The 72089-nt window shown below is 34.3% G+C and overlaps 1 protein-coding gene and 1 pseudogene across 1 annotated transcript; one reads left to right on the forward strand and one right to left on the reverse strand.

Annotated features, from left to right (window-relative positions):
* Positions 1 to 18317: 18317 nt before the first annotated feature.
* Positions 18318 to 52175, reverse strand: LOC145685570 (uncharacterized). Its single transcript, XM_081757962.1, has 5 exons — positions 52167 to 52175; positions 50990 to 51073; positions 50149 to 50328; positions 20509 to 20592; positions 18318 to 18557 (listed from the first exon to the last, which is right to left on the reverse strand). Exons 1-5 carry the CDS (start codon positions 52173 to 52175, stop codon positions 18318 to 18320), a joined length of 597 nt encoding a protein of 198 aa, XP_081614088.1.
* An 8646-nt stretch (positions 52176 to 60821) lies between these two features.
* Positions 60822 to 63247, forward strand: LOC145685571 (cuticle protein 19 pseudogene; annotated as a pseudogene).
* The last annotated feature ends 8842 nt before the right edge of the window (positions 63248 to 72089 follow it).

Genomic DNA, 72089 nt, shown 5'->3' on the forward strand with positions numbered 1-72089 from the left:
CTTGGTCCGGCAACAATACATGAAAAGGGATGTTTCCACGTCGTGTCCATGTTAAAGGGTATGATCATTCTTTCCTTATACGTATATTTGTAAAGGGCCTTATTAAATTTCTCTTCTTCTTTTGTTGGAAGTAGTGTAGCCATATGGAAGAGTATCATATGAATTTGGTATTCTACGTCGTTTAATATAATTTATCTTATAAATTTTTGTTTCGGGCATGCTGACGGTAGTATGGTCTTTCCTGCGGCAATTTTTTTTCTCATTGGTAATTTTGACTTCCGTGGGACGAGATTCTTCTTCTTCTTCTGCATCCTCTTCACTATCTACTATCATTTTCTTCATTACATCAAAATTTAGGTGTTTTGAAGATTCATAGTTTAATGAAAAGCCTCGTATTTTGCATACTTGAAACTTCTTCTTCGTACTGGGATCAAAAATACGTAAGCTGTAATTCTTCGGGCCCGCCGATACATATTCTGAAATATAGGCTTCTTTACCATACACGAGGACTTCATTTGTTAAATCGCCTAAAAAGTCACCAGTTGGAATTGTACTTTCACCAGGTTTTTGCTTATAAATGACGGAATCAGTATCAAAATATAATACTCTTTCTTGTAGTTGATCTAAATATTTGTACAATTCTAGTCTTCCTTGTGCTGTTGTGTATGCGGCTATGACAACATTTACTGTTGGTAGTGAAACAGGAACGTCATCGGTGTATTGCCAATATACATATAACATGTCATCATTTACTGGAAATATTTGATGAACATCTATATCATGAGATGTTAATTTCTCATATAAATCCTTGGGTTCATTAATGATGCTGACATGACCCATGTTCTCACGTTGTCCAAATTTTCCCCAAAATGAATTTAGCATTAATTTAGCTAAACTTCTAAGTGCTGGATTATGTTTAATTTTGTTCTCATCTGGACGTATTCCTTCCTTTTCATAAAATTGCTGAATGTACTTCTTTAATTCATCTGTTTCACACCATGATGGCCATCCACTAGCTTCTGTTTTTGCTTTCAGGAAAGTGTTTATGTATTCTGCAAATAAACCGATACTTTTTGTTTTTCATCATATTGAACAACGTCATATGCCCATATTTCATGAATATCTATTATTTTGTATCCTTTTTCTAATGCCTTTCTTACTTCATCTGCTACCCATGTTCCATGTAGAACTCGGTCTTCATCGTTGTGATTACAAGATGACTGGTTTAATTCATCACAGCATGTACGGCAGAGGGGAAACATCAATCTATCATTTGATTTATAAGGGAGGACAGGATGAAACAGTTGTTTTGGAGGCAAAATACTGAGCTTAACTAATCCTTCTACTTCTTCAATGGTGGGAATATTTGAATCTCCAGGCAGATAGATAGTAGGATGACGAATTGGAAACTTCTTAGTCTTAGAGATAAATGGATAAAGTGAAATAACATCTTTGTATTTTATGGTTCCTCCTTCAGATTCTTGTGCTTTATGATACAAACGTATGGCATTCACACGTCCTCCATAAAAAGCGTCACGAGGATTTAATTGTGTTTTCTTTGTATACGGATGATTACTAACATACTTCTTCATCTCTTCATTTCCTGCCAATTGTTTTTTAAATTCACAACCCCATATTTCATGCACTTCATAACCAAAATCTTTTAATTTTTGGATTTTCTTCTTTGTTGCTTCATATCGAAATTCCATGGTATCTGTAGCATTGTTATATATGAATTTATCACTGTCGTTAGGGTAACACTTGATACAGGCATGCGTCCAGCATCCCTCATACTCCCACACGTGTATTTTTCTTGTATTGGGTTCTGTCCATACACCATCTACTTTCATTGATGCTATTAGTTTTTCCTTACTACGTGCAGCATTCGTAATTTGGATGTTTCTGGTTTTTTCTTCCCAAGCTATCCATTGTACTGCTTCAATTGATTGTACATCTCTCCATCGATATCCGTTCTTTGGTATAATACCAATTGTATTTTCCTTTAAGAAATTTCTACGATACACTAAATTACATGCACTGGCAATTGTAATACATTCAAGTAAGGGATTAACATTAGTTTCAGATTCAAATGTATTCATAAAGGAAATACAGGCTTGACGTAATACTTTGACATCCTGTACACAATACTTGATGAGTTCTTCTTTCATTTTAAAGGTGTCGTTTTGATGTTCGGTATACCATTCGAGAAACTTGCGTCTTTCGTCTACTTTCATAGTATCTGCTCCATAATATTTAATGTCTGGAAGCGGCCCTTCATAGGTTTGGTTCTCACGTCGATTAAAGAAGTGTGGGAAATATCCTTTGCACGAACGAAGCCCAAATGCACCACTTAATTTACTTAAGGGCATAGGAAGAAAGCTTAGTGAATCGATGAAGGTTACGTTTCCTATTTTAAGAGAGAGAATTATTGCTCCATTCATGATTACTTCTGGAGTCCAATTCATCTTCTCAACCATGGTCTTAATGATGAAATGTGCGTCATATCCCTTTGAATTATGGGCGACACAGGTTACTGATTTAATGTTTGGTCGACGTTGTTGAAGATGTTTTAGAAAGTCTTCTATTACATTTTCTCCGTCAAATATATTTTCTCGTTTTCCACAAACGATACAATTTTTTTGATGTCCTTGTCTTCATAACATCTGTAACATGTATGCTGGCTAACCAAGGCATTAGGTATATGCTCATATATGTTTGCGTTCTCCTCTTCTATTTTCGTATCTTGTGTGCATTCAATATCATAAAACACAATCATAGCTTTCTTCTCCATGATAATTTTTTCATTGGCTTTTTTTGATTTTCTTCTTTCATTCACTTTCATGTAACATTCATGATTGGGTGGTACTATATCATAGCAAATGTTGCAATAAGTTTCTCCACATACGTGAGATCCTTTTTCTTTCACTACATAAATTTTCAAACACTGGGTACAGCATTTCACAGTTGAACATAAAGGCTTTCCATTTTGATACGGCGCTGACTTGTGATAGTCATATCATGACTGGCCATAAAATTCTCGATTACAATTATTGCAAGTAATATGGGTTTCTTTAAAGTCACATGGTGGCTTCTGATGACAACGATAACATACAGCTGTACAATGTTTCAAATGTGCATGCTTCTTTTCATATTTCTTATAACAGCTTTCGCAATAAAACTTACAGCTAAAACATGCTGTCAAGCTTTCAATGACGTTGTAATGGTTATTTATGAACAGTAAATTTAGAGCAGTTCTCTCGTTATCACTTGGTGGTGCTTCAAACATAACATCACTTCCTGAAAAGCCCCTATACACTGTAATTTTATAATCCTTTAAATATTCCTGAAATTTACGTATTTCAGGAATTCCACCACCATGACTGAGATCTACATCGGCAGCTTCACACAGTTCTTCTGCTTCTTTTTCTATTATATAATTACTTTGAGTTTTTACATATCTATTATATTCAGTTTGATTTCTTCCCTTATATTTTTTCAGTCCTATGACAACGACGATTGCATGTGCTAAACATCTTGTACCTTTATTCTTAATTGTGATAATACCACGTTTTGCCTGTACATATTCTTCAGTATTCATAACATGTTCTTTCAAACGTCCTTGTCCTCTTGGCATACGTACATGATGAAAATTCACGATGCAATCTTCATTTATAAGAACAGCCGCATTACTTTGCAGTACTTTCTCATAACTTGTCCATAGAACTTCTGCTGAGAGATTTCTTGCTTCTCTGAACGATAACCAAAAAGGGCGGTGTCCTTCTCTCTCATTTGTAATTGTTATTCCTACGTAATCATGCTGGTCCACATTACGTAGTAAATAATCTATTAGTGCCCGTAGACTTGCTTCAATTGCCGTAAAAAGGTTTTCATCTGCACGCACGGGGGCTAGACGGAATCGTAGCATTCTACTCTCCATATTGTATCTTCTGTATTGTCTTCTTCGTTCTTCTATTATATGAAATCTATTGTGTCCATTATTACGGTTGTTATTTCCGAATCCTACTTGTATATTTGAATTTCGTTGTGCTTGAAATACGGCTAGCAATTCGTCCATTCTTTTTTCTATGTCGTCTAAATCGACTTCCATTTCTTCGTGTTCTGTACTAGCCTCTGCTAATATTTCCATAATTGAGGGATATATTACTTCTTCTTCTTCTTTTCTTGGATCGGGAAACAAATTGTTAATCCAATTTTCTAGTTCATTGGTGTAAAACTTTTCATCTTCTTCTTCTATCTTCATCTCTTCCTTATTGTAATCCTCTCCTATTATTTGGGAAAACGTGAGATTAAGCAGCTCTTCTTCATTTCTCCTTTCTTCGATGTCTTCTTCTGTTCCTTCTTGTAACCACTTTATAATTTCTTTAATACGGCCTGATGCTTCTTCTGTTATCGTTCTATTGCTAGCACTGTTCAATATTTGTAATAGTTCTTCTTCATCATATTCTTCTTTTTCTACTGGAATTTGAATTTCAATAGTTTCTCTTTCTTCTTCTTCTTCTTCTTCTGTTGCTGATGCTGATGCTGTTGCTGCTGCTGCTTCTTCTATTCTTTCTTCTATTTTCATTTGTTCTTCTCCGTCTTCTTCTTCTTGCATTTTTTCATTATGATCTATTTCCATTTCTTCTTCTTTTGCGTCTTCTTCTTCTTCTTCTTCTTCTTCTTCTTGCATTTCTTCTTCTTCTTCTTCTTCTTCTTGCATTTCTTCTTCTTCTTCTTCTTCTATCCCGATTATGGCATTTATTTCACTTAAAAGAACTTGCGTTTCGTTATTTACGTCCACTACCTCTTCTTCTTCAATGTCATTAATGAAGACCGTAATCTCCTTCAGTAAATCTTGCGTGCTCTCTTTTGCCATTTTTCTTCCTCAGATGTATATACGTAATGCAATATATGTAAATGGTATATGTAATAGTATATGAATATGATATATAATAGTATATGTAATAGGATATATAAATCTTATTTAAATGGAATATATATGTATATAAATATTTGAAAGGATGTATAAGCGTTTAAAAGAATATACGGATAAGTAAAAATGTGATATATAAGTAATTAAAAAGGAATAATAATAATATCAACAGGAATAGGGAAAAGGATTACACTTATCTTTATTTGTATGCAACCTAAAATAAAAAAGAAATGAATTTTGTTACTTATAAATAAATATATATTAGATATATAAATATATACTATATAAGACAGAACTTAATGATGTCAATGAAATAATCTCGCATCATACCTTTTAAATATTTTAACTTTTCTTCCTATTCCACGGGATGAGGAGTGAAACAAATGTATGCTCACAATCTCTTTCAAATGTATTGACTAATGAAGATATGTAGATTACACGGCCTTTTATACTTATTCTGTTTTAGAATTTTATCGTTAATTTTAGTGAACGCGAAATCCGTATTTCCTCCTCCTCTCTACACGTCTTTCTTTTATACTGTCATTAATTTTAGCGATCACAAATTCAATGCTATCTTCTTTACAACTTAACGAAAAGATGCTATTGACTTTCCAAGGAAAACCGTTCCTACATGTGTCTTACTTGTCTTATTCATATGCTCCCCTTAACGTGTGAATGAGAGAGGGAAGACATTTTAAACTAAAAGATTTCATCTCTTTTTCTTACGTGATACAGCGTTTACTTTCCCCCGGAAAACCGTTCCTACATGTGTCTTACTTGTCTTATTCATATGCTCCCCTTAACGTGTGAATGAGGGAGGGAAGACATTTTAAACTAAAAGATTTCATCTCTTTTTCTTACGTGATACAGCGTTCATCTTTAGTGCACGGGAAGTCACAGGTTGGAATCCTGTCACGATATGGAATCAACACTAGGAAAACTATGGAATCGATACTAATATTGTTTATTTTATATTATTTTTACGTGTAAGAATACCACCCCGGGAGCCCACAACTTTTTACCCCTTAGATGTCATGTTACTGATTTCAAAGTGTCTTTATTGAATACAACACCTTCGAAAACTATAGAATCGATACTAATATTGTTTATTTTAAATTATTTTACGTGTATGAATATCACCCCCGGGAGCTCACCACTTTTTACCCCTTAGATGTCATGTTACTGTTTTCAAAGTGTCTTTATTGAATACAACACCTTCGAAAACTATGGAATCGATACTAATATTGTTTATTTAAAATATTTTACGTGTATGAATATCACCCCCGGGAGCTCACCACTTTTACCCCTTAGATGTCATGTTACTGTTTTCAAAGTGTCTTTATTGAATACAACACCTTCGAAAACTATGGAATCGATACTAATATTGTTTATTTTAAAATATTTTACGTGTATGAATATTACCCCCGGAAGCTCACCACTTTTTACCCCTTAGATGTCATGTTACTGTTTTCAAAGTGTCTTTATTGAATACAACACCTTCGAAAACTATGGAATCGATACTAATACCGTTTATTTTAAATTATTTTACGTGTATGAATATCACCCCCAGGAGCCCACAACTTTTTACCCCTTAGATGTCATGTTACTGATTTCAAAGTGTCTTTATTGAATACAACACCTTCGAAAACTATAGAATCGATACTAATATTGTTTATTTTAAATTATTTTACGTGTATGAATATCACCCCCGGGAGCTCACCACTTTTTACCCCTTAGATGTCATGTTACTGTTTTCAAAGTGTCTTTATTGAATACAACACCTTCGAAAACTATGGAATCGATACTAATATTGTTTATTTAAAATATTTTACGTGTATGAATATCACCCCCGGGAGCTCACCACTTTTACCCCTTAGATGTCATGTTACTGTTTTCAAAGTGTCTTTATTGAATACAACACCTTCGAAAACTATGGAATCGATACTAATATTGTTTATTTTAAAATATTTTACGTGTATGAATATTACCCCCGGAAGCTCACCACTTTTTACCCCTTAGATGTCATGTTACTGTTTTCAAAGTGTCTTTATTGAATACAACACCTTCGAAAACTATGGAATCGATACTAATACCGTTTATTTTAAATTATTTTACGTGTATGAATATCACCCCCGGGTGCTCACAACTTTTTTACCCCTTAGATATCATGTTACTGTTTTCAAAGTGTCTTTATTGAATACAACACCTTCGAAAACTATGGAATCGATACTAATATTGTTTATTTTAAAATATTTTACGTGTATGAATATTACCCCCCAGGGAGCCCCTCGACAAGTGAACTTTATGTTAGATAATATTATTACATGAGTACTGTACTTTGATCTAAGGGAATATTTTAACTATTTTCGTCCTTTTAAGGTAATATCACATACAGCTTAGACTATAATATGGAGAAAACTGTACAAAGTTCAACTTCCTAGATTAACTTAAAGAAATGGAGAAATGTTCTCTTATTTGAGAATAGACAATTGATTTAACTTGAAGATTTGTGCCCATGTTGAAATCGTGGGGTGCTGTGGATCACTGGTAAAGCGTTCACCTCCATTGATTGGGGTCCCTGGTTCGATCCTAACTCTCGTCGTGTGGACTTTGTGGTGCATATAGCCTCGCTGCTGAACGGAACGTTAAACTCAAAAATCAATCAACATCATGTGTACATGGGTAACGACATCCGAGATGAATAGGCAACACTAGTTTTGTCAAGTTTTAGATCTCAAACTCTGTTTTAATATTACCTAAAACACACACACACACACACATACATACATATCTTCGCTTCGTGTTGTCTGAAACCATGACCTAAGATAATGTTGACGCGACAGCTGGAGAACAACATTGAAATACAAAACATGTTCTGTTATCTTATTTTTCTGCTCTTTCCAAGTAGACAGTGCAGATACAGAAACTCTCTCAGTTTGTTGACTTATGTATGTGTATTTAACGTTAGATTTCACTCTTATTAACATTAGAAAATTATGAAATTAACTTCAGTGCCTCAGTGGTAGAGTGTTCACCTCTGGTGCATGAGGTCCCGTGTTCAAATCACATGTCTTTTTTCTATATACTTGTCATTAATTTTAGCGACCACAAATTCCCTGCTTCGTTTACAACTTAACGAAAAGATGCTATTGACTGCCCCCGGAAAACCGTCCTTATCATTTCATTTTATCGTTCCAGAGGGCACGGTGGCTCAGTGGTAGAGCGTTCACCTCAAGTGCTTGGGTCCCTGATTCGATCCCAGTTCGTGCCCTATGAACTTTGTGGTGGACAAACATCGTATGCGTGGATTTCCCTTCGGAGTTCACCAGTTTCCTTCCACTTTCTTCATTCCATCATTTCATTCATTTTTTCATTATCACCTCTCCTTCATTAGCCTAGTAGACGTAACCGTAGGACGTAAAACTCGGTGGACAAACACCGTGTACGTGAATTTAATCCAACATTTCATTCATTCATTTCTCATCACCATCGTCCCGGCGGGAGCTCATGTGATTCGGATTCCACGTTAATCAGTAGGTCCACGTCTCATATAGCCTCGCTGCAGAAAGGGACGCTAAACTAAAATCAACTCAACTCAACAACTCATCATCACCGTCTGCATTAGCATAGCCGACATAACTGTAAGGCGTAAATCTTAGTGGTTCGGATTCCACGTTAATCAGTAGGTCCACGTCTCATATAGCCTCGCTGCTGAAAGGGACACTAAACTAAAATCAACTCAACTCATCACCACCGTCTACATTAGCATAGCCGATATAGAAAGACAGACAGCAGACCTTGTTGGCTTTATTGTTGGACGTAAAACTCTTCATTGTTCAAAAGATTTCATTTACAGACAGAAAGACAGACAGGTATACATCATATTATCAAAATTAAAACACCAAGTCTACAGACACTTCTTGCGTCAATTGCAATGCGAGCCAGAAAACATTCAAGAATTCCATCTTGTCATTTTCTTAGAAGCATCATCCAAGCTCTCTTATAGATATGTGTTTTTAACTAGGTCAGTCTTGTTATCTCGTTGCAATACGAAGAATTTCATCTTATCTTTTTCTCAGAAATCAACGTTCAGTATCATACAAACTCGCTTTCTCTATCGAACACAGCAAACGCGAAGTAAATACATTGTCTGAAGTACATTTATAGTTAAATGAAAACCTAACATATTGTTTTATTCTTTCAGGAATAATCATAGACCGTAATATTTTTAATAATATATTTTTTTACTTGCCTATTTTAATAAAATCGTCTGATGATAACACTTATTCTCAGCTTTAGGCATCCAACGGATCAACCACGTATAAAGACACACACACACACACACACACACTCACTCACTATTACAAATATGAAGTGAAAGTTTTTACGCGGAAGAGGATCGACACACACTTTACTCTTCTAACTCTGAATCACAAATGTTCTCTGTATACACACACACACACACACACACACACACACACACACACAAGTGTTTGTCTTAGAGAAACATGTTTCATCAAGTTCGATCATGCCGACCATAATCGAAAACATATCTCGTTACGATTTCAATACATAAGATAATATCTTTCACATCAAGACTTGAGAAAGTCATGTTTCATTTTGTTTACACAGGTATCTATATGGGACTGTATTTCAATTCTAAATTTCGTTGACGTAGTTTTTTCTGCTATGGGAATATCTTATATTGCAATTTCTCGTCACGATTTAGAAGCAAATTCATTTGGCATAATCTGATCTTTAATTTCTCTACATAAGTGATTTTAATTACTTGTCATAACAGACATCATCATGTGAATATTCATATAACACATTTCACATTCTACGATTTAAACAATATGATATGCTATGAGAAGCTACCGTTATTAGAATCCATTCGCAGGAGGTCTGGGGGGAGGAGTGTATAGGTATGTGTTTCGTTATGAGACTCATATACGGTTCCTTGTCTTACGTCTTTAAAAAATTGTGAAATACAATATTTACCTTAGCAACTAAGTCAATTTCATGAGAAGCTTTGATCATTTGACTATCACGTCTTCTACAGACACTTTGTGGGAATAGGGCCAAGGGGCTAATCATCACGATTTTGCATGGGTATGTGCTTCGTTCTGAGACTCATATAGTGTGTCTAATCTCACGCTTTTAAAAAAATCATGACATATAATATTTACCTTAGCAACTAAGATCAATTTCATACAATCTGCTGAGAAGATTCGATCATTTGAATCTCATCCTTTCAGTTCATAATCTACAGTCATCTCATGGGAATAGGACCAAGGGGCTTAATCGCTTATGCTCTTTGGCTTTCCAGGAGGAGTAGGGGGTAACGGGGGTTAAAATAAACCAAAATTTTCCCACGCGCTTCTGTACTACCCGTAAAAGGCTATGAACATAGCAACTAAAGGCTTGTCGAAACTTGCCTCCCAATTCCAGGAAATGATATCGATTTCTAGGAAGACAAGAAAAAATTTCGCTGACTCGACCTTCTGAAGTGGGGTACATCTACTGTCAACCTTCTTATAACATTCTTAAGAATAATATTGCCAAGTGTGGCGATAATAAGAATTAGATTACGAACTTATCGAGAGGGAATGGCCACCTTCATTTTTACACTGGTCATCAAATCGACTTAATCAAAGTTCTGAATTATACTGAGGGTACGAATTATATAAAGGTAACCAAAGAAGTTCTGTCGCTTTTTCACCCATCAACTTTGAACATCGATATGACACCTAAAATGTACCTGGAAGATCAAAAGTAGTCCCAATCACCATCGACGACCTTCTATCAACCTTTCGGAAGACCATGGATTCCATCACGTTACAACTTGGTAGTCCGTGAAGCGAATAAGGTATCAAGTGATTTTTTCACCTCTACTAGGGATTTGAACTGGCGTCCTCTAAGGTGATTGTCCAAGGAATGAAACAAGTGATAATCGGACAGTGCTATGTCCAGATAGTATGACTTATGCAATAGTGTTTCCCATCCAAGGCGTAGAATGGTATCCCAGGTCATTCTAGCCACGTGAGGCTTAGCATTGTCCCGTAACAGGAGGACCTTAGCGATTGAGAAATGCTGGCCCCAGAGTTTTGAGTTTTCTTGAACACGGCTCAACTACTGACGGTACACAGTTGCATTCACGCTCTGACCAACTTGTAGTAGTTCCTGATGCACGATGCCGAGAGCAGTCCCCCAAACACAGGCGGACCTTCTCCTGGTGCAAAGATGGCTTCGGCTGTTTTGGAGTCGATTCATGGGATGCTAACAAATGATGACGGCGCCGTGGAGCTGTACAGGACCCATTTCTCATTAGACAAGACAACAGAGGAACACAAGTGTCAGCACGAGTTGCCTTCTGGCCCGGAATCAAATCATGTGGGAAGCATCGACCCAAATTGTGTTTTCCAAGTTGATGGAGGTGCTGCCGAATGATTTCTCCACACACACTGGATTTCAGTTCTAGTTCCTCCCATGTCTGCCCATTGTTCGCCTCAATTGCTGCCTGAAGGTTTTCATTTTGTACATGTGTTTGTCTTCCTGCATGTGGTGCCTCTTCAAGTGTTTTATCACTTAAACTTGTTAAATCCACACTGTCTGAGTAGTCATCACACCCTCACTAAAGGTCTGGCATATCTGGCTGCAGCGGCGTTTCACGCCTGTTTAAACTCATATAGCATATACGCCTTTATGACGCTCTGTGGATTTCCCATGCTCACCCTGTCTTTACGCAAGTGTATGATGTACCGTAAAAAGGGGAAACAGTGGCAAGTTTTTTTTTAAATTTTTTTAAAGGTTTTTCAGAAGCTATTGAAAATTAAATTTTCAAAAAAGAACAATCAACATAACAGTTGGACCTTCCTCTTTTAACACATGTTACATGTTTTTCAAAATTCAAATTTGTACCTGCATATATATTTTTGGTGCCAATTTTGCCTCCTATATAAGTAACGTTTGCAAGTCATTTATAAAGCATATTTTTAGAAAATTTGCACTCGATTGTGGGTTAATTGGCTAATACAAATGTTTTGCTATATTTTTATTAAAACTAGTAATTGTGCAATATATGTATATGAAAACAGACTTCACTAGATTACAAAAATTGAGTGAAGAAAATTACAAAAATAGAGCATTGAATTATTATAACAGAATCTTAAAAAAAAATGAAATGAAATGTTTGTGTTTTACGTCCAATGGTTATGCCAGTTAGGCTAAAGGAGACGGTGATGATGAGAGATGAATGAAATGGTGGAATGAAGAAGGTGGGAGGAAGCGGGAGAACTCCGAGAAAACCGACGCACACGGTGTTTGTCCACCACCAAGTGTACTTGGTGGGAGCAGTGTTTGAACCCGAGACCCCAAACACCAGAGGTGAACGCGCTACCACTGAGCCACCGTGGCCCCTATAACAGAATTTGAAATGATAAGTATATCGGTACTGCACATTAAACATTCATAACAAGGCTCTGCAGCAATGGTGACCGACGAAATTTTTCTATCGGGGCATCTCCATGGTTGCTATATTACGCCTGGTATTTCTTGTATTTAACTTAGGATGTTTGCTACATTACGTATACATTTTCATGAGCCAGAGGGACAGGCCTCACTGTCCCCTTAGGGCGTTCATGCTCCCCCCTTATTGTTTTCATTTCAATTGCCACACGTCCAATTTAAACAACTCACACAATGTCTGAATAATTACTACGCGTCTGAATAATTACTCTAGAGACACGAACAAGCGTGATATTGGTCTTCATTTGCGGAGCTGTACGCAGCCGCTTCAATGTACTATGTTTGTCTTAATTGTTGGTCAATGTTGAAGTAATTGTTGGAAACCAGATTAACCCATTAGTGCCCAGAATTCCCCAGTGGTATTTTGAAAAGTTTCTTTTCGCCTTTTTGGTCTTAATAGTACTCTAAACTAGAAATTAGAATACTTTTGAAAAATATTTATTTTTTCTTGTTTTTTAGGCCGGCAACTTAAGTTGCCAAATGGCACATACATATTCAAAAAAGGGAAAATTTTGGAAAGTTACAATGTTGAGGGAGAAAATACACTGCGAAAACATAACTATTAAAATCAAGTTAATCCTTCCTTTACAGACCTTCAATCCTTCCTTCTGGAGTCTTTGAAATCAATCCAGTTGAGTCTTTCTCCTCAAAACACATTGTAGCCAAAAACAATGCTAACCTTACGTCATTATATCATACAAAGAAAATGCAACGATGCTATGACGAAACAGACTCCAAAGTAACTTCATGGTTAAAACCTGCAACGTCAATCCATGAATTTTTGCGCTATAACGAAAAATTGCCGTGGCAACTTAAGATGCCAAGGGACAGTAATCGGTTAAAGAAAAAAGAGCTAAAAAGAGTGAAAAAATTTTGCTGTAGAATAGCGTTGCCAAATTTACCCGCTCTATGCTAATGTTGTCCCTGGGTACTTATGTTCCACCTATGTTGGATATTCCCACACCAACAATTAACCTTCGCCTTATCCCCATTCTCTTTCAACTCACGGTGTGAGGGCCAATTGAACACAGACCTCCAAAAAAGCGATAGAACTTTGTCGGAAAATTTATATATCAGATACAGTTGTATTCTGACTTTATGGTCATTGAGCCAAGAATATTTGGTTTGGAAGTCTGTCAAAACAAGTTGAGTGTAGAATGTTGAAAGTTATCTGTTATCTGGTAAGCACGCTTTTGTATTTGTTAATCAATTTCGATTTTCATGCATTCTGTTCAGCATTGATTGTAATACTATATGATTATCTTTGTAAATTATATATTCGGAAATATTTCTGGTTATAATATACAGATTTTGCAAGAATTTTAGGGAATGTTATTTATAAAATTATTTATAATATTTTAGAATTTGTGTTATTTATTTAGCAAAAATTATTTATAAAAAATATATTACTGTTACTGTTTGATAGCCATGTAATAACAAAATATGGTACATTGTTTGGTTATTATCTTAATTCCAAGGTATTATATACTGCATTATGCAAGATTACATTTTATCTTAATTGTTTGCATTATATCGCCTTAAATCTAATGTATTATAGTCCCCTTCATGTAAGGTAGTTATTCTCTTTCAATAACGTATTCTGTCTGGTGTTCATTTGTGTGATACCTTCGACACATACTGTAGCAAGAAGATGGCTTTTAAATGAAAGAAGAAAGAATTACATGAGTCCATATTATGCTATGAATAGACATAATCTATCAGAAAATATATTGTTTTGTCTTGCTCAAAGTATACTCTGAATACGAAGTAAGTATCCACATACATTACACGCCTGTAAGCTGTACACACTTTTTTGAGAAGGGAAGGTGACCTACAATTATATCTTTTGGCACTTGGAGAGTCCAATGAGGGAAGCTTTACAAATTTTGAAGTAAACTTCAACAGAATCATATCTTTCATGTCAATATACTTCAGAAATATTTACACTACATTCTGGACGTTTTGGTGTTGAAACATGTGTTATTTTTTCATGTCGTGTGCGCTGCTCATGTACAAGACAGTAATAAGATGTAGTGAAGTAAGAACCTTCCTCTATCACACGAATCTGTTCTAGTATCGTCTAGTAGCGTTCAATTTGTACTATATAAGTCCAATACCTATACTTGTGATCGTTTATTATTTGGAAAGGGACCTCCAAATTCTTCTAGTGCAGTAGTCAAGAGATATTTTTGATAATTTTACTTAATGATAATTTTAAATTAAATGATTTTTTTTTTCTTATAACAAATACTTGTTTTCTCCCGGTTGGTTTCTGGACATGGAAATATAATTGCGTTTATGTAATTTCTTGAGGAAATGATTGCTTATAATTCATATGGGATATGTATTAAATGGAATGCACTGGAATTTCTTCCCCTATAGGAAGAACATTACTTTTTACAAATGATTTGAACTGTAAGCGAATTCACACCCATACACAGGAAAAAGGAAAATATAATCAACAAAAAGGAACCTTTAGGAGAACCCACACAAATTAGTAACATCATTTACGTTATCACAGGAAACTACATCCGACCCATCACACTAACCTATCATTTTATAACAAGTCTGTTCTATGAAATTCACTCTGCCTTATCCTATGTTCGGATATTCTAAGGCCACAACACAACAACTGTAATATACATAAGCAATAATATACCAAAATTCTCTCTCCACCCTCCGATTACAAGCAACCAAGCTTCCATCCTCATAGAACATTGGATTATATGATTTAAATATGAATTTGATTTTTCTATTGACCAGGTTGCTATAATCATAACTTATATTTCACTAGACAAAATTTATCTTGTCATGGCCCAAGTAATGTTTTACATTTTCTCGCAGACGTAACTTATACAATTTCTATATAGAAAGATCCAAACAGGTGTCACTTGGCGTACACATATTGCCCTAGATGCTCTTCTAAGATACAAAACATTAGTCATATCTTTTGCACTACGTTGTTTTGTTTTATTTAAATTTTATTGTTCACTGTCACTTATTGTTGCTTGTTTTTTTCAAACATTTTGCTTCCTTCTATTTTATTTTAATCAATAATCATTAGTAGTAATTTGCATTTTTTCTGTTATATTCTGTTCTCTCTGTTCTTAAAGAACTGAGGTAAATAAATTTTCTTTCAAACATTTCCTGTTTGAGGTTTCAAGAGAAATCTATTGTTCGTGACCTTTGAGATTGTTAGGGATAACGATGCTTATCGCTTACCTTACCATGAACATCCTGAATAATGTCTTCAATATTTAACTAGTTTTTCAGCTGATATCTCACTACCAGTGTTCAGACCACTGTTTACATTACTGTTTTCACTGTTCGACGACGTTCTGTTGCCTTTCTTTTTATGGAAATAAATATCAGGATGGAACTCCTCCTCGTCGTATGCATAGATAACCTCCAAGAGCCACTGTAGATCTTGCAGCTCCTCTTTCTAAATATCAAAAATAGTGCACAAAGCTACTGGGTGAACAAGTGCTCACCGGTGAAACGTTCCTTTATGAAACAGCCAGTAAATACACACTGATATCTCCAATCTGCAATACAATTACTCTTCATTACCAATAATACGTACAATGACAGATAGATGGCAGGACAGAGAAAAAATGAAAAGAACGTGACAAGAGTAGCGGAACGAAGTGCGAAGATGAGTGCCATGTTCACGTGCGCGGAAAAAGACGGCTTAAAGAGATCAAAGACTTAGATAACCCTTTTGTGGGCAATAGGAAGAAGAGTTCTCACCAAGGGAACATAAGTATGATATTATTTGCTCCAAGTCGTTTTCACCATGGAAATGGGAATTGCACTAGGGAAATCATTTCTTCTGATTGCTTGGTTGTTTTGAGTCCGTGTTGGGTAACATGGAGGAGATATCGTTCCACCACTTGTAGAAAAAATTGGCCCACGAAAGGGATAAACTAATGTTAGCCCCAAAACTTCAGAAATTTATCGCCTCACATTTTGTTTCGTGAGCTGCAATATTCACAAGTTAGGAAAACTATAGCATTAGAATTAGTTTTGGAAATCCACTAGAATTCGTTTTCTTTGGTAATCGAGAATACACCATGGTTATCAATTTTCAGGTGATGAATGATATTCGGTGTGAATGCAATAGTGGTGATAAAAATTACATAAGATTGATAAAGAAAAATAATATTCTCATTACACTACTAAAACGCTTGATTAATTACACCATGTTTTGATAAATTGAATATCACTATGGCAAGATTTTCAAGCATACAGTACTTAAGACATGTTACTTATGGTGATCTTCCTATGTATACTGGGTCAAGTTATTGAAGTTCTTGAATTATCCTTCTTCTTCTTCTTCTTCTTCTTCTTATTATTATTATTATTATTATTATTATTATTATTATTATTATTATTATTATTATTATTATTATTATTATTATTATTATTTTCATAAAGTACGGATATGGAATAAAAGCATATAAAGAAAAGTGTAGTTACCACGTATATTAGATCTGAGTAATTATTGATGTATATTGGTTTAGAACTTTTTATGATTTCTGCGCCCAATATTGTGTGACTGGTACTGGACTGGAAATATATATACAACTAAATTTCCCGTAAAAAAGGAGTAAAGTACTATTTTAGAATATGTTGTATTTATTTCTTCACCTAAATTCCAATAATAGTTCGTATCAACATTATAACGCATATGTAAAGTGAATGTAAGACTGTAATTTTAATTATTGTAGTGTTAAAGAAAAATCATTGAATTTGTAAATCTTTTACGCTTGAATCACGCAACAAACGTTACGCATGCGTACAGACTTTTTTCCGAAATATTGTAAACTTTATAACTTCCTATATTTATATCACAAACCTCAAACCCTGCGTTGTGGTGTGTGTTCGCACAATGGTGAACAATGATGGGAGACAATTAGTGAAACAGAACGATAGCATTCACATTTGACAAATATGAAATTGCCCTATAATTTTTAAAAAAAATATATTATATAAGAAAAAAATAAGTTCTTGTTTCCATTGAAAATTACTTTCAAGTAGTTCACAATAATAGCATAAATGACATAACTCTGCAAGCAATTGTGTACAGAGGTTATACACATTCTAGATTTATGTAAAGCTACTACAATCACTTTTGCTAAGTTCAATATACTTAGAATGAATATATATCTAAGTATATATCTATGAATGAATATACTTAGAATGTAGATTGCTTTAACAATTAATTAGTTTTAAAGTATAGGGTTACCATCTGTGAAACAAAATTCAATATATTTCATTTCCATGTTTTAGTTCCTTGTCCATTCTTAGTGCATCGAAACCCACTAATTGTCCAAAGATTTAGCTAATACTCTCTTTCATACATATTTTACCTGAATTGACTGAAGAGTATTAATTTAAGAGATATATTTAGAACTATCAAAGCAGGATCCTACTATCTCAATCGACTGTTTAAATTACAGTAACCGGACGAAGAATATTTCGGGGAGGTACGAATAGCCAATCAGATTGTATTCGATCTGAAAGACATATCGACTTAAGCCTTATGACTATTCAGACATACTTTATAAACTGTAAGAGAGTATCGTGAGCAAACGTGACTTTCAAACATTATTTATGGCAATTTCAGCACTGAAATATATATGAAAATGTACAATAGAAAATGAAAATTTACCTATATGTCGATAGTAACATACTAATATGTCACAATAATTACGAGAACTAAGATTGTGATTTTTTTTTTAAAAAAAAAGTAAAAAAAGTTTTAGTGTGTCTAAGTATACAGGAAATAATATCAAATAATTCAAACTCAATAATGTATTTTATTAATTACTTTAGCATATAGATCATTGAATTGTTAACCGAGGTATCCATAGCCTCCGACTCCAGCGTGAAGGTTGCCACCAACTCTTCTTACAATGGCATTAAATCCGTTTACGTCATCAGCTCCATAAGTAACTTGTCTTACACTACCATCAGGCTCAACAAGGCTGTATTGTCCTCTCACGACTCCACCATCACGAACTTCAGTCTGCTGCTTGTTGTCTCCTGTGAGGTGGTCACTCACTGCGTAGCCAAACTGGTATCGTGGGTAAGCCTTAAAATAGGGTATACAAGTATTGTGAATAATGTTTTTTTTTTTAGCTAAATGATAAGTAAATCTCGCTATTTGTAGTCTTGCGTAAATGTTCATTTAGTATAACAGTTAATATTAAAAATATACTTTACACTGCTGAAGATAAAGATGATTAATTTGTTTATTGGGTTTAGTCATTCATTTCGCTAGCAACAGTATTTAAGACTTGTACTTGTAGTAAACGTTAGAATGAAACTGATCCTAATGCCTTTAGTATTTCCATTTTTAAAACAGAAATTGAATAACTATAGCAGAAGGATAACTTATTTATGCAGATAAAATAAATTTATTTGCATTGATGCATTGAAAAATTATATACACAGTAAAAATTACCAAAAAATGAATTTTAAGTTACAGGTGTATGACAAAGGAATATTACTGACAAAAACAGAGTATCTTTAATAAATTAAGATTGTAATATATCTTAAGCACGCTCTACAATGCGTCCCACTAGCTCTCGAACCCGAAAAAAACGTTATAATTTCCGAACAAATGTACATAAAAAAAATTAAATTCACAATACACGTACCTTGTTTCATGCTAAAGACGAGAAACGGTTGAACAGAAGCGCACACATAAAAACAAAGACGATAGGATGAGCCAGGGGAAGTGTTGCTTGGTGTTGTGCGCGTGCGTTAGTGTGACTCGAATCGCTGCATCGCGAGGATGGTTCTGTACACCGTACAGGAACGTGTGTTCATTGTTAAAAAATATTGGATATCGGCATCGTTTCAGACCGTTCAACGTGAATTTTGCCGTGAATTTGGATGCCGTAAACGACCATCGAAATTATCAATACATCATTTGGTGAACAAGTTCGATACAAGAGGAACGTTGCTTACGGACATGGAGGCGCGCATCCACGGATGTCCGAGGAGACAGTACAGAATGTGTGACAACGTCTTTTGCAGTCCCCTAAGAAGAGCCTGTGCCGATTATCCCAAGAGGTAGGGGTGTCAATGTCCACTGTGCAAAGAGCCGCCAAAAGATCCAAGCCGTTTACATATCGTGTTACAGTCGTCCAGAAATTGAAGACTACAGATTGGGAAATGCGCGTGATGTATTGTCGTTGGCTGCAAGCTTTGTTGCATTGCAATCCAGGAATTCTAGACTATACTTGGTTCACAGATGAAGCTTGCTTCCATTTTTCCGGTTATGTGAATTCGCAGAATACTCGCATGTGGGCCGCCGAAAATCAGCATGTGTGAAATGAGATTCCACTTCATCCCTTGAAGGTGGGAGTTTGGTGTGCAATTTCCCGACAGCGTATCATTGGACCCATCTTCTTTAAAGATACAGTAAACGCACAAGTTTACTTACACATCTTCAGTGAATCAGCTGTACGACCAAGAACTGCGTCGCGGTTATTTGTAACAAGACGGAGCAACATACCATACTTCCAACGTGGCAATGGCAGAAATTGAGTCCTCTTTTGGTGACAGGATAATCTCCAAAGGATTGTGGCCGCCAAGATCCCCGGATTTGTCACCACGTGATTTCTTCTTATGAGGTTTTCTTGAAGGTTGTGTCTACAGAAACAACCCACGATCACTGCAAGAGTTGCGAAACAACATTGAGAATGCGATTCATGAGATCACACCGGAGACTCTACATCGGACTTTTCACAATATGGAACGCCGTGTACAAACATGCCTTGAAGTCCAGGGAGGACACTTTCAGCACCTGCTGTGACGGTCATGTATTCAGCATGAAACAAGGTACGTGTATTGTGAATTTCATTTTCCTATGTATATTTGTTCGGAAATTATAACGTTTTTTTCGGGTTCGAAAGTTAGTGGGACTCACTGTAATTTAAATTTACGAAGTTAAAATGTCTTTTCATCATTAATATTAAATATTAATTTGTTGTATTTCTAAGAATGATCAAAATATTATCTCCCTTCATACTCACATAGTAATCAAGGCCTGCTCCAATTCCTCCAAGAACACCAACTGCATAAGCAGAGGATGTAACTGCAACAAGGGTGAAAATAACCTAGAAAATTGAAGAAAAAATTAGAATATTTTGTTCAAAGAGTAATTCGTATAAAATAAAAATTTCGTAAGCATTTTACTTGAAGCAGATGTAAAAATATAATTAAAAATTTGAAATTCGTGTTTGTTTATAATTAACAGAAATAACACACGAGACACTAGTACACATTTCAATTTCACAGAAACGATTTTCTCATTAATAAACTGTATTGTTGAATTGTGTTTTTACTAGAGATGCAAAAGAAAAGCGGCTTTTTTGAATCGATGTTTTTTTTTACATAAAAAGCCGGCTTTTCGGAAAAAAACGAGAATTTTGGAAATTTTGGCTTTTTTCATTTTCATGTTTTTTCTATTTAAATAGCTTTCTTATAGTATATTCTATAGTTAGATAAGAATTCCATGACCTAAATGCCATATTTTGCTCTGAAATTCACCATCAAGATGGATGGAGCACATGTTTTACTAATTAAAGCTAACATGAAGAATGTAGTATTTGAGGGCAATTTTAGAGGCTATTTAACTTTTGAGTTATCGACATTCTTTTTTTCTCTAGATCATTATAGTTTGTCATCCGTGTTTCATTTCTAAGAGCTTAGTACTCTAGCCTCTAGCGCAATAGTTAAACTTATGTTTTTCCATATATCCGTCAAAGCGTACGTTTTTCAATATATCCGTCAAACCGTACTTCCACATTTCTGTTATACGGTAGCTGTGCAACGATTTAGCAATAATTTTCCGGATACAATCTTGAATACTAATTTATACAAATAATCAGCAGCGGATTGAGAAAAGTACTTTGGGAGGGGTTTCTCTGATTGTTTCGTTTTCTAAAATGTCCTAATTTTATTTGGGAGGAGCTTGAAGTTTATGAGTATAGGCATAATATTTCGTTTCGTCTTCTGAATACAACCTTGAAGATCATTTTATACTGAGAATCAGTGGCGGATTTAGAAGAGTGTTTTGGGAGGGGTTTTTCTTACTAATGTTTAGTTTTTCTAAACATTCGTAATTTTTATTTGATGGGATCTTAAAGTTTATGAGTAAAGGCATAACTAATAGATATTTAGTTTGTTTTAGACATTCCGTAACTTTGGGGAACAGGCTTCAGTCCGAAAGACAGCCCCCTCACCTTCGCAAAACCGTCACTGCTGGTAATTAGTAATAATAACGATTTAAAAACAATAAGAAAGGAAGTCGGCCAACTCACAGTACACGCACTATTTCTACTTCACAGGCGGAATGAAGAAAAGCTTTGTCAGAATGGTCGAATGCTGGGTTGAATCCTGAACTTCCCGATAAAAGCGCAAAAGCTCCACTCAGTCATGTTTGTTGTGCAGTTGTATCTATCTTAACTTAAATATATTCCATAGTCCTTTTTCTTGGTGGTGGTGGGGTGGGGAGAGTTCCGTAATGATATGAAGGGTATGAGCCAAGAACATGATAACCAACAAATTTTCAATTGCTGAGTTATGCAGCAGATAGACAGCAACGCATACGGCTTCGTTCAGTCCTTCATGTATAGTCTTATGTGAAAAATGAGCTTTCCGACTTTGAAGATGGATTGAGCAGCAGAAAATTTCTAATTTCTTAAAATAGTAAAATTGTGGGTTACCATGTTCTTGCCTCATACCCTGCATACGTTGAATCCCTCTTGTTAAAAATTCAGAAAACTTGAGGACTGAGTAAACCGTGATGGTGGGTATATAAAACTATAGAATTTCTAGAATATACAGAACCAATACAGCCTCTAAGTGTATCATATAAATGTAAGTATTTCTCTTATGTTTTATTTTAATTTTATTTTGTTCCAAAAAGAGAGTATGGAATATTTTGAAGTAAAAATACTACATAGAATTTTGCTAGTCATTTGTGTATTTTTTAAAAGAAGTATTTACTTTTAGGCTTGGCTGGTTTACACCAGCTGTTTTTTTTCTTTTTTCTAAAATAAACAACTGGTTTAAATCAAAAAAAAAAATAAATAAAAGAAAGAAAAATGCGAATTGTGTGAACTTCATGGTGACATTTCCACATATCAAACAATCTGCATTAGTTTTATTTCCTTTTCACCTTTTAATCAAGGTGTCCCATGTTCAATTCTCGGTTGAACCACAACCCATCTTTCATGCATAAACAAAGTAGCGGTTCGGATGTAACTTTAAGCGAGTCTTCTCCTTGATAACCTCTGTGCACGCCTGAATGCCTGCTATTTTATATAGAAGCCAAGGTTGCTTAAATATATTGATAGAAATATATCGATTGCCTACGTAGCTTCCAACATTAGCTTAGATTGGACTTTCAATGATATGTACGTACTAAATTTGTAATTTAATACCTCAGTTTTAGCGTACTGATTATGATACATTGACATTTAAATTTTACATGCAAAGCAATAACAGGATTTTTCCGTTATTGTTTTACATTTAGAGTAATGACGGGATTTTCCCGATGGCTAAGGCGGGAGTTTCCCAATTTAAGAAATTTACTGACCGGACTTCTTTAAGCTTGTGTGACCTCTTCCAGCATAATAACACCAAGGCGAAACAAACTTATTTCTGTCAATATGTAATATAAATATTAATACATAAAGCAAAATATCTAAACTTAAAAAAACCTGGTTTAAGCCAAAAAAAGCCCAGTTTAAACTTCCCGCAAAAGACGGTTTTTTGGCATTCTCAAAAACAACCATGGTTCTTCCGAACCCTGCTTATTTTTGTATATAGGAGGTTAAACAATTCTTACTGTATGCATTGGTTAATCCTTTGGAATTCGTAATGTAAATATGTTGAGAAGTAAAATTGTTTGACATATCTTTTCGAAATTCATGGTTTATTTTCGAGGTTTTATATTATTATCGGCATCAACCACTAACTAAATGACTTTTTGTGTTATAGAGAAGCGAAACAAAATCTGCTTTATCAATTTAAAGCAGAATTTTGAAAAAAAAAAAAAAAAGCCCAAAATTTCCCAAGCAAAAAAGCGAAGCAGAAAAAACCGAGTTTTTTTCAAAAAAGCCGTTTTTTCTGAAACCTTGCATCTCTAGTTTTAACTAGTAAAAGTTTAGTAGTGATTGTGTAACTTGTAGGAAATCTGCAAGTATATCAAGAGAACGTATGCAGTTTAAATTGATTGGATTATAATATTATTAGTTTTAATAACAGAGCTGTCTGTTATACATGTTGTATTCGGCTCAAATTTCTGTCAGGAATAAGTATCTTTTGATTAAAGCCCTAAGGACCCGAGTTACTCCACCAGCAAGAAATGTTTCCTACAAACATTTTCCATTTCTACGTAGAATTCATGCTACAATCCGTGAAGAAGCAATATACATTGAAGAAATACAAATGTTTGTGCGGTAGTAGTTTATGCAATAATTTTCCTTGATAAAAATCATTCTCTTAAAATTATAATACTCGTTCGTATAGAGCTAACTCGTAAGATTGCTTTCTTTTTCTCGTTTGGGCTTACGATCATTTTTCATAGAAATACCTGCTGATACGTCGTAATTTTGCTGTTAACCAGCCAACACGAGAAGCGGATTTTGGTTTACAGGTTCGTGATTTTTATTTGTTTATTTATTTATTTGTTTGTTCGTTTGTTGTTAGACACAAAGGTCAGTTCTAATTACTCTTTCTGGCTGAACCTAACTCTTCCCAATCCATAGAATCTACTGACTTTGTATTGTACGTAATCATTACAATATAATATAAGCACCTTTATGTTTATGAAAACTTCATTAATATCGCGAATTGAGTTTGCATTTTACAGCTTAAACAATTCTTATATAAAATAACAGCAGAGGTGTTCGTTTTTCTTAGGAGAAGGATAGAGCGTATTCAGTGGCGTATTTACGATTTTGTGTCGGGGGGTGCTTGGTTAAGTTTATTTCTGGAAATATAAAAATTCTGCAAGATACTTGATTTACTATAAAATAGTAAAAACATTCGGGGACGAGGGTTCTTAAGCCCAGAAGGCCACATTAAAAAGGCCACTGTGTGTATTAAATATAAAATAATATATTTAGATTTTATAGAATTTCCTCTTCCCTGGTACAAATAACTTTAAATAAAAAGCTAGCAACAATCGGAAGCTCAGTAGAAAATCAAGGTCACGAAAGCTTAAGGTCTAAGTAATTAACATATTATCTTAAGTCAGCAATATTTTAACTTTTATACATAACATTGATCGTGAACTGAACTACATAGGAAAACTTCAGTTTTATAGAAATTTCTTTTCTCCTTTTTTTTGTTTCGAAACATAATTGTCGAATAGAATTAAACACAGAAGTTTAATTTCTATTTTTAAATAAAGTTTGTACACTTAAGATCACAATTAAAATATAAACGATCTTTACATTCATCAGGTTTTTAATAAACAAAGGATAATTTTAATATTATTGAAACAACATTTTTTTCGCTTCTGTTTAAATTAAGTTTGAAAGTTGTGACTTTCTAATAAAAGTAGGAAAATCTGAATATTATTTTTAACGTTACCCAGTTTTACATTTAGTAACAAAAATTTAAAAAACTCTGAGACATATTCGGTCATGATTTAGTAACATTTTATATACACTTTATGAATACAGAAAGGGAGATATGACTATTATAGAAATGTCTAACTCGATCCTTCCGAAAGGACTGAATTCTTGAAATACATGTTTAAATTGAGCTTTAAATTATGTGTTCTCTATTTTTTTAAATAATAGTTTATGTGCTATGTTACATTTCTCTAGCTTTATAGATTCATGATACGCGCAATTATTTATACAACATTTGAATTTGAATTTACCCCTCTTCGGTTACGTGTTTCACAAAGCCGTTTTTTATTTGTTTTCATAGTGGCAACAGCGATGTGCTTTAACCCTTAATGTTATTAGTCATTAGAAAATAAAATGAAATGAAATCTTTTAATTTTACCTCCCAAAGTTATACTGGCTAGGCTGGAAGAGACGAAGATGATGGGAAATTATACTATGGTGGAATGAACAAAGTTGGAGGAAACGGAAGAACCCAAAGAAAACCCACATACATGGTGTTGTCCATCACAAAGTCCACTTGGCGCGAGTTGGTATCGAACCAGGGACCACATGCACCAGTCATGAACGCTCTACCACTGAGCCACTATGGCTCCTCTTCTACTCAGTACCTTCGACTCAATGAATGAGGCACTTCTTTCTTCGTATACAATTGTGATAGTTTTGTAAATAATTTGCACGTATTTGCATGTTGGATAGATCTGGTGGTTATGTTTTAAATAATGTAGTCTTACACCTTACTACAGCCTCACAAGAATTTATAAAAAACTGTATATTCACTAAATATATGATTGGTTAACGAATTTAACATTAATGACTTTAAGAATACGGAAACTACTCACAGTAAGTGCGTTCATATTTGCTGTTGTTCAGATGAGATTACCTGAAACTGTGATCTAGTGAAATAATTCGGGTAGTTTTATTCGAAAATAGACGGAAAGAAAGTTATACTCTAATACGTTTTAGGATGAAGTTGTTTATTGACTTCCGAACTTTTTGTTTTAGCCACAACACTTTCTAATATTTGAAATATTTTAACGCAAAAATAAGACGAATATATCCTTCGTCAGATAAAAGTTTTCAAATCATGTAGAACTAAGTGTTGCTCTTAATTATAATGAAGAAAAACCGATTACCTTAGAAAAGCAAAATATCGTACTTTAAACAATTTAAGCGAGATATTTTGAAGAACGGAAACGATATGTTACATATTTTAGATACATTTCTGTTTGGCGCATTACTTTCCTTTCTGCTGTAATTTCCGTAGGCATTTCTATATAAAAGGAGCAAAATAATTTTCATTGTATTCAGTTACGGATATACGTCCATTTGTACAAGAGAATCAAGAATTAAAACATGGTAATATATGTGTATATATATAATAATGTACATTTTTTCTTAAACGCTATTTCACGGACCCCTTTTATGCACATTACGTCTTTATGTCTCATTATGCATATTAAATAATCAGATTATTGATTTTTAGGCATTTATTGTTGAAGTCTTACAATTTTGCAGCTGCTCCAGTAAATATTTTATAACTTAGGAAATCACGAAATCTAATTTTATTTTACTAATTAGCTTTACAATCATGGAAACGCAAGATCACACATGCATAAATGGAGAGCAAAAAATAGTTTTTATCTTTTCTGTATCACGTAGTCACATAACGATTTAATCTTTATTGTTATTATCCATGTGCATAATATACTAAATTTTCACGTCATCTACTTAACATGTAAACCTCTCTATTATCACGTAATCTGCTATGTAATATCTAATATGAAATGTTTTAAATAGAAGTTAATGATTTATCCATAATAAGAGTAACAGTGTTTTGCAGATATTGTTATATTTTTGTGGTTTATTAATATGTAAAACTAAAACAACTCTCGATATTTCAATTAATCTACAGACAAAATCAAATTATATTTAGTTAATGTGTTGTAAGTAAATTAATACTTACTGCTCTTGTAATTTATACAAGCTATGTTCTGTAATTTTAGTTAAATTTAGATTTTCGTTTATTTGTCACTAAGCATTGTCAACGCATGAATATAAGTATAATATTTATATTTTGACATTTTTTTATAATTTTATATATTAGTTATTTGGTTACAATAAGATACATAACTTAAAACAAAATTATGAAAGAGAACTGTATAAAGTTCTAGGTATCGTTTCAGTTACCATGTTTCGTACCCTCTATAATTAGAAACTTATATAGCTAAACTATCAACAAGTTAGTTATGATAGTTTATATTATTTGTAGAATAAGTTCCTCTTTTCTATTTATTCAAAGTGTTATGTTGGGTATTCTTTCTATGTTCAATTTTAAAATTTAAAAGTACATCCACAGAAAATAATTACTCAATATCAGCAAAGTATCTTATTATAATATAGCACAGGGAATAATACGAGTATGAACAGTTTGTTTTTATATAAAGTCTTAATTATACGTATTTTAACTACTTATCACCTTTGCAAAAACTAGAGTGCTATCTCCACTATCGCTAACTTTTATATAATACTTTTTCAGATTTTTTCACAGTATATTTTTTTTTCACTGATGATTGGTTGTTAATTTTTAAAACTTTACGTTCTCTGAGGTAAGTAAAATAATGGCTTATTCAATGTCGTTTGATGTTAAATATAAGGAGAACATGTAACTTTAGTTTTCAGTCATCTTTCAGAATAATAATAACAGTTTATATCGTTCACAGATGTCATCTGCTCTCCTTTTGTGCTTTGCCCTATTCTTCGGAACTTCCTATGGTAAGTATGTATGTTCTTGTTAGAATAGTACTTATACGTTCTAAAATACGAGGCGTGTTTTTTAAGCAAGGTCCGTTTGAACATAAGTACACAACAAAAGGTTATTTCAAAAAAGTAAATGTATTTTCAGAAAGTACGTACTTTACTCTATTTTCGACATAGTTGCCAAGTTTGTTCAAACACTTATCATACCTCCCAACTAATTCCAAATTACTCTCTTCATAAAAACTTGCCGCCTGCTCCGATAACCAAGAGTCCACTACCGTTTTCACATCGTCACCATCATTGTAACGGTTGCCACTGAGGTATTGATTGAGGTGGAGGAACAGATGGTAATCGCTCGTAGGGTGGGAGGTCTAAAACTTCCCAGCCAAAACAGTCCAACAAATCGCGGGTTTGACCTGCAGTGTGAGGTCTTGCATTGTCATGGAGAAGGACAATGCCCTTTGTCAGCATGCAGCGTCTTTTGTTTTGAATCGCTCTGCGTAGCTTTCTCAGGGTTTGGCAGTATGCTTCTGCATTGATAGTGGTTCCTCGTTGCGTAAAGTAGACCAACAAAACACCATGCCTATCCCAAAACACCGACGCCATGATTTTGCGCTGGGACAGAGTCTGTTTGGCCTTAACCTTTACAGGCGAGTGTGTGCTCTGTTGCTTCGATTCGGGCGTGATATGCGAAACCCATGTTTTGCTCCAGTTACGATCTGACTGAAGAAGCCGTCACCATCGTGATAACGAGTCAAGAACTTAATCGCACACTCAAATGTTTGGTTTTTGTGGTCCTCTGTCAGGAGTTTCGAGACCGAACGGGAGCACAGTCTCCTAAACTTTGGGAGTTCAGAAACAATTTTGTAAAGCACTGATCTCGACACGTCAGGAAATTTGTTTGAGAGACCTGTTATTGTGCAGCGCCTGTTCTCACGAACCCTGGCTTCAACTGAAGCCACCAAATCATCTGTAATCGAAGAAGGGTGACCGGAGCGGTCCTCATCATGGACGTTGTCACGGCCATTTTTGAATTCTCGTACCCACTTACGCACTTTGCTTGCACTCATAACAGTATCACCGTACACTTCGCAAATCTGTCGATGAATTTCTGCAGCAGACAGGTTTCTTTCTGACAAAAACCGTGTCACTGAGCGAACCTCACACGCGGCGGGCGACTTGATAGTCTTAAACATTGTGAAAGCACAGAGCGCAACCGTACAAGTCAGCTACAGAGCTGAAACTGAGCACACTTGTTCCCGAGGCATGCCGGTACACGATGCACACGCTCGTTGCGGTATGCGCGCGAACTACTAGTGTCTACAACAAAACGGACCTTACTTTAAAAAACACGCCTCGTATTTTTTATTCATTTTGAAAGTATTTTTATGAATCATTAAACAAACATTACTAAAGTTTTCATCAGATTAACTAATCATTAATTTGCCAATTTTCTTTAATATAACTAATCATTCTTTGTTAGAAAATTCAGTGTTATAGAACCATAGTAAGCTTAACCGTGTTTGACATATTTATAGGTTTATATGAATAAGGTAATTTAATATGTCCTGCCCTAATGGAAGGAGTATCCTGTAATAGAGAAGCTTTAGAGTCATGATAGTATCCGTGGAACGGCTAACCCACGATAACTGTTCTTCGTTGCAATAGTATTTTTCGTGGAATTTTAAACATATTTCGTGAATAACTTTAAGAAGTTATTCAGTTTTCTTAATGTTCTTATTTTCAGAGCTACGTTCTTATAAAATAAAGCTCAAATTAACATATAAATAACTATAACATTGTAGCAGGTGATTCTTAAGACATTTTCTGAAGTCTGATATAATAGTAAAGGGAAACGTTTAATGAAGTTTAATTATCCGACAGAATATTACTTTCACTTTTTTAAAGCTTTATGTCCTTCTTTAGTACCGTGACTAGATAAGACGTAGACTTAAAAATTGGACTTGGATCCAAAACATACCATTTCTCACAAAGAAATCAAACCTGGTCTTCTCCAAGAAAGAAAAAATCAATACTCAGTTTTAAAATCTAACAACACATGTGAGTTTTTAAAAATGTATTCTCAAATTTAAGATGCATCGCTCCCTACTTTATTTGTGACTAACATGTACAAAAGGAACAGTCAATGTTAGTGCTATTAAGTCCTTTCAGATGTACATTAGCACACGCACCTCCGGTCCGTATTCAATTCCGAGTACCGGTTGGTATTCAAAAGGTTCTTTTCAGATACTAAACTGTAGCTGGACGTCTAATATAGTCTCGGTGCTGAAATGGAAAACTTTATATCAAATAAACAATTTTTAATTTCATTAATTAAATGCCGATTAAATAGTGTAGAATTAATAATGAAACAGATTATTCACATTTGAAAGATTGAAATAAAAGAAATATGAATGGTATTCTCAATAAACGTGTAAATTAGAAAGATCATAAATAATACTGACAGATAACATTTGTTACGATTCAATGGAATTTAATAGAAAAAAGAATCTGAACAATTTGAAATTAAATATTGGTTTATTGGTAAGTATTTATTAAACAAACTTCCTAAACCTTTACATTGTTTTGTCACATAAATAATCGGTAAAATGCATTTTCTATTTCATCCAGCCGTTCTCTACAGCACTGGAGTCAGCAGCCAGAATAACAATCGTATCTCCATTGCCACAATCCCTGTGGTCGGTGCTTATGGTGGTTATGGACTTGGTGCTGGATACGGTCTTGGAGGCTATGGACTTGGTGGATACGGAGTTGGAACCTATGGACTTGGCGGTTACGGACTCGCACGTGGAGGATACGGACCCTGGGGTTATGGTGGACAAGGTATTCGTGTAATCGGTTAGTTTGGTTAAGTGTTTTAAAAATCTTCTCATTTGAATAATGTACAATAAATGTATTGCAAAATTAATCCTCCTTCATTTCCTCTTTGGGTTTATACATTATACCCCGATTATGTTTTTAGACTTTGTTAAGTAGGTTAGCTTCTGCTCTAAACAAATGACTCCAAATGACTCATTCATAAAAACACTAGAAAGGCAATGTATTTTGGAGACTGACAACTGTATTCATTTCAACTGCTCTTGGTCTCGATACTTCCTCGTATATTTTTAAAAATATTGAACTTTGGTCTTTACAGAAGCCTGTTCGAAAGTCAGAAGAATACATATTGACTGCCTGTTGGCATGTGAATTATAGGCATCGTAATCATTGAGTGAATAGCACTTTATGTTAATTTCACACATTAAAAATCTACTTAATTGTGTAATAGATATATTACAAAGCTTCACATGAAATATATTCTTCAAATTCATTGTATAAAGATGCATGGATTATGCTAATTTGATTCATTAAGCATAGTGTTTCCATGAATGATGTTAATAATAATTAAGAAGATATTAAAGCAAGGTAAGTACGTTATTATCATGGAAGTCTTTTGATAACATCGTTTATGGGTATGGAGCAGGGTTTGCCCAAGTGGGCCCAGCCCGAAAAAACCCGGTGGGTTTTTTCGGGTTGGACCCACCTGAAAAAAAAACACTTTAAAACCCACCTGGGTTTTTGACCTATTTGTTAGTATATTATTGATACAACTAAGGTGATCACATTGTAAGTGATTTTTATCAGATTTCAGACTTTCCTTGAGCGAATTAGAGGCTTTCACGTTAAGGTATACAACAACATTCAACATAAGATCTTTATAAAGTTCTGAATGCACTAAATGAATTTTTAAAAAAATTACCTTAGCTTGAGATAGTTATAGAACAAATTAATGTGTGGATTATGCTTACAGCCTATTTGAAGTAAAATAAGCAATTTTGTACTTCAGAAAATATTTTCCGTGAATAGTGTGCTCGTCGACTTGGTGACACCGAGGGACATTATCACTCATACGTTTGACGGGTTTAAGGTCATAGGTGCCGGTACTAATAGTACATATATAAATACATTAGTAAAACTATTAGTATTATTTCTTACCTTTGATGTAAAACACAAGGTTCTTCAACTAAAATTTGGTTTTCCAACAATAACAGTTTAGTTCAGTCATTTGTTGCTACTCTTCAAGTAAGCATTCTGAAGAATTAACACCAGCAATAGCGTAAAAATTCTTGTCAAATTTAAGAAGCTTAATGCTCGGGGTTTCGAAGACTACGTAACGCTTACTATTTTCAAGTGCTGAGTTCAAATTTCCGTACTAGTGGAAGTTTTGATGTACACGCTGTGAAAGAAGTGCTCGGGAAATTCCCGAATTAAACGCAGAAGGATCGGAAATGAATACTTCAATAAAACTATTTATTTTACGCTTAAGCCTGCCATACGTCCCGTAAAAAACGGGAGTGTCCCGTTTTTGGGCCCGAGTGCCGCGTCCCCGTAAATTTAGTCGGGACAGGGAAATGTACCATATTTTAACTCCGTTCCATTTCTGCTATCAATATCAGCTTATTCGAAAAGTGAAAAACAATAAATTCTGACATTGGCTGGAAATCCTGTAATTAGTGAATGAACAGTACTCTGTTGCATGTAACAGTTTCGAGGAAGTTATAACACCACCCTGTTCGACTTGATAGCGAGCTAAATTTGCAATGCTACTTCTTCCATTGCACTTGATGGAAACTCGGATACTCTCCGGAACATTAAAAAAAAAAAAAAAAAAAAAAAAAGGCTTTGAGTGTTTCTACATTTATAAACACAGGGAAGATGACTAACCTTTTCTTAAGCAACACATTAGATAAGTTAACAAGAATCATAATCTTTTTCAGAGGCTAGGGGCACAGAATTGTGCTTTGGTCCAGGTCTTAGAAAAATGTAAATCTGGTCCTGACAATTACACACGAAACAAAGGAGAAGAATCAGCTTTTCATCAGATTAAACTGACGAATGTAATTTTGACAGATATAGTGGCATAATTTTGGCCATGTAAATAAATATTGCTAAACGCGCGAAAAATATTGAAAGTAGATTGTACCACTGATTTAAATAATTTGCATATTGTTTTCCTGTAAAGCATTTTTATAGCACATCTAAGTGTTTAGGCATCTTTAGTCTATACAATTAATTGCAGGGTACGAAAAGAGAATAGCAGCTGCTGCTTAGTGAACTTTCGCCAATTATATTCTTGAAAAAGAAATTAAAATTAAATAAAATGAAATCTTTTACTTTTAGTCTCACGGTTATACCTGCTATGCTCAAGGTGACGGTGATGATGAGAAATGAGTGAAATGACAGAATGAAGAAAGTGGGAGGAAACGTGAGAATCTCGAGAAAACCCACACAAAGGTGTTTGTCCACCACAAAGCTCACTTGGTGCGAGCTAGGATCGAACTAGGAACCCCATGCACTACAGGTGAACGCTCTACCACTGAGCAACCGTGGCCTATTATACTTTTGTTCATAACCAGACTACAGTTTATTGCATTGTGTTGGAAAGTTGAGGAAGGGGAGGATCTGAGGTGTCCCGTATTCTCATGGAGAAAATATGGCAGGTTCATTTACGCTGGAAGCTGTTAATTTCATATAAGACATTTTAAAACATTTATTTATTTAATACAACATGAATTGTATCTTTGTTTTATGTTAGTAGACCCCTTTTGGTATTCATATTTGGCGAACGTCAGTCAGGCTTGACTTGATCTACATCTATTCGTTTGTCTGCCGAGCTCCTTCATGGCTATGGGGTTAGTGTACGCGCCTTCAGCGTGGGACCCGGGTTTGCTTCGCAGAGGGAGCTCATATGGTTTGGATTCCACGTTAATCAGTAGGTCCCGTCGCATATAGCCTCGCTGCTGAAAGGGATGTTAAACACAAAATCAACTCAACTCGTTTGTCCTCCTCTACCACACACACTACTGGGTACAATTTTTGGACTTTTAAGTTAAAATTTTCAGAATACAAGCACGAGACACTCAATTTCCTGTATAGATTTTGGCGGCATACCAACGTAAAATTTCAAAATGGCGGAATTTTTTTTTCAAAACAGCGAGTATCCACGCTACAAAGCACAATTTTCAGTCTTTTAAGTTGAAGTTTTGACGGTGAAAGCACGAGATCTGCCAAATTTGCTGTATAGATTTTCTCAGCGATCGAATGTAAAATTTCAAAATGGCGGCCATTTTTTTCAAAACAGCAGTAAGTAGAAAACTGTTGCAAGTTGTGACAATGGCAATCTTGAAATATAAATCACATTTTAATATTTTTACCCCAAAGACATTGAAATATTTCGAAAAAAACCGATTAAATCCGAAAAAAAAACAATTAAACCCGAAAATACCCGAAAAAACCCATATGGGCCCAGGTGAGTTGGGCTTTTTTAAAAAAGCCCGGGTTTTTTCAAACCCTGGTATGGAGTCACTTAACGAAAAATCCATACATAAATTCATGTATTATATATATAAGTGCGTTACAAAATTTTGGGACAGTACAATTACTCGAGAAGTGCATTTGTAATTTAAAAATAACGAAATGTAAGTCGAATATTTTTAAAAGGTCTATTGAACTATTTATTTATTTATTTATTTATTTATTTATTTATTTATTTATTTCGGAAAAACAACAGGCAAATGCCGAATTAAAGTTTTCCCTTATTGTAAAGTGTATTTAATACACTTTAAAATACATATATAATAACATACTAATATGACCTCAATTCTATTATAATACACTCTAAGATACACATATAATAAAATAATAATATAAAAGTAAAGTATACGTTAAAATACAAATAGCACGATATACAGGATACAACAAATTTATGTAGAATGAAAATTTTGTTTGTAACTAAAAATATCTACATCTGGGTGTTCTTGTGACATCTTATTATACAATATACACATTTTTCTGACAGGCGATACATCTAATGCATTAGTCCTTTGCGCTGAGAGATGGAATATGTCATTATGGGGTCTCGTTGCTCTATGTGGGACGCGAATTTTGATTTCTGATAACAAATATTCTGAATCTATTGCACCATGAATTATTTTATGTAAGAAAGATAATATGAAATGACTTCTTCTGCTTTCAAGAGAGTGTAATAAATATTTGTTTCGAAGACCTTCGTAGTTCTCAAATTTTGGATATATACCTGTTTCTTTATATGTCAAAAAGCGCACAAATTTATTTTGAATGTTTTAGATTTTATTTATATATTTCTTACTATTAGATCCCCATATTATCGCTGCATATTCCACCTTAGACCGTACATAGGCAGTGTATAATGTTTTGAGAGCATTAGTATTAGAAAAATCACCTCCTAATCTCATCACAAAGCCAAGATTCCTAAAGGCCTCACCAATTACTCTGTTGACATGAATATCGAATGATAGGTTTGACTGCAGAGTGACTCCAAGATCAGTAACATAATCCACTCTCTCAATTGGTGTTTGATTAATAGTATACACATTGCGTACATAGTTTATTTTCCTGGTGTATGATACTACTTTACATTTTCTAATATTTAGTAGCAACTTGTTTGATTCACACCATTGGGAAATAGCATTAATGTCATTTTGCAAAGAAATTGCGTCTAATTCCGTGGAGATACTGCGATAGATTTTTAGATCGTCAGCAAACAAAAGTTTGTAGGAAGATGTTATGACAGGTGGTAAATCGTTAACAAATAGTATAAATAACAGAGGTCCTAAGTTCGATCCCTGAGGCACACCAGAGTCTACGACATATTCCTTAGTTGAAATATTCTTGTATCGAACGCGATGTTTCCGTTGGTAAAGATAGGATGCTATAAGTTGTTGAAGATTTTGTGAAAAATTGAATGTCACAAGTTTGCTTAGAAGTATATCGTGATTAATTACGTCGAACGCCTTGGAGAAATCTGTATAAATTACATCTACTTGTTCCTTTTTATCAACTTGATTAGCTATAAAATGTGTAAGTTCTGAGAGATTAGTTACAGTTGACCTCTTTGGCATGAAACCATGTTGAAAGGGAGATATTACTGACCGTACATGTGAATAAATTTTTTCGTATATAATAATTTCAAATATCTTAGATGGGGCAGATAGTAGGGTTACCGGTCGATAACTTTTTATTTGGTCTGTAGGACAACCTGTTTTAGGAATGGGACAGACGTCACCAATCTTCCATTTCGTAGGAAATGTAGAAGAAGCTATTGACTTGTTAAAAATAACTTGTAGGGGATGTTTCAGTATTTCTGAGCAGCCTTTAATGATATAAGGTGGTATTTTGTCTGGTCCACAAGATGACCGTGGTTTAAGTTTTTTAATAGCATTCTCCACATCTTCGACATTTATAAAGTTAATGTTTAATTTGTCCAGGATTTCCGAATTATTGTGTTGCTCCATAGGAATAAGATTGTAGCTCGATTTATTGTGTGTAACTTGAAAATTTGTCATAAACGCAATATCAGTAAAGTCACTCAAAGTTTGACCATCATAATGAAAGATATTACTTCCCGAATTACTCTTTTTATTCTTAACATACGCCCAGAAAGTCTTAGGATTATTTATAATATTGGCCTCACAGTTGTTTAAATATATATTGTATGCATTAGAAATTTCTTTTTTAGAAAGAGCTCTCAATTCTTTAAATTTATTATAGTGATAAAGTGCGTCCCGAGAACCCTGCTTCAATTTCTTGTGGTGATATGATTTGCTCTTAATTAATCTAATTATGTCACTTGAAAACCAAGTAGGATAATTGAATTTAGCTCTTTTTCTCGGGATGCATCGGTCAAAAATAGAATAGAGTATATTATAGAAAAAATCCACAGAGTCATCTACAGTCAAACTATCTGTGATAGGTTCCCAATTTGTTAGTGATATTTCGCGATACAGTTTATCAAAGTCAGCTTTAAAAAAAAATATATAGTCTCTTACTTCGCTTTTGTTTGTACACTTAGCATTTCTAGAATTAATACATTTATATTCAGTTAGGAGGACTGGGTGATGAGCATCCTCCGGTAAAAGGGGAGGGTGTTCGTGTATGACCTCTACACTGGTAAGATTCGATAGTATTAGGTCAAGCGTTTTGCCATACGAGTTTCTAATATTATTGTAGGTTTGTAAATTATAAAAATTCATTAAGTGAAATAATTCTTGACAGGTTCCAGTAGATGTTAAAAAATTGAAATCAGTTCCCGTGACCTGTGAGAGATTATAGTCGCCTGTCAGAAGAATGTTACTCTTTGGTTGTAGTACACTAAATATGTATTCAAAGTATTCTCTATATGTTGATTGATTTGACCCAGGTGCAATATATACAAGACCAATATATATACAATTAACCGTATCTATAAAAACTTTTACTGTAATACAATCAACACCAGGAATGTTTGGGGAAGGAATTTTCTGCACACGATATTTTTTATTTACAGCTAATACAACACCACCACCCAATTTCTTACCAGAAGTAACAATATTTCTGTCAGCTCTTACCACGACATACCGCGAATCAAAGAGTTCAGAGTCATTATGACTGTTAGTAAGCCAAGATTCAGTTAATGCAATTACCTGATAATTGTTACTTAATACATTTTCGGTAAGCGTTCTTAATTTGGTACGAGTTCCCCTTACGTTTTGAATATATATATATTAAAATAGCCATCTTTCCCCTTAACTATATTGTCACTTTCACCTCTCACTTCGAATGTTTTTGTACTTACGGAAGTGTCCTTGGTGCACCCCCCTCATGCTGATATCTTTCTGCCTGCCTTGGAATGTCCAGATTGAGGGCTGGGGGAGGGAGCGGATGCTTGGTTTTCTTGTCGCAGATGCTGCCGAGGGTGCAATGCTTTTGCGCACACTTTCTTCCAGCTTATCATTCCATGCAGATAAGAAGCAAAACAAATAATCATTTTAATGCTTTTGCGCACAAAATGGTATGCAACGTTGCCAATTCATTCTTTAATCTTAATATACAATGTATTTTGTAGTTTTTTTTTTTTTTTTTTTTTTTTTTGCAAAACAAGACATGACTCATTTGATTAAATAAAATAAACTAATTTATTAAATTACCTAAGTAACTCCAACTACCTTACTTTCTTGGCTTCTTCAAACACACTAAGGAAGAGAAGGATCAATATGGAGGTAAGTTAAAATAGATTTACTAAATTAGTGAGAGCAGAAACTTTTGTTTTTCTCAGATTGCTTTGTGAACAATTTTAATTTCTACAGACTATATTGACGTTTATAAACCTTGAGTTTAAACGTAGCTTACTGTGCCTCTCCACTGGCTAAAGTAAGGTAATGAAGCAGTGGATGTAAACTAACTTAATACTCTAAGATTTCGAACATTTTCGGTTTTGAATACATTTTCATACAAAAGTAGCAGAGTTAATCTATAGACCTTTCGGTGAGGCACCTGCTCACTATTGCTCCATCTACTAATGATTGATTACTTATACCAAACCATTAATTTTGCAGGTGTACCTTGAAAACATGCTCGGCTACAATTGAAGTTGATGGTACTGAAAGGGGGGTATTACAGAAGGGAGTGGAGCATAACCATCAAGGGAGTATTGAAAATGTTAACAGGCATTTGTTGAGGGAAAACTGTAAACGTCGTGCTGTAGAACGGCCAAATAAAGTCAAAAATGACAAGCTTGAACAAGCTTGATCATAAGGTTATGAAAACATGCAGAGAAGCAATGTATCGATCTCGGAGGAAGAAAATGCCCAGTAAACCAAAAGATATCACCGAAGCTATTCAACAATTGAAAGAAACAACGAACGATATAACTATGGCTGGAGAAAGGTTTCTGTACGTCAATGAAGCAGCGCAAATAGTCCTTCTTACATGCAATGAAAACATAAGGTATGTGTTCCTTTTTAGTTGTTGTTGATTTTGATGTTGTTCTATGATGATTTTGATGTTTTTATATAGTTGTTTCTATATAGGCCTAGTGAAGAAAATGTTTCGCTTCTATGTGTTCTTTATTCTTATTCGGTATTATTATTCCTTTATTCTTTTTTCATTTCAGGTTCTGGTGTGATTTCCAGGACATGGAATTGTTTGCTAACGGGACATTTGCATATTCTCCACGACATTTTGCCCAGCTATATACCATTCACGGCTATAAGAATGGATATTATGTTCCTCTATGCTTCGCATTATTGCTAAAAAAAGATAAACAGACTTACGAAGATATGTGGAAGATGGTTATCAGTTTAGACGCAAGAGTGACACTCAGATATATTTACACAGACTTTGAAAATTCTGCCATAGAAGCTATCAGAGTGATGTTCCCAGACTGTGATATTCGTTGTTGCAGGTTCCACCTAGGTCAAGCATGGTGGCGAAAGATACAAAGTAATAGCGATCTCCGTAGTGCCTATTTAGATTCAAAGTCACAGTTAGGTATGTACCATTATGATTTGTGCCTTAGTTACTTTTCTTTTCGGTTTTATAGTTACTTCTTTAAGCTGTGAACTTTTGAAATAACTCTACTATAATGACATTAGATTATGTCTTCTAAATATAAATCTGTGGCTACTACTCTATGAAATTTAAGTTGTGAACTATCCATAAAAAAAGTCAACAATGTTGAACTCAATTTAATTTCTATGCTTTTTAGGTTCTTGGCTAAAGACATTTTTTGGACTCCCGTATTTATCTCCAGAGCAAGTACCAGATGCCTTTGCTGATCTGATTTCTGTGGCACCTGACACCAAAGGATTTAGATTTTCAGATTATGTGCTGAACAACTACATCGATGATAATTGCAAATAATATTGCAAATCAGAAATAGCATTCTGGTTTGATAAATGTAAAAGATATAATGAATTTTGGGGGCAATAACAACCCCGTGGCTTACACCCGTCCCGATCTGGGAAAAACCACTTAACTTAGTTTTAACTATTAAAGAATGATAAATATCAAAATTAAAGAGATAGAAGGTCTCCAGCCAAAGTAATTAAAAACTGTCTAGTATATAGGCTAGAAGCATTCTCGTTTGAGAAATTAAAGGCATGAATATGGAAATAGCGCACAGAAATAGTAAAGTATTATATGAAATGAGATCCGAAAATTAGTTTCTACTTTATAGCAGTTCTGGAAATCGAAATATTATTTCAAAATAAAAAAATAAACGGTGATAGGATATGGTATTCATGATTACCTTTTCTTTTCAGGTACCCTCCAGTGATGTGGGCTTGTGAACGATCTCCAGCACATAGGACAACAAATGGACCAGAATCTTTCCACCGTCATTACAACAGTCAGTTCTATTCTAGTGCACCTGATGTCCATAAGGTAGTATCAGTGTTACTTGAAATACAGCATGAAACACGTTTGAAGATCGCTTCGGTACGGAAAGGTGATTCGAAACGACAAAGGAAAGAAGAAATTCAAAGGAGGGAACAAATCATGAAATTATACAGGTACTTTCGAAACTCCACACACAGCGAAGTTTCGAGAATGAAATATCTTAAAGTTGTAGGACAGAAATTTCAAGGACTAAAGTTGTAAAAAATGTACCATACAGCAGAATTGAATGTAATAAACATTGAACAGAATTGAATATTTCTTTCGTATCTTTCATATTTACCCTTATTCTCTAAAGTATTGAAACTGTACGCAACAGCATGATTTGCTTAAGCATGATTATATTAAGATTTGGCAACGTCGCATTTAAAAACTGTGCGCAAAACCACGATTTTATACTTTTCGATCAGCTGTCAATCAACTACAGATTATCGTAGATCTTTGGGAGAAAACTGTGCGCAAACGAGGTGCACCCGTCGAGGTTTTCCTTGTTCTTGATTGACAGTTGCTTTAGGCGATTCAGGTGGCTGATTGTAAATTCCCTCGGCTTGGTCAGTTTCTTGGAAATACCTGTCTTCACTGTTCTGCAGTTCGGCAAGCGTGAATCTTTTCCCTTCAATATACAAATATCGGAAATTGATATTTGCATATTTTCCTTCTTTGCGCGCTTTCATTAAATAATATTGCAACTGTTTACGTTCCTGTCTTACAGAACTAGAGTAATCTTGGTCCACATAAATGTTTGTACCCCGAAGTTTATTTCTATTTTTTAATACGTGTTCCTTTTTCTTATCACTTAAAAATGTACATACTATGGGTCTTGTTCTGCCCTGACACTTTCTTCCAACGCGGTGAGCCCTCTGTATAAGTTGGTCATCAGTTTCCATTTGCAGTCGGTCGTTAAGCAAATCACACACTTTTTTTTTCTGTAGTTGCCCAGTCTTCATTCCCTTCTTCCTTTACCCCATAAAACACTAAATTTTGTCTTCGTGACCTGTTTTCGAGATCGTCAATTTTTTGTTCTAAGAACGTAGTATAGCGATGTAGCTCACTTACTTCACTTGTCACTTCCAATAATTTCGTCTCGATGGTATCTACTCTGTCAACCAGTTTGGTTACTGTTTCCCTTAATGTTTTGATTTCAGTTGTTAAGCGTTCATTAGCTGCACAAAGGGATGCCACTTCAACCACTACTTTTTCATTGGACGCGCGAAGAGAAGATAATATATCTTTAATTTCAGCAATGTCATTGCGTTGAGTGCTAGGAGGCCCAAGATGCTGCTCTACACCCCCGATGATTAACAAAGTAAATATTATTAATCCGTAGGCTACACCAATTTTCTAATTGGTTAAAATTTTAATTTGCAACTTAAATTTTTATTGTAGATTCGGATTCAACGAACACAAATATTTAACTTTATTTGAATCATATTTTCGGTATCTTTTTAAATGGCGACTTGGTAAATAAGTAAATTTAAAAAATCGCATGTCACCTGCATTTGACACAAATGTCTATTTGGTCGACACGTGCAGTGTGATGTTAATGCTAACACTTCCAAACAAGTAAAGATACAAATGCGTATGTAGTATTTATTGAAAGCGTTAACTAAATCAAACGACGCCTAACCGTTGTGTTATATGAATAATAAAATTAATCCGTGCTTTATCAGTATCGAGTAATACGAGGAATAGCAATGTTCAAAATATGAATCATGCTTTTCATTACAAGATAGTTACTCACTCCTGCTATAATGAGAAGTGTGAATGTCTGACAATGAAATATAAATCGACTGAAATCTTTCTTACCATTGATATTTAAGTCCTCTTATGAGTCATTCTAATTTGTGTCTATATCTTCAAGTGATTGACAGAGAACGCTAAGCATCAGGGCATTAGATTTGGAAAATTTCAGGTTCAATCTAGTAGTTATCTATCGCTTATACATAATTTCAAAGGTTTGTCCTTATTTTCCAAAACATATGGATACTTTTTTTCTTTTTGGAAAATTTATGATTAAAAGGACTGTTTAGCATTTTCATTTCTGGTGGAGAATTTCCACAGAATGTAGGAAAGTTTTACTCTATGTTGTTATTTACTTAAGTTACTTACTGCCAAACTATTGCATGTAATGCTATAAGGTTGAACTGAGAGAGTCAATAAGAAAGATTACCATCTAACATATTTTCTACCTGCGCAAGATTTCAATGTAAGGTAGCAACACTGCATTTTATATGTACAAGTGTAGCATTACTAGTGTAAAACCATTACAAGTGCAAATGTTACGAAAACCACATTAACATGCTCATAGAAACAATATACAACCTTTAATCTAACCTCCCTAGCCCTACTGTAGTCCACTTGCATATCATAGTTTAGTAACTTGGGACTAGTCTAGTATTCTTGTCTAATAACTAGTATACGTTGGTAAGTATTTATTTTGAGCATGAATACACTTTTTCATGCCACATTAGTTTCCACGCAAAATAAATCAATCTATATGCAGTTATATGGGAACGCACCAAGTAAATAAAACTCTACACTAGAGCACTCTCTCAAGCAAGATAAGTAATGTAAAATAATTTTTTGACGCAGTCACAAAATTCTCAATTTGCACGAAACGAAGAATATTTTTGACTTATGAGATGAAAATAGTGTAATATGCTCGAAGAACTTTAATAAAAGAATAAGATTATAGAAATAGCATTAAGTATATACACTTCATTACTGACATATCTGTTTACTCAAGTAAGAAAGTCGACAAAATTAACTAAGAAGTAACGTAGTGTAGTGTAGTGTAGTGTAGTGTAGTGACAAAGTGTAGTGTAGAGAAAAGTCTATTTATTAACAGAATATATCTGTAGGTTAAAACAAAATGAAAATTATATATTCTATGAAGTTAATAAGGTCGTACAGGACTAGAAACACCCGGTAAAAACGATAGTCAGTAGTAGTGCATCTTGTTTGCATGTGTATGTAAGCAAAACTGCAAACCAAGGTCTATTGTGCAAACCTTAATAGAATTTTATTTGAGGCATTTTGATACTGCTTTATTTCGAAAACGGATTAAGTCAAAATTAAACTACACGGCATCCGAAGAACAGGAAGATATTTCTCGTAGACAAGAGAAACAAAAGTAGGTTTAAAATAATGTTGGAATCAAGTATGTCTAACGTCTCAAACAATAATCTAATTCAAGTCAATCGGACAAACAAGATTTAGGATCAAGACTAACTCAACACTTGTTTTCACAACAGAAGGGTCGAGCTGATGTTGAGTTTAACATCCCTTCAGCAGGTAGGCTATATGAGATCTGGCCTACTGATTAATGTGGAATCCCAATCAAATGAGCTCCTGGCGGGAATCGAACCAGGGTCTCCCACGCCAAAGGCGCGTATGCTAACCGCTTAGCCACGAAGGAGCTCTTTTACAACACAAGGATAAACAACATCTTTCAGATCTATTGGGTTTGCTGTAGTTCGAGAAACATTTTCTGAGATACTGAAAATGAATAAACAAGAAACTGAAAACATGAATAACTTTTGTTTTTCCACCTTTTGGGGAGAGATGTATGAAATAATTGACTGTATTCAGATATGTAATAACTTAGAAGGTCGTCAAGAGAAGCATAGGGATATGGACATCAAGTAGGTGATATTGGGACTAGTTTTAATTAGGCAGATATTTCTCAAAGCTACTAGTCTTGCAATATGTTTTTGCAAGTCGTAAATATTGCAAGGTAGAAATACTAGAATAAAGTATAAATCACTTCTCCATGCCATTACTGATGCATGTAATTATCATGACTCTATTTATAAAATAGAATTGTTTGGAAAATATACTAGAGTCAAGAATTTAAATATAAGATAGATAAAGTAATATAATTTATTGTGTAGTCCATGGAGAGTCCGGTAGCATTTCCCAGAGGTATATCACACGTACACAAGAAACAACACATTCCATAACCTGTTTTCAGCGTGACTCTAGCTCTGCAGAGACTTGAGTGAACATGGCGCAGAGACTTGAGTGAACTTACATTTTGAAAGTCATCGTTAAACTGGAAGAAGGACGTAGCATGGTGGGCGTAGACTAGGTATTTGATATTTACCACAGTTTTGTTTAGTGTGTATGAGAATCATGTAAATCACTGGCAATTCTATGAAAAGGGGTGATGGTCGACCATGATTAATTAGAGCAGAAAACAACAATAACATTGTGCAACAAGCAAAAAGGGACCAACTTAAAACAGTGCGTACAACTGAAAACACATCTAAATGTACTTAAAGTCACACAATCTTGCGTTGCGCAGTGGTAATTCGATTGCATAGAGTAGTATCTCTTCTCGATGGCCAGTACGTTTTATTTCGTTGATCAAACATCTCGACGCAAAAATTTTCAGTGGTAGCAACAGTACCAGTACAGACCCGACAAGGAGTATGGTCGGTCTCTCTTCTTCGATAATAACAAATTTAATATAAATATTTACTCTAGACACACACTCATGTTTCAAGTAGTGTAAACACGCAATGAACCCAAGAATATTGTCTAACATGATCAGTTTCATGGTCCGATGTTGCCATGTGAGAAGACTCAATATTGAGGACGGATACTAACTTCCTATTTTTGTAACACGGTACACTCACAGATCAACATTATCATGACACCACACTCCTTCTCTACATGCCTCATTTCAGAAGTGCAGCAGGTTTGATTTCGTCTTTCTGTAAGATAATATGCATTGCATGGCATCGAGTAGCGCAGATGGCAAAGGTTTCAGAGAGAGAAGTTATATGAGGAGTGGACTGGCAACTTGACATCCTGACCTGAATTATATCGATTACGTTTGGAACTCTACATAAAGAAATCATTTCAGTAATTCAGCATTTTGGCACAGATTTTTCTTACTAGAAGTCACTGGTGTTACGTATTATTACAACAAAATTATGTGTGAAAAATAAAATGAAATATTTGAGTTTTACGTCCCACACTTATGCCGGTTAGGCTAAAGGAGACGGTAATGGTGAGTAATAAATGAAATGGTGGAATGAAGAAAGTGGCAGGAAACAGGAGAACCCCGAGAAATCCCACGCACACGGTGTTTGTCCACCACAAAGTTCACCTGGGATCGAACCCAGGGCCCCAAGGACCAGAGGTGAACGCTCTACCACTGAGCCACGGCGGCTCTGATAATTATTTATGTGTAGGTAACAATCTTATATTATCAACCAAACAAAAATAGTGTCTTGTTTTATATTTTCAATTTGTAGAACCTCTTAATTATCAAATTGTTGCTCTATCTCATAATAAGCTACTTTAGAAGTCTTATTTTCAGCTCTTGAAATTACGAACACTATAGATTCAAGCTTCACAATGTTGCCAAATTAAAGAAATTATTCATGTATACTTTATGTATTTTTTGGGATTGGAGCCGATACCTTCAGTGATAAGGGGAATTCTGTCTCCTAATCATTTGGCGCTGCTTAGCAACTTAATTTTTCATGAATATCTGACACATACCTGAACACACTTTCCCTCAAAGTTAGGTAGTAAACGGAGTCGCTGTTAATATTCGCTATTACACCTTCGGTTATAGATAACCCCACAGGAACTAGTCCGGTGGAATTAGGTCGGGTGAGCTGGACGGCCAATGAATTTAATCGAATATGGAGATGTGACGTATCGTGAATTGTCCGTAAAAGATGGTGATTGACACCATTGCAGTATAATTGGTGACACCATCCTACTGCATCACATGTCGCTGAGTCCATCTCGTTTCTTGTATCAGATATGTTTATAACATTGTGTTGTACCACTCAGTGGTGACTATTATGGTACCATTACGTTCGTTGTAAAACAATGGAAAGAGGGTGTTATCATACAGCTGTAACTAACTCACATTACACAGCAATCTTGGAACTGTTCAATGGTGTTTCATGCCATAACTGTGGATTTTGTCCAGCTCACAATTTAGTCATTGGTTTGCGAACATAACCAGTGAAGTGTAAATAACTATATTCGGACATATTAAGGTGCTGCACAAAGTGACGATATATGCTGATTACTAATCACAGAATCTGATTCGTTGAAACATTATATGCAGCACCTGTAGCTTGTATGGATACTCTATAATGCAACGTAAGTCATTCCCCCTGAAAAAATTCAGGGAAAAGTTCATTTGCGGTGGTTTCCTTTCTTCTAAATGATGTTATACTTGAAACCTTCTCATACGACTTTTTTCAAAGGCGTGTAAGTGATAGTGTCACTTTCAGTAAATCAAAGATCAAAAGTTAATTAGACACAGCAGATGCCAAAATGGCTCAACTTGTTGTAAAATACACACTTGAACAAGATGGAACATATATCCTTTACAACGCTATTGAATAAGCCGTTTCTCATGTAAAAGTTCCAATGTCCTCCGGGACTGGCTTGTAAAACTTGATTAGGTTACAACTTCCTTTTAGGATCGTTATTGAAATCGAGCCCCTTGGTAAAGTTGAAAAAAATATCTGATGAAACACGAGTGTATAGATAGCTTAAAAGTAAGTATCATTGCTTCAGTATAGAATACATTCACAACTTTATTTAAGAGAACAGAAATTGAACTTCCGTGAATTTATCTCTGCTTCTAACACTTAGGGACAAAGAATTAATTCTACTAACTGTTTTCACATACACACATATATATTTTTTGTATGTTTCTTTCTCTACACATAATGATGGTAACGAGTTTTTCATTTGAAGATGTCTTTCAAGGTATTTGACAATTGGCTAAAAAGGAATGAATTTAGCCTTAACCTACAAGGTGTCTAACGTATTAGATGTGCGTTCTTATTTAACAAATTCTGCCTTTCCCACCAATCTTAAAAGCCCTGTACTGTTATACACATATAGAGTTCAGTCACAGGCAAATCTTCTTTAAGCAGTTGTAACCTTTATTTCAGTTCAGGAGACACATAGAATTGAAAACAAGAAATAGGTGGCTAGATTTTTATAAATTACAATAATTATTTATTTTAAAGTACTGAACTATTTAACATTAGCACCCATGTATTATATGTAAGTTGGAGTAAGAGGCGACCTGGACGTTGCCTACTAATTGGCTATCTTAGAGCAATGATGTAACACAAACCATACATTCATCTCGACAATAACTTTAGTACAAATCAAATCGGTCAATTTTCATAAATTTTTCTTTGCCATAAAAGTATTCTCAATCTTTGTGCAACACTGAAGCAACTTTATTAACACGTTATTACCAAATAATTATAGAGGAAGTATATACTGTTGCAGGTGACTTAAAATGTCCTAGAAATTACTTCTATAAACTTTTGAAACTGTATTTGTCTTAACTTGAACACATACGTGAAAAGTTTTATTAGAAACAGGATAATATGAAATGGGAAAGATTAATTACAAGTTAACCTGTAGGTAATACAGGTGTTGACATTTTAGTTACAAAATCGGACGCCTATAGTCGTTCGCTGGTCGTAATATATATTGCAACTACCACAAATCACTGACACATTAATTAGAACTTCATGTTCTATTTTACAATTGATATCGCAGTGGTTCCTCAGCTGATATTTCACTAGCAGTGTTAAAATCACTATTTCCAACTACCACGTCATTTTTCTCACTGTTCGGCGGTGTTCAGTTGATTCCCCTTTTATGTAAATAAATGACTACACCGCTGATTCTTTTCGCAAAAATAGGAAACCTGCAACAGTCACTTTGATCTTGCAGCTTCTGTGTATCCATATCTTAAAAGTGCACAAAGATAGTGTCGTTACTCGAAGGTGGTGAGAACGTTGCTCACCGATGCAACGTTTCGTCACGAAACAACAACATTAATAATCCAATCTGCAACAAAATTACTCTCTACTGTTAATAATACGTCCAACTGAAGGTAGATGGCAGGACAGTGAAGAAATAAAAATAATGTAGCTTAAATAGCGGAACGAAGTGCGAAGAATGTCACGCTCAGCCTCACGGTTAAAGGCGGGTTAAAGAGAACAAAGACTTAGGTGAACTAGTGTTGCCAAGGAAACCCCTGAAATTTATCGCCTCATCACGAACTTAAAAATGTACTTGTCGTTTTGTGAGCTGGATGATTCCCAATTTTGAAAAACTATAATATTACAACTGGTTTTGTAGACGTTTTCTTTGACAATGGAGAACATATTTAAAGTATACACTATAATATAAGATTCAAGCTGATGAATGATATTTGTTGTGATTTGAATAGTAGTGATAAAAATATGTGATTGATCAAGAAAAGTGATTTTTCCATTACGATAATAAACGCTGGATCGGTTACATCATGTTTTGACAAATTTCATGTCATTATAGCAAGCCTCCGGTACTTTAAACATCTTACTCATGTAACTCATGATATGTGCGATAGGCTAATAAAAGTTCCAGGAACATCGATTATAATATTTTTAAATAATAATAATAATAATAATAATAATAATTATTATTATTATTATTATTATTATTATTATTATTATTATTATTATTATTATTATTATTATTATTATTATTATTATTATTATTATTATTATTAAAGTAGGGAGATGGAGTTAAGGTGTACAAAGTTAATATTGTAATTACTTGTGTAATTACTTGGGTTTAGAATCTTTAACGACTTGTGTTCCCAAATCGTTTGTGGTTTGTTGCTGGTCTGAGAAAATATATTTATTTTGTTGTTGAAACAGGCATATAGTACTCATTTAGAGTATATTGTATTTATTCCTTCAATATAAGAACTAAATTGCAATAACGATTTATTGAACTTTGTAACACATCTATTACTTGCATTAAGAATCTAATTTCAATCATGGTTAATAATAATGGATTTTATTAGAGATAATGGTTTATATAAAGAGATTGGAATCTGAAAAACTTATGCGCTTGAATTGCATGACAAACTGTCCGCTCATATACAGACTTGTTGCAAGAAATACTCTAAACTATCTACGTTCCGATATCTAAATCACAAACCTCAATGCCTTTGCTATGGTGTGTGGTAGCACAATGTTGAACAATAATAGCAGCTCATTAACGGAATAAAATGATAGCATTGAACATTTGATCAATATGATTATACCTCTGTAATTTTACCTTTTTAAAAATATATATACAAATAAGTAAACCCTTGTTCCATTACAAGATTGCTTTTATGCCATTTATAATGAAAGCATGAGTGGTATTATCCTACAAAAAGTTGTGTAGACAGGTTATATTCCTTCTAGTTTTATGTAAAATTTCTGAATCGTTTTGTAGGTTCAATATGTTTAGAGCTAGTTCGCTAGGTTGCTATGTTGCTTTAAATGTCGATTAGTTTTAAAGTATTAGTTGCTAGGTTCCTTTCTGTGAAACAAGATTCAATATATTTCATTTCCATGTATTATAGTTCTTTGTCTACTCTTACTGCACCGAAACCTAACAATTGCCCACAGCCAATTGTAATTTTTTTTAGCTATTTCTCTCTCTCATACATATTTTAACTGAAGTGACTAATCAAAATTAATTTGAGACATGTGTTTAGAATTACGTTAGCAATAGGCTAATGTCTGTATCTATTGATCAAATTGCAGTAACAGGACGAAGAATATTTCAGGGGTGTAAGAGTAGTCAATTTTAAGTGATTTAATATGAACGACATCTCCATGTGTGTTCAGTGGATATTCAGATATACTTCATAAAATATAAGAGGGTACCGTAATAAAACGTGAATTTCAAACATTATTTATACTAGTTTCACCACGCAAACATATACGAGATGAATATTTACTTATATATCGGTAATAACGTACTAATATTGTTACAAAATTGTGCTTACTCAAAAAAAAAAAAAACGTTCTCGTATGTCTACGTATAAAAGAAATAATATCAAACAATTCAATCTTAATAACGTCTTTTATTCAATACTTTAACATATAAATGATTGAATTGATAACCGAGGTATCCGTAGCCTCCGACGCCAGCATGAAGGTTGCCACCAACTCTTCTTACAATGGCATTGAATCCATTGATGTCATCAGCTCCGTAAGTAACTTGTCTTACACTACCGTCGGGTTGGGCAAGGCTGTATTGTCCTTTCACAACTCCACCATCACGAACATCACTCTGTTGCTTGGTGTCTCCTGTGAGGTGGTCACTCACTGCGTAGCCAAACTGGTATCGTGGGTAAGCCTTAAAATAGAATATATGTAATATGTGTTATAAATTTTGTAGGTAAAATGGTAAACTGTTTGAAGGTAAAATAGAATGTATAAGTAATATGCTTCATATGCTTTGTTTGTAAATAGTTTGTAGGTAAATAACGTGGTTCGCATTCTTCAGAAAATACAAATTTACTGTAATAGTTAATATTGCAAAGACCTTTTTCGTTAGTCTAGTACAGATTATTAGATTATTTGTATGTGGAGCTAAACATCTCTTTTGCAGTACCAACACTATATAAGACGTGTACTTAGAGAATAAGATAGAATCAGAATAACTCTAACGCCTTGATTTTTCTTTATTTCTCCCATTGATAGTTGAATCGCTTGACCAGCTGGAAGGGCAACAATACAGATAAAATAAATGGTCGATTGATTTGCATTGGTACATCAAGAAAATCCTATACACAATGCAAATTGCAGATGAAGACTTTTGTGTTTTAGATTGCCGACATATGGCGAGGTTTATTAATGACAAAATTACATTGTCAGTAATCTATTAGTACTGTGATATATTCTAAGCCCTTTTTCTTTTAAATTTATGAAGGTAAAATCGTGCTATATAGTTAATATTAAATAATAGCAATTTATAGTATTTCCACGATCAAAATACTAAGTTTCATCATACTCACATAGAAATCAAGGCCTGCTCCAATTCCACCAAGAACACGAACTGTATATGCAGAGGATACAAGAGCAACAAGGACAAAAATGATCTTGAAAATCAAAAAAAGAACAAAATATTTTAAAATATTTTAGTCGAAGAATAATTCAATAAAATCAAGCAATTCCATGCGTATTACGAATTATATTACCTATTATTACGAAAATTATTTTCTCATTAATATATTGTGCATTCCTGAATTGTGCTTTAATTAGCAAATATTCAATAATGATTGTAAACGTGTAAAAATTTTCCAAGTATATCAAAACAATACATGTGAATCAAAATGGTTGGATTATAATATTATTAAATCTTAAAACAGAAATAAACTTTTTTTTTGTCATACACGTTTTACTCGGGTCAACTTTCTGATATATAGCCTTAAAGACCAGAGTTATTCCACCACTGAGAAAATGCTTTCCAAATTTCCTTTTTCCATTTTTGTATAAACTTGTTGTTACAATGTTTGAAGAAGCAACACACTTTGAAGAAATAAATATCTTTATTCAAATCTAATTTATGGAATAATTTCGATAGAAATCATCCTTTTCAAATTATAATATTCGATGTTATAGGGTACACTTATAATATTGCTTTCTTTTCTTTTCTTTCTTTTGCTCTGTTCTTACCTTCAGTTCGCGTAATTAATGATAAATCGGCTTTTCGCTGTTACGCGACTAACACGAGAAGCAAATTTTAATTTACAGGACTTTTTTTTTTTTTTTTTTTTTGACGATTCGCTGATGTGAAGGTCAGTTCAAATTACTCTTTCCGGATGACCATAACTCTTCATAATTCGCATGATCTACAGAGTTTGTACTGTATGTAATAAAGATAATAAAAGCACTTTTATGGTTATAAAAACTTTAATAATATCACATACTGAAGTATCATTTTACAGCTTAAAATTCTCTTAAATAAAATAACCAGAAGAAGTGTCTGTTCTTTCCTCGAGAAGGATAAAATGTCTTAAATATAAAATCATACAAGTAAATATTGTAGCATTTCCTTCTCTTTTTCCTTTTCAAGTTCGAAATTTGTGAATGCTCTGCAACACACGTACGAACGTTTTAACGTATTTCTATAATATATTAATGATTATGTACTGAATTACACACCTGCAACTTACGCAAATATTCACTTACGTTGGTCATTACTGAATAAGAAAGTGAAACGTCAATTCTATAAGAATTTCTTCCTTTTTTAGTGGAACAGAAAATTAGAAACAATTAAACCAATATTATCTTAAATTCACAACTCATATATAAACAATCTACACATCCAGCGCGTTCTCAATAAGCAAAGAGATTTTTAAATATTATCAAAGCAATCCTCAGTTTTCTTCACTACCTTTTAAAATGAGTTTCTAACTTGTGACATTCTGAATAAAAAGTGGGAAGATTTGAATATTATTGTATGGTTACACGCTTTTACCCTTAGGAACGGTTCTGCGGTGTGTATCTCCTTTTCTCCACGCACACTAGTTTTTGGTTGCGTGTTAAGCAAATCGTCAAAGAAATCTTTCTATCTATTTAAGATGCTATCCTTGTCAGTGAGAACTGTACCGTCAGATTTCTTTAATATATAAGCACGAGGTTGATAGGCTCTCCTAAATTCGTTGATTCCCTTATACATGTTCCTGATGTTTTTATTTTTACTATTATCTCCAAGTTCCTTGATTTTAGCTCTCAGAAAATCGCGTTTCTTTGTTCTAAAAGTTTTGGAAGTTTCCCGCCTGATATCTGCGAAATTTTATGTAGTTATTTCATTCGGATTTTGTAGCCAGCGTAATTTTGCCTGTTTTCTCTTCTCTGCTAGTTTTATGCATTCCTGGTCGAACCATGGTTTGTTCCTACGTATTTACGCGTGTCCCAATTTTTCTTTTGCTGAAATGTTCATGTTATCTCTAATTTCAATTCAGGTATCCTCAACACTAGTGCACTCCGAATCTTCTAAAGCCGAGAATCTATTCGAAACTTCAATCTGGTATTTCTCTCTTACCTGGCTCTCTTCTAATTTCTTTAAATTGAATCTCTCCGTTTTCGGACATACAATATTATCTTTATTCAACGATAACGTCTCTCGTATTATCGCTGCTACCATATAGTGGTCATTGTCACAAATAGCCGCTCTACACTACCGGACATCAATCATGCTACCTTGGCTTCTTCTATCTACTAAAACGTGATCAATTTGATTATGTATTTTCCCGTCTGGTGAAGTCCAAGTGTACTTATAAACGTCGCGATGTGGGAATTTTGTACTCTTCACGATTAGGTTTTTGGATGTCCCAAAGTTCACGAGTCTAATACCGTTGTCATTACTTTCCTTATGCAGACTTTCGTTCCCTATAATCGATTTGAGAATATCCTCTTGTCCCACCTTCGCATTGAAATCCCCTAATAGAATTTTCATATGGTATCGCTGGAGTTGGTCAAATATCCGTTCCACTTCTCCGTAAAAACTGTCTTTGATATCGTCCTCCTTATCTTCAGTTAGGGCATGTACATTTAAAACAATAATATCACAACACCGTCCCTTAAGAGTAATAAAAGAAAGTATGTCAGTAATAAATTCAACCCATTTAATTGCTGGTAATATACGTTTATGAACGAAAAACCCCGTTCCTAACTGGGGAGTTTTATTTCCTTCCCCGTAAACGAACGTAAAATTTCCGCCATTCACAGATCCATTTCCTTTCTACCTAACTTCCTGAACTCCTACTACGTCCATCCTGTATTTCTCTAACTCACTCGTTACGGATTTTAACGCTTCTGCCCTATAAAGACTCCTAATATTAAATGTTTCAAATCTCAAGTCCATTTTCTTTTGCTGAGGTTGTGCCAAGTTATCAGTCCTTGTCCGAGGTTTTTGTGAATATTTCTGAACAAATGCATTTTTTACAGGATGATGTTTAGCCCTACCCAAACCCCAAGCTGGAGGACCACTTCTAGTCGTCTGTCCACGACTGCGTATTCAGTATATTCGCAGCTAACCTCTATATCTAGAGGCCTTCTTCTCGATCCGCAACCTGAGGACGCGCCATGCCGTAGTGACGAACCCACGTTACATGGCAGAGTGAATAACACTTTATGTAAATATCAAACATTCAACAATTACTTAATTGGTTAGTTATGTACTAGATACACTTTGTGATCAAAAGTATCCGGACACCTGGCTTAAAATGACTTACAAGTTCGTGGCACCCTCCATCGGTACTGCTGGAATTCAACATAGTGTTGCCCCAACCTTAGCCTTGATGACAGTTGCCACTCTCGCATTCATATTTTCAATCAGGTGCTGGAAGGTTTCTTTTGGAATGGCAGACCATTCTTAACGTAGTGCTGAACTGAGGAGAGGTATTGATGTAGGTCGGTGAGGCCTGGCATGTAGTCGGCGTTCCAAAACATTCCAAAGATGATCTATGGGATTCAAGTCAGGACTCTGTGCAGGCCAGTCTATTACAGGGATGTTATGGTCGTGTAACCACTCCGCCACAGACCGTGCAGTATGAACAGGTGCTCGATCATGTTGAAAGATCCACTCGCCATCTCCGAATTACTCTTCAACAGAGGAAAGCAAAAATGTGCTTAATACATCAATGTAGACCTGCGCATCAATGTAGTTCCATGCAAAACAACAAGGGGTGCAAGCCCCCTCCAAGAAAAGCACGACCACACCATAACGCCACAACCTCCGAATTTTACTGTTGGCACTGTACATGCTGACAGATTATTTTCACCTGGCATTCGCCATACCCACACTCTGCCATCGGATCGCCACATTGTGTACCTTGAGTCGTCACTCTACACAACGTTTTTCCACTGATCAATTGTCCAAGGTTTACGCTCCTTATACCAAACAAGGAATCGTTTGGCATTTACCTGCGTGATGTGTGTCCTATGAGCAGCTGGTCGACCATGAAATCCAAGTTTTCTCACCTCTCGCCTAACTGTCGCAGTACTTCAGATACAGTGGATTCAGATACAGTTAGGAGTTCCTTTGTGATGGTCAGGTTAGATGTCTGCCTATTACACTTTACGACCCTCTTCAAATATCGGCAGTCTATGTCAGTAAACAGAAGAGGTCGGCCTATACGCTTTTGTGCTTCACGTGTCCCTTCACGTTTCCACTTCACTATCACATCAGGCACATTTAGGAGTGTGGATATTTAGGGATATTTAGGAGTGTGGAAATCTCGCGTACACAAGTGACACCCAATCACCGAAGTCCGTTCGAAGTCCGTGAGTTCCGCTGAGAGACCCATTCTGCTTTCACATGATGTCTAATGAATACTGAGGTCGCTGATAATGAGTACCTGGCAGTAGGTGGCAGCAAAATGCACCTAATATAAAAAACGTATGTTTTGGGGAGTGTCCGGATACTTTTGATCACATCGTATATGTTGCAAAACTTTACGTGAAATACATTATTCAACTTGGCTGTGTAAAGATGTAAGGAATGTGCTAATTTTAATCATTAGGAGTACTATTTTCATGAATATTTAATATTAGCTTTGTAAATGCGAGCGAGAGCAAGAAGATAAAAACATTGTTATCAAGGAAATGGTTTGATAACTTATGTTCTGTACGGGTGTTATCGTCTAATGAAAAACCCATCATTTATATATATATATATATATATATATATATATATATATATATATATATATATATATATATATACTAGCAGCGTTCACCCCGCTTCGCTGCGGTCACCCCGGAACGCAATAAACTTTGTTACTTAGATAATTTTTACTTTTTCGCTTTCAAGTGATATGATAAAAACCATAGAAGATTGCAGTAAATCTTAACATTATATCGCCTGTCATTTATGTTAACCCGCCCCGCTTCGCTGCGGTCATCCCGGTGCTGGCATATTGTAAAAGTGTCTGTAAAAATAAGCAAATCAATTAAAAAATTTTAAACAGAAGATTCAAGCTATTTTCCGCTGTATATCGCCTGTCATTTATGTTAACCCGCCGAGTGATAAGGTCATGCGGGTTGCATATAAATACGTTTATTTTTACCTATGATGAACTAATAACAAAGGATTTGTGGACACCTGAATGGTCAATTATCTCAAGACACTGGTAATTAAAAATTAAAGTGATATGATAAAAACCATCTAGGGTCCAAATCCTAACAACCCCCCAAAAATGAAAGAAATTGGTTCAGCCGTATTAGCGTGATGAGCGGACAAAAAATTGTACGTTCTCTTTTATATATATAGATATATATATGAGTGTGTGTGTAGCTGCAACTAATTTTCGGAACACTGAAATGTATCGGGAAACAGACTTGAGAAATTGAAAACGGACAAAAAAGAAAAAGAAAAATAATTGTTTTTTTTAGTTTCTGGGAAGAGGTATCTGAAATACACTGGGTAAAAAATTTTAAAAAAATCACTTGGTAATTTTGCGAACTCTGAATTGTTGTGTACGTACAAAACTACATAAAGTACCATAACATCTGGTGTAATTTCAGTTCTTAATAATCGATGGATGTTTGGTCTATAATATACTATTTTTGTTACACAATTATGAGGTAATTACATTTTACATGGTTTACATGTGATACCTCTGATACAACTACATTTGTTATAAATGAATACATAGGAATGAATCAGAAATTTTCAGAACAGCAGTAAAAACAACACTTACAAGAAAAAATGTTGTGTAAATTAACACTGGTCCTTGTCAGTAAGCAGTGTGTCCACCTCTTGCTTTCAGCAGTGCTTCCAACCTTCGATGCATACTGCCAATGAGAGTTTCACAATGCGTAACGTCAATTTCAAGAAACCAAACATGGATAAGTGCTGGCAGGAGATCCTCTTTTTATTTGAAACGTTGATTACTAAATTTTCCGTACATTATACCACATAAGTTTTCAATGAGAAATGGTCAGGAGACTCAGGATGCCAACTCAGTCTCCTTATGTTCATGTCACGAAACCAATTATTCACCACGTGTGCATGGTGACAGGTTGCGTTACCATCTTGAAAGATAAAGTAATCAAGAATACTTCCTGAAGTGATCCTGTGTAATCAGTACTAATTCATGATTCAAAATTTGTATATATTCTTGATTATTAACACTGTTTTTACAAATTTTAATCCTGCCAACACACGTCGCAGAAAAGTAAGTGCATTTTTACAATACCCGAGTTTGTCTCAAGAAAAGGGGACAAAACTTCGGAAAATGATTTTATGGGTGATTCTGAGCAAAGAAAGTTTATATGAACATGGATCCGAATCTCAGCGGTTTGAGAGCTACAGATTGTGAATCAAGACAGATTGTGATAATTTTATGTTACTTATTGCTCACCCTGTATTTATTCTACAGAAGTGAGACAGCAGAATAGAAAGGTGATGGAATTGCTTTCGTTGTGTATGGGTGTTATCGCCTAATGAAAAATCCATCCATAAATTTGTATGTATACAGTGGCGGATCCAAGGAGGGGCTATAGCTCAGGTATACACTTGATAAAATGGGCTTCAATCCTATTTTACACTGGATAAAACGGCAAAATATTGTTTAGCCCCTCCCTTGATCATATCCTGGAATGCCCCTATATATATAAATAAAGCTGTGAAGCTGTAACTAATTTTCGGAACAGTAAAATGTCTCGAGAAATGGGCTTGCAATTTAAAAATAATAGAATATAGGTCCGATATTTTAAAGGATCAATTACATTATCTTATTTAAAAAAAAAAAAAAAAAGTTGCTCCCTAAACTGAAGGAAACTGCAAGTTCAAAATTTCAATTGCAATCAGATGGCCAAAAGAGACACCGATATTAAAATGACATTTATATACTCATATTAAACCAAGTTCTAATTAGTACAAGAAGAAAAGAAAAGAGATTGAGAAGAATGCAATGTACGTCTGAAATAGTGAGTAATGAATTGCAATCGACCAAATAAAATTATCGAAAAAATGAACTTAAAGAAGACGGTCATTTTCTAAATGTACCTGATAAAATAAAACACTATTATTGCAAGTCAACATAACTGAACTTAATCTGATGAGAAATTTTTAAAAAGTTATCATAATTACTATTATTTGCTAATGATCATTATTTTATTCTTTGTTATAGCAAGAAAAATCTCTATTTCGTATGATCAATAATATTTATGTAACGATTCAATTATTTCTTTATGGAATAACTTCTCAAGCTCAGCTGCATACTGCTTAGTTTCGGCATCTCCACATTATATTTTAGTCCAACATGCTGATGAAATATTACCCTGGAGACATTTAAATAATGTGTAATACGTATAGTAAAGAAAAGCTTCTTTCATGTTCTTGATTTTGCAAGAAAAGTCTAACCATTATAATCAGTAATGATAAATAGTGATTAATAAATAAATATGCTATTATCTAAATTACGAAATTCTCACATAGTGCCAACCATCTGTCAGTAAAGTAATAAACGAAGCTACTTATTTAATATGTAAACAATATCTCTTCCTAGTGAGTAACGACACTTGTTTCTTGTTTAAATTTATGCAAATATATAAAATTAAATATTTAAAAAACAAAAAAATAGAAACAAAGGAGATTTTGAAATGCTCCAAATAAATTTTTGACTTAAAAAAGATTCTCACAGTACTGCTAATAGTTGCAAGTACCATTTCACGAGAAAATCCTTATTATCTACATAAACATTCCTAATTTTTACAATGATAAGTTTTAAGATAAGGTCACATAAAATTGCCAATTTGATAATGCTTTAATTTTTTATGTTAAAGTATTTACAGATAACTGTTTTTTAAGTATCTAGTTTTTTATATACAAACGTGCATAAGAAAATTATTGTATATCCAGAAGAAAGACGTTTAAGAGAAATATATAGGTACCTAGATAAGATGTCAGAAAATATTTCCGAAAGAAACGAAATTTGCCTCTAAAACGTGTACAAGCATTATATGTAATAATTTGTCTTATAATGTTTTTATGATCTTATCTGATTTAAAATCTCTTCGTGGTATATAACTGTTACTATGTAAAATATTTCAAACATTTATACTGCTTATAATCGGTGAAATAATGCAGAAACAAATTAAGAATTTCCTGTACAATTAACGTTAGATCTTAACTTTCTTTCCGCTTGTTATTCAATAAAACAGGGAGAATCAATTCCCCCAGTCACAGTTTGATATTATCATTTAAGTATCAACAATCATGAACGCACTAACTGTAAGTACTTTTCTAGTTCTTACATTTGTCATTATATAATTCATATATATTATAAATCAAGATATAACATATTTATTTAGATTTATGTTTATGTTAATGTAACAAATATACTGTATTTAATTAACTGATTTAAAATAACTAAAACTGACATAAAATAATTAATCCATATTTTATTTTTCTAAGCAACAAAATTTCAAATACTATTCTACCTAATCGCTTCAAATGTTTTTTTGTTATTAAATGTACGTACATTCATTATTTTATGCAGGAAATGAATTCTAATTATAAAACATAAAAAAAACAGTACCTTTGGAACAATTGCAAGAAACATCATAATTAATATCTTTCATAGGCACTTAAATCTGTCAAGAGGAATCGATGGACTGATGTTGCAGTTTCACCTAGATACTATAACATCAGCATATTCTCCATCGATTTTAGTAATTCTGATCATTTAAACAGAGTTCCCTATTTCTTTATCGTTGCTGGAAAATATTGAAAATCGTACACACCAACATAAATGCAACTCAATAATACATGCACTGAGACAATGTAACGTTAAGGTTCAGCTGCACTAGGGTACTTTATTACAAGTAAAGGCCACGTTATATTACAAGTAACATGACAATATCGGGGACACATTGGTTCAGTCTTCACATCTTGTGGAGGAGATATCTGGTTCCATTCAGGCCGGATCAAGTGTACTTTGTTGTACATAATCATAAGTGAGAGTTTTCCTAGGATTGTCCCGTTTCGTTTTATTTTCTTCATTCCTCCATTTGATTCATTAGTATGATCACTGTCTCCCTTAGCCTCGGTGCCTAATTGTGAGACGTTAAACTTTAAAAAAAAAACGTCAAGAATTCAATGTATTAATATTATTAGAATATTTATATTTCTTACCTTAGTGAGTTACAAAGTGAAGTCAACAGAAATGAGAAAAGCAGTTTAAAATTCACTCGTTATAATCACATTACCACAGTTCTGCATCACAATAATACATATTACTGATTTACGAGTATGAATGCACAACAAAGTGTATTCGAAGTATACATATTAATAATCCGCTAAAGAAAAATCAAATGAAGCCTTTCATATGAACATCCCACAATTATTATCTTTAGGCTAAGGGAGATGATGACCAAAGCAAGTTAATGATGATGGAAGAATTGGTGGAATGAGAAAGTGGGAAGAAATTGGAGTACCTCAAGAAATCCCACGGACACGATGCTGTGCGCCACAAATTTACTTGGTCGGGGGATCGAACCACAGATGCTAGGAACCAGAGGTAAGCGCTGTACCACTGAGCCACCCTGCCCTCTAAATCCGGTAAAGAATAATAGGATATACTTAATATATATCATCTGTATAATGTATCTGCTCTTACACATAGATAATACCAATGTAAACTTAAAGGAGAGTCAAAATGCAATAACGATTTCTATAATGAAAATATAATTGAAGCGCTTGGAGGATAAAGATGTTATGTTACATTTTTTGAAACGTTGCATTCTGGCGATTCATGCACGTGTTATATGCTAATCATGCTACGTAACACATTATTTAGTAAGTCCTCGTCTGGGTGCAGATATTTTGAAAGGATGAAGACGGTATGTTAACGGACAAGATTGGGAAAGTCAATTTTCCCGTCATATTGAATTTGTTACATAACACCTTTATCCTCTAAGCGCTTCAATAGTTTTACGTATAATTTAGATATTTAAATAAATTGGTTTCTGAAGTATACATTTGCTTAACTCTGTGTCTCCCAGAAGTAACTTAAGTCCCAGCTGTCACGTCATGAAACCACCTTTCTAAATCTCTCTTTCTGACTACAGAGCATAACCACTTTGTAGTATGGATTACTGCTCGCGTTTTCTGTACAGAAATGCAACTCACTCTTATCTAAACCAGTGCAGAAACCACCTAGGAAAAAACAATAGAAACAAGTTATAAATAATATTTTCTATATTGGAAAAATCGCTAAGTATCAACTTAATTAGACATACCCTAAAAATTATATTCTAGAAATAATGTCAAATGGTCGTGAGAAACAATTAAATACTATTTATTTTCTCTTTTGAAGGTTTTCTTTGTCCTTGTTGCTCTCACATCCTCTGCATATGCAGTTGGTGTTCTTGGTGGAATTGGCGGAGGTCTTGATTACTATGTAAGTATGATGAAAAATTCATATTACGAACATTTAATGGAGAGTACTAGTATTGAAAATTTTTGTTCCCACATCATATTTTTTAAATGACAAATATCAAACAGTTGGAATAACACTTTAATGTACAGTCAAATAGATAATTTTGTGAATGTTGAAATTAATTATCCACCTTTGTTACATATGAAATATTCTGGAATGAGATATTACAATTTTTTTAGTATTTTTTGAGTCATTGAAATCATATTTCGAGGAAAATTAGCCAGTGTTTCACCTTTTTTGTCCACTTTGGTTACATTATTACTTGCGTTTTACAATCTTAACTGGTCCGAAAAATGAGTTTTCATGCATTGCAGTAATGAAAACCAAGTTTTAAATTATCACATTTTATGCTAAGCAAGTCATACTAAGTAAAACAAGTGCCTATAAAATGCTTCAAAATAATAATTTATAAACGATAGTCCACTTATTGTAGACAAATGTTTCATACACATGAAATGTATCATCTCTATATGCTTATGGGTAAATCCCCTTCCTGAAAGAACTCACTAATTTACTTGCACAGCATAGATAATAGAAGTTACTAGGAATGTAATGCAGAAGTGCAGCTGCCAGATATCTCGCACTTCTTGTCTTAAAAGTCTATAAACCAGTTGCTAAAACACATGTATTGGAAATAAAGACTTTGATAGCGAGCACTGGTGTAAAATAACTGAGTTATAATGTTTTAGTTTTTTATATTCTTCTCGTTATGAATTAAAGGAACCAGACTCGAATCAAATACTTTCCAACCCATATCCTTTCAATATTTCAAAACCCTTCTTGCCAGGGGCCGCGGTGCCTCAGTGGTACAGCGTTCACCTCTAGTACCTGGGATCCCGGGTTCGATATCAGCCCCCTCCAACTGAACTTTAGGTGGATAAACACCGTGTGCGTGGGTTTCTCGGGTTTGTCCCTTTTCCTCCCACTTTCTTCATTCCACCATTTCATTCGTTAGTCATCATCAACGTCTCCTTTAGCCTAACCGGCATAACAGTGGGATGTAAAACTCAAAGATTTCATTTCTCTTCTTGCCAGTGGACCGAGGTCCCTCGATAGTAGTGAGCTCACCACTACTGGTGCGTGGGGTCCCTTCGATTCCCGGTACATTCCCGAGTGAACTTTGTGGTGAACAAACACTGTGTGCATGAGGTTCTCCCGTATTCCACCATTCCATTCATTTCTCATCTTCACCGTATCCTCTAGAATAGCCGACATAACGTTGGACGTAAAATTCAAAGATTTCATTTCATTTCTTCTTGCCAGAATAACAGTTCTCAACGAGGATAATTTATTTAAATACTTTCCTCCACCTCAGCACAACAAACTGAATTGATTTCCTTATTTTTCAAAGAATTTAATAGATTTTAATAAATGTTATAAAATTAAACAATTTTATTCTATTAATTTTTGTAGTATATAACATTTTAAGAGACTAATTTTATATATATATATATATATATATATATATATATATATATATATATATATATATATATATATATATATATATATATATATACATAACGAATTAAAATAGAACAATGTTATGTATATCATGTATGTTCATTATATTTAAAGGCTTATCCACGGTACCAGTTTGGCTATGCAGTGAGTGATCACCTCACAGGAGACAACAAGCAACAGACTGAAGTTCGTGACGGACCAGTTGTCAAAGGACAATACAGTCTCGTTGAACCCGATGGTAGTGTAAGACATGTAACATATGGCGCTGATGACGTCAATGGATTTAATGCCATTGTAAGAAGAGTTGGTGGTAATCTCCATGCTGGAGTTGGAGGTTACGGATATCTAGGTTAACTTTCTGTACATAGTAAGATTTGTATTATTGTAAAATAAAAAGACATACATCTTTAGTAAAATGAGTTTTAGTTCTCTGAAGTTATTCCTTCCAATGTTCTGAGGCACAATCATAGTTTTCGAATGACAGTAGTAGTTATAATTCACACGATGTTTCAAGTAATATCAAAAATAAACTTCAGGAATGCTAAATATTCTGAATTTCGAAAGATAATAAGATTTTTTTCTTATTCCTTTCAATGGTAAACCTCCCAAAAATACGTTCTAGTTTATTACTATTATATAAAAAATAATGTTGTATGTACCAATTAAACTACTCTGACCACTCTCACAAGTCAAATAAAATATTACAGTACCAATCAACTCTACTGAAATTTATTTCTTATGACTTATTCATAATACTTTTTTCTGGCTTCTTCATTTAGTCCGATCCAAAATAAAGAACATTTCCTTAGTAACGATCTTCTGTAAGCAAATTGTAAAATTCAAGTTATTCATACTTGACATGTTTCCAAACTGAAATATGTCTGAATTTGCTGCCAGTAAAATATAGTGGAAAATAAGAGGTGTGTTAACTAAATGTGATTATGACATTTACTATTGCTTACACAAAATACACATACGAAGGTGATACCATTTAAACTTATTTATAGACTGTTTTCTCCAATTCATGAACAGTTATCACTTAAAAACTTTATTAATTTACTCTGTTTCACTGATCATTTTTTTTTTAAAGTTTAGTTTAGTGTCCCTTTTGGAAGCGATACTACGTGAAACGTGTACCTGCAGCTTAACGTGGATTAGAACCTCATGAGTTCCCGCAGGGAATCGGACTTGAGTCTACCACACAAATATCGCGCACTCTAACCATTTAGCTATGAGAAAATTGTAGTGATGAAATTGAATGAAATTTTGTACCATACAATCATTTGTTTCTAATTAAAATTTCAGAATATAGTTGAGTGCAATCGCAGTAACTAGTAGAAATTTTGGAATCAATATTTAAAAATCTATGAGTTAGCAAAACAGTATACCCGCAATTACTCATTAGATTTGCAGAGAAATGGCTGGAATGTTGAAGCAGCAGCAACACTTGTGTACTGGAGTTGCGTTCTCTCTTGTGCTAGGGTTATGCCACTCTCAGTGGTTGATGAGAAGACAAACGAAGGGAAAGCGTGAAAGGAAACGCCAATAGTCCTTCGTAGACGTTAGAAAGTACAATATCAGGATGTTACTGCATTCAAGAGAAGTAGAATTATCAGTCTCCAAGAAACGCATAGTAATTTTCGTACATAAATGGACCATCGCTTAACTTAGGCACTTGTCATATTCCTATTATGGACTGAGGGATATGACGCAGAGAATATAATATGCAACTAACCTCGAAAACAACAGATATTAATGTACAAAACGATATGGTAACTCTATATATTCAACCGATATTGTTCTTGGTGTCACTCAGATGTACAGGGGCATTCCCGATGAGTTTACATGTAAATACAATCTCCATCGACATGGTGACGCAAATGCCGCAAATGTGGATGATGTCAATTTCTCACATGTGTACTAGTGTTTTCGAAATTCCGGATTTAATGGGAGAAAGCACATTTCTGCGATTGCTTTCAACATATAAAAACTGACTTTGTTTATTGTTTGTTATCATCACACATGGAAAACGGCTGACCCGTTTAAAATGGATTTTGGTTGGCAATAATTAGTACCTACTTGAGTCTAGATTTCTACCATACCACGTTCGTTTAAAAACCTATTCTGGAAAGGTTAATTTATTTATACGTAAATATAATATCTTTTAATTTCTTATCATTACACTTGTATTGAAATGCAAGAAAAAAGCGCTCAACACTTTCTACAATTTTATTCTTCCCGTGAGGTGAACAGGAATTTTAAGTAGTATATATATACTAGATAAAAACAATCCTCAAAATAAATGGCTGTCTTAGCATTACAAGATTTCCATAGTTGATAATGGAATGTCAGGCGATTAGGTGTGGCAAGTGAGAACGACTTCGTAGTATTCAGATAAAAGCAACAATGCCGTGAAGTAGAGGAGGAATATGGAAGTGCCCAGGCCCGAAACCAACCACAAAGGTTTGGTAGGACCATGAATGTTAGGAGTGCAAAATCACTAAACATTCTCTTACAAAAATCTAAATTTTGCATCTTGTATTGAGGTCTGGAAAGTTTAGGGGGACAAACCCCCCTAGCTAGCCTAGCCCCCCTCTGGTTGGGGGCCTGGAAGTGCCTAACAATACGTTTTGTAAAGACGAACAGTGTCGAGATCAAGATTGAAGTGGCACGTAATGTTTTCAAGGATATCGTGACGATCTTTCCGTCAAAATGAAGAAACTACTTGGCGGGGAGCATTATGACATAAAAAAAACTCATCATTCGTTTCATATGGCGGCGTTTGAGCAACATCAACTAAAATTTACGCACTAACGGTGTACGATGCTATACATAGGTGTGATAGACGGTAAAATAGATGGGAGGCGCTTACATTTAAATAATGTAATAGGGTTCTTCTGTACATAAAGCCTATTATGAATTCTAACAATGTTGCCATAAATTGTAGTATGGGCTTTTATATATATGTATATTCCAGTATACCTCTCTTGTGCCTGGATCAATGTAAATTAAACTTGGTACACATCTTATTTACACTCTAAAGAATGAGAGTAATACCTCCTGGCCCATTCGGAAAGTGGAAAGGGTGACATGTAAAAATAGTTGAAAACAACCAATATTAGCGTTGAGCACAATGGTTCTTGGATCGCTGAAACGAATAGTTAGCGATATTTAGTGGAATGATTTGTCGGTAGTAACACTCCTAAAGTCATGGAAGACATCCATAGCACCCTTAAGGATGAAAATCGTGTGACATGTAAAAATATTCGTAATAAGAAAACAATACATATTTGTGTCGAATCCATAGTTTACCAGGTCGCTGAGACAAATAATGACACTCACGATACCGTTTAAAGAAATTTCAACCTTCAGTGGCATGGAATTGAGAAGAAGTGAAAATCGCATGTTCAAAATCAGCGATCTCAGCCCGGTGAAAAGGTTGACTGGTTTGAATTAAAGTTTTAAAGAAAGTACCTATCTCAAGCTGAATTTATATCATATTACGCACCTAAGGGATGACATGTAAAAAATTTATCTTTATTACTGTCCAAATCCACATTTTTCGGAGTAATTGAGATAAATAATGACACACGTGATGACATTTAAGTCTCAGTTCAACCTTTATAAGTATTACGATCATGAGGTTTGGAAGGGATGGAATGGTGAATAATCGCTAACTACCTATATTTGTTGGGAATCCATAGTTTTCGGGGCCACTAAAATGAATTTCGGAATATTGTTAGTTTCTACCTCAAACTTGATTCTCATAATATCAGTTGGAGTAAAGGGCGCAGGTAGTCCCTAAGGGGGTAGGGTTCAAATATTTGGGCTAAAAGAAGTTGTTACATGATCTTTTTTACTTTTATTAAATATGCCTATTCTAAGAGGGAGGGAAATGTTTCAAAAACTTTCTATAAACATATTTTGCAGGGCATTGAATATAGTGTGAATATTGCGCATATGAGTATTTATTTATTTTATTTATTTATAATAGGTTTCAGATACAGCACTAGGCCATTTTATAGTGAAACATTTTAACAATTATGTATCATAACAATATAATAGCAATTTGAGCTCAAGATGGTACAGTACAATGACAACATTATAAAAAATAGTTTATTTATAGGTGATCTGAAGGTATACTCAGTTGAAAAAACGTCTAAAGTACGTAAGTGATTATACGTACTAACAATTCGGTTTAGAAAGGACCTTTAGACAATATTAACTCTCCCAGCTCGAGTGTAAAAGAGATCACTAGACCGTGTTGTTCTAGCGGGTATGCGAAAATTGATCTACTTAATAACTGTTCACATGGTGTTACTTAATAACTGTTGTTTTCTGAGGCATGATTTGCTTCTTCAGGAATTGGTGGGAACCTGTCGTAAATATAATAATTACCTCTAAATTGGGGTACGTTATTGTCATTGCAGATATTGGCATAGCTGTCAATGGTCCCTGACGGAAGTATGTGGTTGTAAGGAAGAGTGCTTCTATGTGTAGTATTTTACAGTGAAGTTGTTTTATTTCAAGTGAGCCAATTATGAAAAATTCATGTCTCAGATTTTGATCAATTTTTGTGCATTGGAAGAAATGTTTGTGAATAATTATTTCCCAAAATAAAACTTTTCTAGCCCTCACAGTTAATTAGTAATCAATTGTGCAATCACCTTCAAGGCCACGACTCAGAAATGGCTGATTTTGCATTTTATTGTTTACTTCAATAACCATAAGGGCTTTCAAGCTGAAAAGTTGTATCCGAATGTAATCCGAATTAGATTCCAAATCTGCAAACCAGATTCTAAACCTAATGAATATTGTATAGATGTAGAGTTATAGCAGCGTTTATAGTCTCAAGTTTGGGCACCGGCATGAGCGTGTGGTCAAAGCTGTACGTGTGTGAAATTATAGCACAAGTTGAAGAAATACCTCTACTTCCTGTGAATCAAATTTGGTTTTGGATATTTGAACTTAATGTATTCAAAAATCTGAATGTGCCTTTTGCCCCATAACGAGCTTTTGAAATAATGATATAGGCTATTATGTACTGTATAACTTTTATTACAACTATTCCACACAGCCTGGAATTAAAGCATAAAATAAGTTGCCTTATCTACTAACTATCAGCATTGTACAATGTTTCAATGCTTACTAAAATTCTTGATTAACTCATTAATTTTATCAACAGTCTCATACGATGCATTATGTCATCTTCCACTAGCTGAGATAGATATGTGATTTGTTGCTTCAATAACAATATAATTTTCTGGCACCCATATCGTCGGTTACAGACCAGTAAAGAGTGGAAGTGGATTCTATAGAGTGTAAGAACTTTGTTTTGTAGTCGTGATATTAATCAGAATATTCTTGCACCATCCCAATTCATCATTTGCAGCCATAGATTCACGATACAAATTTTCCTGGATCCAAGACTTTTACTTCTGATGTCTCCTGTTTGTCTTCTTTATATACCCAAACTCTACTTTTTTTAGTATTCCATTGGTGTAGAGGAACATAATACACTTTTTAAACTTATTTCACTGTCAAGAAAGAAAGCATGATTATTTCTTGTTCCATGTAAAGTTTTTACAGGAATAAACCTATTTTCTTGAGTCATGCAATACTAATAATACTGCTGAACATCTCCAGTTGATACAAAAAAGTATATCTAAAGGATGCGATATTAGATATAGCCAAATGAAAAAAACATATGAAGAATGTATTAATCCCTTGCAAATTATTACAACTGAAAATATTACTACATATTAGAAGTTTTATCTTGGCCCTTAGGTTCAAATACCCAAAACCAAACTTGGTTCACACAAAATATATTCATTTCTTTACCTTGTGCTAAAATGTCACACACGTACAACTCTCACCACATGCTCATTACGGCGCTCGAACTTGGGACTATAAATGTTGCTATATCTCTACACCTATACCTATTTATTCGTTTTGATTGCAGATTTGAAATCTATAGGCAAAATTACATCCAGATTCAAATCTGTAGCTTGAGAGCTCTTATGCTTATTGAAATAAAAAAATAAAAATAAAACGGAAAATCAGTCGTTTTTGAGTCGTGACTTTGAAACTAATTGTGTAATTAATTACTAATTAACTATGAGGGCTGGAGAAGTTTTATTTTGGGAAATAACTATTCTCAAGCATTTCTTTCAATGTACAGAAAGTTAGCAAAATCTGAGACCATGATTTTTTCATCATTGGTTGATTTGCAATTGAATGGCTCATTGCTGGAATATTCAAACGAAAGTATCCGCAGTTTAATCCATCTATTCCAACAGAAAACGAAACTCGTGCTTTTGTGACGGACAAATAACGCAACTGATTTTATTTTTATTGATATATTTTCAGTCTTTGCACATCTGTGAAACCCTGATGTAAAGAAGGAAAGAAAATAAACATTACCACATCCATTATTTCATTTCTGTATGAAACGTCATAAAAGTCAGGTTCACATGAGACGGAACTGCATGTCGCAGTGAGAACAATTTCATTCGCTATTCGTTATCTTAAATAACTATTCTCAAGCATTTCTTTCAATGTACAGAAAGTTAGCAAAATCTGAGACCATGATTTTTTCATCATTGGCTGATTTGCAATTGAATGGCTCATTGCTGGAATATTCAAACGAAAGTATCCGCAGTTTAATCCATCTATTCCAACAAAAAACGAAACTCTTGCTTTTGTGACGGATAAATAACGCAACTGATTTTATTTTTATTGATATATTTTCAGTCTTTGCACATCTGTGAAACCCTGATGTAAAGAAGGAAAGAAAATAAACATTACCACATCCATTATTTCATTTCTGTATGAAACGTCATAAAAGTCAGGTTCACATGAGACGGAACTGCATGTCGCAGTGAGAACAATTTCATTCGCTATTCGTTATCTTTATGCTTGCGAGTTACGGGTAAGAGCTCACTTATAGATTAATCTCGTTCGAGAGGTGAGAGTGTGTTCACTAGTAATTACTGACCTTTATGCATAAATCACCCATTGCCAGGGTTCCCAAATGACACGGATTTTAAGGGACAGTCTCTTATTTTATGATTTTGTTCCGCGTCCCGGGGAACTTTGATACGGGATGGCAAAAGTCCCGCATTTTTCCCAAATGACAAATTTACCACTCACAATAACTTTAAACATCGCAATTTTTAATGAGTCGTCTACCTGCCCGTCGCCCTGTTCAAATTGACTCCTTTTTGCCTAAGCATCATGTTTATCAAAACCCTTCCCGTAATACTTATTGAAACTTGTCAATCCATCCCTTATTTTGACTATTTTTATTTGGCAAGCCTGCCCATTGCATTCCATTTGCATCTTCCAAGGAGTCTTCCGACACACAGAATATATCCTTGGAGTGCAAGTAATGTCAACGTTATCGTGCGAGAGAAACCTAAGAAAGTAGACGTCACTAAAATCAATTGTTTGCTTAATAGTGCGTTCACATGGGAATTATATTCGTTTTGATTGAGCTTTTCCGTAAAAAGGCACTAATGTTCAGGAGCTTACTCTGTATGACAAATTCACTGGAGGCCAAATATGACGAAGAACCTTCTGCGGCACAATCAACAACACTGTCCCTGCTTTAATATGCGGCCACGATTGAAGAAACTTAAGAAAATCGCAGACGTATTATAACGTCGTTCTGGAATTAAAAACACAAACTGCGATATAAGTGCAATTGAATTCGGAACACAATACGCATCGAGTTACCTTATGAAAAATACTTTGTAGACTCCATGGTCAGACCTCTTTCTGCAATGGTTAGTATGTAACCTTCAACCAAGATCACCTATTGACATATCAAAGAACATGATATGTACACTCATGGCCAAAATTATTGCCGCATGTCTATAAATATGTTGTTCTAGGAATATAATTTGATAACGAATTCGCCCAGTATTTCCTATAATGTTAGTATGTGTGTAATCGAGAGAGACAGGTACGTGGCAAATTTCATGTCAAAAGAGCGGTAAATAAGATCAATAAAAATGAAAATAAAACTTTCTTCCCCATTTAGCAAGATTTTGTTTATTCATTCTAATTTTCGTATTTATAATTCTTTCCCTATGAAATTTACCACAAATATACATTCCCCGATTATACAAATAGCATCAGTATTAAAACTGCTTTGCAACATCATTATCAAATCATATTCTTACGAGAAGAGAGTTATAGATATGCGACAATCATTTTGGACATGAGTGTACATCGGTGACTCTTTGTATGTTTTGTATACGGCATTATGTATACGGTATTTCCAATATGTGTATGTTGATATTGTATATTCTAGTTTCAATAATTTCCGTTAGTCTATGTTATGTCGATTACATCACGGCAGCTGAGTAGACAAATATTACAAGGCCGGTGCACATAAATGTAAATATTAAATAATTTTAATTTTGTAAATAATCGTTAGAAACAGTTTATAAATTTTATTTATTTTAAAGCGTTCCTTGAAGGCACAGTAAAGAAAAGTACTGTGATGGTTCCATATATAAAAAACACGTTCTGCATTTTCAAAAACGAATCGGAAAATGTAAATTTTTGACTGATAATCGGATGTAAGGGGGAGCAAAAATACAAACTTCAGTGCAAATTTGTTTTAGAGTAAATACTTTTTTGTTATATTTAAATTTACGAACCAAATTATCATAATTTTCCTTGGAATATGTTTGTAATACTTATGTAATACTAAATAATTTTCTTCAAACATAGTTTCTAGACCTACCCAATACTTCGTGAATACTCTCCATATACAAGTGTGCTATTTACTGGAATGACTGGAACTGGACGCATTGCTTTTATTAACTCCTAAATTAAACATGATAGACACGATCTTATTTTCAACTATATATAAGGTATTTTCCCCATATTTGGATTATTTTGCATAAAAGTATTATTTTGAAAGAAATAACAGGTGTTGCAATAGGAGGTATTGGCAATTCTATCTTCTTCAGTGACAAAATTGTAAAACACTCCAATGGTTAACGATTTACTAGTATTTAGTTGATTTTCACTAAAACTGTGTTACAATGAGACATGACTGAAGTTCGAGGATTGATTAAGGAAAGATATTTTAAAGTCGTTAACAGCATACAGTGTGTCCATAAAATGCCACCATGCTTTAAAGTGGTATTACATAACTTTAGAAAATTCTATTTAAATGCAA

Source organism: Thermobia domestica, chromosome 5 (genome assembly GCF_964235325.1).
Source record: "Thermobia domestica chromosome 5, izTheDome1.hap1.1, whole genome shotgun sequence".
NCBI lineage: Eukaryota > Metazoa > Arthropoda > Insecta > Zygentoma > Lepismatidae > Thermobia > Thermobia domestica.

Bases quoted from the DNA above. Each gene is read 5' to 3' on its own strand.
- LOC145685570 (XM_081757962.1), bottom strand. The intron at 50,329-50,989 runs GTGAGTATGATG...TTCTATTTTAAG, and splicing joins GAGCAGGCCTTGATTTCTAT to GCTTACCCACGATACCAGTT. The intron at 18,558-20,508 runs GTGAGTATGAAG...CCCTATTTTAAG, and splicing joins GAGCAGGCCTTGATTACTAT to GCTTACCCACGATACCAGTT.